The sequence below is a fragment of the Podarcis tiliguerta genome (assembly GCF_965153285.1).
Source record: "Podarcis tiliguerta genome assembly, chromosome: 10".
Lineage (NCBI taxonomy): Eukaryota > Metazoa > Chordata > Lepidosauria > Squamata > Lacertidae > Podarcis > Podarcis tiliguerta.
In genome coordinates, this window is record NC_139543.1 from 62,415,138 (window position 1) to 62,479,881 (window position 64,744).

General features: G+C 45.9%; 2 protein-coding genes across 3 annotated transcripts; one reads left to right on the forward strand and one right to left on the reverse strand.

Moving 5' to 3' along the window:
* The first annotated feature begins 28,909 nt into the window (after positions 1 to 28,909).
* On the forward strand, positions 28,910 to 42,974 carry LOC310659204 (sulfotransferase 6B1-like). Its single transcript, XM_083402427.1, has 6 exons — positions 28,910 to 29,177; positions 33,043 to 33,227; positions 34,243 to 34,369; positions 37,448 to 37,542; positions 39,164 to 39,347; positions 40,357 to 42,974. The coding sequence occupies exons 1-6, from the start codon at positions 29,033 to 29,035 to the stop codon at positions 40,473 to 40,475; spliced, it is 855 nt and encodes a 284-aa protein (XP_083258553.1). The 5' UTR covers positions 28,910 to 29,032; the 3' UTR covers positions 40,476 to 42,974.
* Positions 42,975 to 44,702: 1,728 nt separating this feature from the next.
* On the reverse strand, positions 44,703 to 59,591 carry CMAS (cytidine monophosphate N-acetylneuraminic acid synthetase). 2 transcript variants are annotated; one of them, XR_014502651.1, is made up of 9 exons: positions 59,343 to 59,591; positions 56,719 to 56,861; positions 55,818 to 55,973; positions 53,975 to 54,108; positions 52,156 to 52,250; positions 48,874 to 49,045; positions 46,636 to 46,789; positions 45,858 to 46,011; positions 45,026 to 45,679 (listed from the first exon to the last, which is right to left on the reverse strand). XR_014502651.1 is itself a non-coding variant. In XM_083402308.1 (8 exons), exons 1-8 carry the CDS (start codon positions 59,552 to 59,554, stop codon positions 44,795 to 44,797), a joined length of 1,263 nt encoding a protein of 420 aa, XP_083258434.1. In that variant the 5' UTR covers positions 59,555 to 59,590; the 3' UTR covers positions 44,703 to 44,794. The 2 variants fall into 2 exon arrangements, 1 of the variants encoding a protein (XP_083258434.1); XM_083402308.1 differs by lacking the exons at positions 45,026 to 45,679; positions 45,858 to 46,011 and adding an exon at positions 44,703 to 44,991 and having other exon boundaries at positions 59,343 to 59,590.
* Positions 59,592 to 64,744: the final 5,153 nt, after the last annotated feature.

Consider the following 64,744-nt stretch of genomic DNA (forward strand, 5'->3'; position numbering starts at 1 on the left):
TGAAGTAGGTCAGCTGCTGTACTGTGACTGTACTTTATGTTGTTTTGCTTTCTTTATAGAGAAGAAAAAGCTCAGGAGTAGACCCTACACAAATCCGTAGTGGAGTCCCTAAGACCTTGTATGCCTCCCGCCAGCAACTCCCATGGCCAAGCTGGTGCTAAGTGTATCACTCTGCTTTTTTTCTGGACCACATTAGTGGAGCCAAGAGAGGGGTCTTGACATCTGGGCAGCCCAGGACTTCCATACACACTGCCCAGGCTTGCACCCTGGGAAGGTCACTTCCAGTTTGACATCACTCCTAGCGGTGCACTTCATCATCTCTCAAGACAGGTGGATGCCAACAACACACACACACACTGTGTATAAATGATCTATTAAAACATACAGATAATTACAACAAAAACAGCATGGCATCAGCCCTTTAAAAGCAGCAAGTTCCCCAAAGACTGTTGCATTAAGAAAGTCTTAACTCACTGTCTCAAAGGCTTGTTCAGACAGGAAGAAAGTGTTCCCTGAAGCCCCAAAGAGCAGCTTCCAGCCTGTGTAGAGTAGATGTGCTGGGCCTGGGGGTACCCCGAGAACTGTGGTCCAGGTCCGGTCCAGAATCCGAAGGTTCCGCTAGGAGTCAGTCCAACAGGGTCAAGGCAGGAAACAAGGCAAGGACAGGTACAGGATCTCAGGCAAGATCTGGCATACAGTAATAATTGCTCCCACAACCTGGGGCGGAGTCCGAGAGCCTTTTATCTTTGTCAGGGTAACGGCTGGTCCTAATCCCCTGGCGACTCACCTCTCTGTTTTGCCCGAAGGCGAGCACTCCTCCTGCGAGTACTCAGGTCTCTCCTTCTCTCAGACCTTAGTCTCTGCAGCTCGGGAGACGTCAGTGGGTTACTAGACCCAGGGGCCACCTCAGCCTCCCTGACCAAACCGGTAGTGGAGCAGCTGTAAGTGATGGCCCAGCTGAAGGCAATGAGGTAATCCCCGCGTCTGGAGCCAGGACAGGCTCAGGCCCCTGACTCGGCCCAGCTGGTGTTTGTTGCTGAGGAACCTGTGCGGACTTGGGCTCTTCAGGATCAGGCCCCAGACTTGGTTCAGATGATGCCTGAGGCAAAGGATCTGGTGCAGACTGAGACTCCTTTGGTTCCGAGTCCCAGGCCATCACAGTAGAGCTCAGGCTGGCAGCAGCTCATCAGAGCTTTAGACAGGGTTACTGCCTCCTTCCCATGCCCAGTGCTATCTGGAAATGCAGAGGATTGAACGAGGGACTATTTGAGGTGGCATTATGTGCCACTGGCCTGCAGCCCTCCCACAGCCTGGAGAGTCTCATTGGGGAGATAACTTCTTTTAAAAGAGGCACTGTGGTTAAAGGGGTTTGAGCCAGGCACCTAATGGGGCAGGGGGAAAGCAATGTAAATGCAACCATTCCGATTTGCACACCTGAGGCAGCCTTTGTGCAAACTCGGCAGAAAATTGCAAATGAGACCAGCTACACGTACACATCGATCCGATACTCTTAATTGCTGCAATTTTGTTATCTCTTTGAAAGCACGTGTTGCCGTGTGCTGCTTGGAGAACTAAAAGAAGCTGCATATTAGAAACCGATCGTAAGATGGGAGATGGCAACGTGAATGTCAAGGCAAGGATGTCATACTGAGACAAAGGCAGACTGGATGTTGTGTTGTATTAGTTGGAAAATCATGAATAAAACAAGGGAGATGGTGGGTTGCTATCCTTGGTCCTGAATCACCTGGCATGTTTAAGTGCTTCGTTCAATCTGTAAGCTTAGATTCTTCTGGAGGCAGGAGAGAGCACAGAGAATGGGAGGATAATTAGCAAATAAAACATAATCTGTACAACATGGGTTCCCTCGAGGAAGCAGAAAAACCCATTCCCTGTGACCTGAAGAGCGACAGGGGCAAGCATAAGCTTTTTCCAAAACTCCAAACCAGTGCTGTATGGAGAACAAGGACCAATTATTTTCTCTTGCAATGGGAACAGGAGGGAGGGATGCACTGCTATAATTCTCTTCCCTTGGGCTGAGAGAAACAGCACATACAATCCCATTAATGTTAAGATTTGGGCTGCTTGAAGGATCTGATGGTTGAAAATCCCTCAGTGAAATGGTCTGATCCTGCAGCCGACTCCTGGATCCTGTGCTTCATATGTTACGATCCAGTTCTCGGCAGTTTGGATTGATCGAAAACATTAAACCAAATATGTATCTTGAAAGGAAACTCACATTTCAATTGAATTTAGAGAGAAAACACACTAAAAAAATAATTTGTGTACAGGAATCCCACAGTTAATGTGGAAACGGAATGGAATCACTTGGTGTGTAAAAATGTCTGGAATGACATGGGCCAGAAAAATACAGATTCACTCATCCCTGGCTACAACATTCCTTCCACAGCCTTGAAAGGGCATCACAGACCTGTTAGAATTGATTGGGTACAAAACTATTTTACTTTGGTGATGTTTCAGGCATGGGAAAACAGAATGTGGTTCTTGTTCCTGCGTTATCACCAGTGGTCCCAATGGCATTTTATCTTCCTTTTGGGGCAGACTTGGGCCATCAGATATTGAGATTTGTGGGTTTCTAGAAGGATAATCTACTATATATTTTGGAAAAGGAGTTTGTCTGTCTGTTTGTCCATTTGTCCTCTATAGCACCCTACGCACAGAAGAATGAGATCCCTCACCCTGTCATGAAATGGCATGTGACAAGTATCAAGATCCCTAAGAATTCATGTTCATTTCTCTTGAAAGTCTAGTTTTTCTAATTTGATTTTCTCAACATGGTTAGCTTGCAATTCTGTGCTAAGCAACGGTCTTTTTCTTCCTTTCTTAATTTATCCCATAGAATTTATATGTTGCTTGATTGTTTAAAAGAAAACCCTGAAGCAGTTTAAAGAAAGAATGAAATTATCTGTAAAAATGCTTATAAACAACTGAAAAAGTAATTGAAATGAGCGATAAACTAAACACAGATTAAAACACACACCAACATTCTACGTTTCTGTTACAGATGCTTTGACATAATTGCCTTTCATACTCTAGTTTTTTCCTGTCTAATCTTCTTTACTCATAATTCCCTCACCGGCTTCTTCCCACTTTATTCATACCCTACCCCTTTCTGACACTTCTGAACTATGCTTGTTGTTGTATGAACGTTCTGCATATTGTATTGAACGTGTTCTGAACAAATGTATTGAATGAATGAATGGAGCTGATTTGGCTGTGTCTCTAAGGACCTAGAAATTCATGCCTCCCTCCCTACCTGCTATTTTCTCTGCAGCTTTTTCTTTTGTCTTGTAGCCCTTTCTGATTTTATCGTCTCGTATGCTGAACAATTAAGTTATATACGCCCTGCATGGTTTCAACAGCAGTTATGGGTTTACTCTAATGCGGCAATCAATTTATTCTTCCCACAAGGGGAATGTTTGCACCATGCAGGAGATTCAACAGAAGCCCTTTCTGCTATTAGCCAGGTAAGAATAAGCAATTACATAGTGCATTTAATTGCTAACAGCATCGCCAAAGGATTTTTCTGCATGGTCTCTATTGCACTTGTGATGACAACAATGCCTCTGCTGCTGATTGGCCGAACTGCTGTGAGGCCATGGAATGTTCACCAAAACAAAAGAAAGAAAGATGAGTTCTGTTATTAGTCATCTGCTGTATCAGATTTGGATTCCTTTATTCATTCATTATACATTTTGTGTATTTTGGTGTTTTTATGCTGGTTTTCCAGACAAAGGTCTGCAAACCACTTTACAACTGAAAAAGAAGAAGATAAGAACAACAGCTCTGTTAAAACATCATACAAAGCTAAAGGAAAAAAGCATGGGGAAGAAAATGAAACCAATGGCATGGAGCCACTGAAAAATCTGCTCCAAAACAAGGCTGCTCCAGCAACTGTGTACATGATGGGTACTGACACCTTGGGCTTCGTTAGGTTCCATCAGCTAAATAGGACCTCACAGAATGCCAAAACCTACATTTGCAAGAGCCTAAATGTCTGTCCGGACAGAAGAAAGAGATGGTAAATACACCGCAAGGAGATGTAACAATCTGTTGTGTCAAATCCCTTTTGTCACCAACGAGACAATGTGAAGCATCTTGCTGCCATGCACATTTCCTGATGACAAAACAGCCTAACAGACATTGGGAACAATTAGGGGGGAGGAATGGGGGATACCTTTAGCCTCTCACAATGTTGTTCTGTTTTTCCAGTTATTTAAGAGGCCGGGAAGAATGTATTGTGTGGAAAAACCAAATATCCTGTGAATTTTGCAACAAAGTGAAGGATTCTGTGGGGGTCCATAGTGGCAGAACCTCTGGCAGTGATTGGCTGAGCTGCTGTGATGTCACAGAGGAGCAGAGGAAGCAGGAGGATCTCAGGCTGTCACTGGTTAAAGTTTTGTGGTGTTAGAGAGGCAGGAAAGCCAGTGGGTGGTTGTGGAAGAAGGGGTAGAAGGTTAAGAAAGGGTTTCAGATCCTGGCTTGTTCTCACCAACTGTGGTTTAAACAAATCACAGTAAGGTGCTGTTTAAATAGAAATGTAATACATCTAACTACAGTGGGGAAGACCATGACCAGGTAGCTTGACTCGTTGCATGGTTTTCTGTCCAGGTGGGCAATATCAAGGACCCTGTTCTGTATTCTTAGGGTCTTCAAAGAGAGGTCTCCTTCAAACAGAAGACCATCCTCTGTAAAGTAGGACACAGGAACACCATAGCCTTCCATCTCAGGACACTGGCCCTGAGTCCTGAGCTGGGGGAGTATGAACTTCCAGTGTGACACTTGCCTTCTTACAATCCTTTATCTAAAAACTGGGTTGGACCAGACAGCCCTTCACATAGAAGACTGCCCTCTGTAAAGAAGGGCAGCTTAAGCCACAGTTCCCCGAGTTCCGATATCACAGGGAACTGTGGTTGGTTTGCAAGAAGGAAGTGAGAGCGTTCAGTCTTCTCCTAATGGGAAAATATGAAGAATGGGGAATGGATGAGTCTGATGTTCATTCACGTAGTTTCCTGTTGCATCTGGCCAGGGCTTACAAAATTGTCCTTAGTGCATACATCCTACCTCCCTCCAGTTTAAGGGAACCACCTGGAGGTTCCTCAAGGGCCTCAAAATCCCAGAGCCAGCATTGTGACGGCTGGGGAAAACAGCCATAAATCACTGGTTATTGTGCATATTGAAATTATGCATTTGCTGCCTGCTGAGAGGCAACTTGTTTTGCTGAAGTGTAAATCGATGCAGATTTTGATGCTGCGATTCCTACCGTGACGTTTTGCAAGCATTAATTCTTCCTCTGAAACAGACAGTTAAAAGAGCCACAAGTGAGTAATTTTCAGCTTGCAGTTTATCATATTGTCTTGTGAAACCAGCCCCCCACCCACCAGAACACAAAAGGGATTGGTTTCTATGCTGAGAAGCAGGCAGAATGATGCAGCTGAGTAGCTCCTTTGGTAGAGTGTGTGAGAATCTTAATCCTAGGGCTGGTCATTGGCCATACTGGCTGGGGCTTCTGGGAGTTGCGTCTCGAGGCCCCAAGACCCACCCCCAAAATAAATACACATGGACACTTATATTAGTTTAACTTTTTGGCCACAACTTTATTGAAATACAATCATGTGAGCGGTATTGGCTTAGGCATTGACTCCCCACTATAACTGGCTCCACCTCTCAGGGTGATCGTCAAATGGGGTAAACCAAATGAGGGAGCTAGGTTGATGAGGACCAATCTAAGCTCACCCCGGGGTTCCTGTGGTCCTGGCATGGCCCTAGCCCCTCAAGCGGACTTCGGATGAGATCCAGGACCCCCAGATTCCTTTAACGGAATACCCAGTTCCTGGAGGGGCTGATGATGGCCGCACCTCCCCTCCACAATCCAACTGAGCCAATGCCTAACCGCCACCTTACAAGTTGTGACGATTTGCTAAGGGGTAGGCAAAAACCAAATGGCTAAAGCCAATCTGCCAAATGGAAAAATTCCTACCCAGCCCCTGTTCCAAAACAGGCGACCCAAACCAAAGCAAGGCCAAGCAACTCTACCTAAACTAGGGAGGGTGGGCGAGTGTTCAACAGTGTGAAGCAAGTGCCCCTCCTTGAGTCACACTGCCATTTTTAAAGCCCCTGGGATCACGCAACCCACTGGCTATTGGCTAAAATCGCCTAGTGTGATCCCAGGGGAATCGCCTAGTGTGATCCCAGGGGAATGGCCAGGACTTCTTGCTCCTCCCCCCCATTTTAACCCTATCAGGTGAGCTCTTGGGTCCCACGCGCAACCAGAACCCTCTGTTATGAGGATCCCATTTGTAGTCCAACAATGCATGGAAGTCACCCCATTGGCATATGTCTTCAGCTGCTCCATCTTGATCCCTAGCTGAACTCGCAGAGCTAGTGAAAAACCGAACGTGATCCAATATTTTTTGGGAAAACTTTACTTTTTAATAACCTCCTGCTATTGAGTCTGTTACATGCAATGCCGTTCAGAAATGTATTACTAAACAAATTACCAAGGGGAACAAAGCTAATTATAGCAACCGATCAATAGTGTTCGTGGTTGTTCTTTTGAGCGTTAATGTTGGCAAATGATTAAACTATGAGAGAACGGGCTGCACTCTCAAATTGCCACAAACTGCCTTCGCAAAGGCAATCAACTAGCAAATTTGCGGGGCCTCTGTTTGTATTCCCTCATCCGCATGATAGAGTAGATTTATCTCCAAGGAACTGTTCTCTTAAGCTCAGGGCTTTATACTTGAATGAATGGGAATGACCACCTTGTGGGTGAGACCTTGGGGGCTGCTCCATCTTCTAGGCCACACTGTCACCGATAAATACTACACAAGTGAGATGCAGGTAAGGTCATTTATTACAAGTCTGGGTGGGTCTTCTCCTTTTCTTTATGAAGGAGGGGATGAAAGCGCCACCGACAGCTAGCTAATGCCATCTACCCAGGGCTGAGAACTTCATCGCCCAGTGGCTCCTCCAAACTTTATGTACCTGGTTCACAAGTCCTTCTAGAAAAGCCAGCTGAGCTACAAAAGTTCCCTCCTGCTTGGCCTACTAATTTTCAATCTCTTGGTAGCTGCCTTTTTCTCACCATTCCCTGGGTTCCATGACCCTCCTGTTCCCACCCCTCCTATTTCTGTTAGTTTCTGTGTGTTGCCACTGTGCAGTGCTCTTGGAATCACATGACTCTGTTTTGCATTCCAAAGATTCCAGGCTATTGGAAGTCAGGATACGAATGTGATGTTGCTGGTTTCCTGTTCCTTTGTTGTTCAGTTGCTCTCTGCTCTCACAGAGAGAGCATGTATGTTTCTTTTCTGTCTGCGTAGTTAGGAATAAAATGCTCTTTAGCCATGTAGCTCAAACTTCTCGTCTCTTCCCTGTGCTGGATACTCTGCGGAATGGGGAACGTGCTTGGAGTCTTATCAAAGGCTCAGGTCGTTAATCACATCGGAGGCAATTCCAGAGGACTCGACCGGAGGAGTCGCTCGGTCGAACGCAATTCCGACATTTTTTCCTCTTGACTATATGAATCAAGGAGTTCAGACCACAGGGCAGTGGCGTATCGTGGGTTGCCAGTGCCTGGAACCACGCAGAGAGATGGGTAGAAGGGAGGGAAATGGATGGAGTACACATGCGCATTCAACTCCTAATGGTGTCCATGTCACCCAGGAGATTGCAGCCAAAGAGATAAGAAAAGAAGAGTTGTTTCTGGAGAGGTCACTTCCTGGTTCACATAGAGAAGCCAATTTCAAAGGAGCCCAGCAATGGAAGCATGCAGCTGTATTGAGGCAGGAACAGGTGTGGATTTTTTTGCTCTCAGGGCAACACTACCCCAGGAATCTGTTTTATACTGACTCTGACCATTGGGTTACCTAGCTCAGTACTGTGACACACCATCCTAGTCTCTGAGCAGCAAGAGATTCCAGGGGTTGCAGCTCTTACTCAGGTTCAGTTTCCTTGGAATGAAGGTCAACGGAGACTGCAATGTGTTTAGGATACATGGTGTTATTCACACATATATACAACCAGAGCGTAAGGTGGAAGAGCTGACAGCATTCACGCCTGAAAGATTTTGCTTCTCCATTAGTCTCCGCTTTGGATCCAGCACGGAGCAAGCAGGTCTCTGAGTCTCCAGCTTCCAGCCTGCTTCCAACTCACGCACAAGTTCCTCTCCAGCTATTGTGCTTCTACTTAGCTGCTAGGTGGTGGGTGGGTGGAAGAATGGCCCACACATGAGCCTGGGAGTGTGGCAACTTGGAGATACCAGGAATTGCATTTCTCTTGGTGCTCCAGAGCTTGCCCTGTTATTGACTGCTTCCATTACCCTTTGCAGGGACGCGGGTGGCGCTGTGGGTTAAACCACAGAGCCTAGGGCTTGCCGATCGGAAGGTCGGCGGTTCAAATCCCCGCGACGGGGTGAGCTCCCGTTGCTCGGTCCCTGCTCCTGCCAACCTAGCAATTCGAAAGCATGTCAAAGTGCAAGTAGATAAATAGGTACCACTCTGGCGGGAAGGTAAACGGCATTTCTGGGCACTGCTCTGGTTCGCCAGAAGCTGCTTAGTCATGCTGGCCACATGACCTGGAAGCTGTATGCCGGCTCCCTCGGCCAATAAAGTGAGATGTGCGCCACAACCCCAGAGTCGGCCACGACTGGACCTAATGGTCAGGGGTCCCTTTACCTTTACCTTTATTATCCTTTGCCCGATTCTCTCTCTCTCTCTCTCTCCTGCCATCTAGGGGCCACGATCTGAAGCAGCACCACGCTGACCCAAGAGCATTGTCCAACATTTTTTATGCATTTTCTTTTTGTTTTTTATATGGCCATTTTATGTTGTGAACGGCCCTGAGATCTATGGATGAAGGGTGGTATACAAAACAAAAAAACCAAACCAAACCAAAAAAGCAAAACAATTGTAGCTGAAGTTGCTGTAAGGTAGAGCACAAATGCTTCCTCTTCCTCTTTCTCTCTCCCTCTCCCTTCCATGTGCTCACGCTCGTCAGCATTTTAAATCTGAAATACTTCATGCATAAAAAGGCAGCTTCAATCACAGCCGTTTCATTGTGTGCATTTGTGTGCATAAAATTAATTAGAATTCAGGGCAGCAGGCCTTTGGAACATTTCAAGGTGTGAAACAGTATGCAATGTGCGGAATGTGACTTTTGGAGCTGTTGTTTGCACACAATAGCGGGAGCCGATGACATGCCTCTTCTTTTCATCTGTACTGTACGTGAAATTATAGTTTCTCCACCATAATGATAGCTTTTTCTAGCGCAGCTGCCCCTTTGCTCCAACTCTTCAAGAATCTAATAGAGCGCACGCTACTGGCAGCAAGAATGGTGGCGGCACATGATTGGAAGGAGCTCAAGGGTGCTAACTTAGATTATTCCTGTGCGAAACTGCTTTTAAACAAAAAGCCCACCCCAAAGCTTTGAAAGGACAGAAATGCATGCTTTCACTGTGGACTGGTACAGCTTTACTGAATATAGCAAGTCAAGCAACAACACGAAGCATCTGTAAGGATTTGGACTGTATGATTGCAAAAGGACTGTTTCATCAGAATGTGACTTAATGATAGCCTCGTTTCCGCTATGTTCACCTGGAAGATGAAGGCAATGTCAGCAAAGCCAATAATCCATTGCAATTTTTAATGCGATCGTACTTTTGTTTATGGCTCAAGATTTGAAAATTTGAATACGCCTTAATTATTTTTTAAAATAAATGCATATTTAAAAAGTTTATATTATGTAAAGTTAACTTACAGCATAGAAAAGAAACAAGTGAGATCTGTAACCAAATAATTCATTGCGGAGCTCTCCTTTCCAGTTGACAGCCAGCCAGCCAGCCAGCCAGCCATGCCCCTTTTGCAGTACACTCCATTCCATCCCCTCCGTTTCCCATTCACGTAACAGTCCATTTCAGGCCCACTGAGCATACTCAGTCCTCCTTAGGCAGCTTCCAAGTTGGGTCCCCCTTCCGCCCCTCCATTATAATTTTTCATGATGACAGATCATTGCTATTTATGTCACAGCCGTAAATTACAGGAAACTTAGGAACTGCATCTTTAGGCATAAGAAAACATAAAATTACATCTGATTATGCAAGAAGGCATGAAGACAATTATCAAGACAGGCTAATGACTTTCTTAAATCAATAAAGAAGAAAATTAATGACACGGGGGGTTATCTCCAACTAAGTTATACTCAGATCAGACCAATTGAAATGTATGAACATTGATTTCTGTGGGTTTACCCTGAATATTAACCCCAGTGTTCACACCACAAATCCTTTTGTTTCTACATTAAGCATTTCAAATACAAAACGCATATACATCCGCCCACATTATGTGTACACATGCACACGTACCCATGCACATGCGCTCACATACTTTAAAATTACCTCTGTAATTATATCTATTCATTCGAGGGTGATATTGTCAAGATAACGCCACGATTAATTGGTAGTTGTTGCAGCAACAAGCTCATATATATTTATATACACTTGTTTTGATATGGCTTGATTTGCTGCTATCCTTATCTGGGGACTTGGGGCGCTGGGCTCTGAGCCCAGAGAGAGGAACTCTATGTAAGACTTGGGCATTTGCCACCTATGCCATCACCTGGGCAGGTGAAGCAATGGGAAATTCTGGCCAAATTAACTGTCCTGCGTTGTTTACAAAGAATGTATGAACTTTTGCTTGGGTGTGGACAAGTCATCTCGTTGCTACGGTGTCCGTCCCTCATCTTTAAAGGCTTGGAGACCTGGCAGGCTGATTTGCCATTGATCTACTAGGCTGGATCTACATCGATCTTTTAAACGTTATTAGAACGATATTAGATGTATCATTCTATAACGTCACCTTGCCTTTAACATGCAGTTTCCCTATTGCCAGGGGCTTGTTGCTCTGCAGCGCCCCCTGGTGTCACATTTTAATAATGCCTTATTGACATTATAAACCACGAGTGAAGATGTGGATCACCTAAGTCTACCTCTTTTGTTAATAAAGCACTAGAACTGATCGCTGGTGATTTTTTGACATCCTTCTTTGGTATCCCTGCACCCGACCACATCTATGAGCTCTCCTTTGGGCCTGCGGTTCAAAACAGCCCCTTCCACAACCGCCAATAAATGCATTCAACTTTCCTCCTTAAAATTACCTTCCTCTTCTCTTCCTTCCTTCCATTCCTATAATAAACGGTGTCCATTTTCCCATTTAGGCAGAACGCATTCCATTCTTCCATCTTTGAGACACTTAGCAGCGGCTGTTCAATTGCATATAGATGTCAAGAGAGAGGGTTGCTCTCTCCAGTGGTGCCCACTGCCCTGTTGGGACTGGCAGGGTGAAAAGCAGGGAGGTCAACAGCAGGGGGAGCCAGAGTCAATGATAGGCAGAGCCAAGAAAGTCTTGTTTCGTTCCCATCTTCCACCCTGCAGAGCTCTACAAGGGCAGGAAGGTGGAGGGAGGTGGCAGTCAGTTCCACCCCCTAAAGGTAAAGGTAAAGGGACCCCTGACCGTTAGGTCCAGTCACGGACGACTCTGGGGTTGCGGCACTCATCTTGCTTTATTGGCCAAAAGAGCCAGCATACAGCTTCTGGGTCATGTGGCCAGCATAACTAAGCCGCTTCTGGAGAACCAGAGCAGCACCCGGAAACACCATTTACCTTCCCGCCCGAGCAGTACCTATTTATCTACTTGCACTTTGATGTGCTTTGGAGCTGCTAGGTTGGCAGGAGCTGGGACCGAGCAACAGGAGCTCACCCCGTCGCGGGGATTCGAACCGCCGGCCTTCTGAACGGCAAGCCCTAGGCTCTGTGGTTTAACACACAGCGCCACCTAGGCTGGATGTAAATAAGGAGAGCAAGGAAGGGCTGACTAGGACACAATGGGTTGCTGAGACAGGCCCCATTTGCCCTAATTGAATATTATCCACTGGCTGTTTCTGGGATGAAATGGTTGTGGATCTTACCTGAAGGCTCCCACCTCCCCCTTCTCTGAGTCTTTTCGTTCCTGGGGAACAGGTACTGAGCCCATCACCTCCACAAAATCTTGACCTGACGCTTTGGGTCAATTGCTATGGGTATTTGAGGGGGGAGTGGGTGGGTGGGGGGGAGCATTTTCCATTGCACCAACAATGTATAGTGAGAAGCAAATGGTTGAAGTGCCTGTCAAGCCGGGATAGGCAACTCTGTCAATTTTGGATTCTCGTTGTTTCTCATTCTTCTGGTCTTAAGTTCCCTTCTACACATTTGCACCTCAGTTAGTGGGGCTTATTTGTCGCTATTGTTTTTAAATGACCTCATGATAAGTCATCAGCATTTTAGTGCAAATTTCTCCTCAGGGGAATTTTTGTAAGCAATTTCTCCCAATAGCCACATTTTTGCCAAGCATCTTTCCTTTTAAATGTGTTTGTGGGAACGGGATTATTGGTTTCTTCTTGCTTATATTATCTATTTTGTGTTCTCATTTTGTATTTTTATGTTTCGAACCGCCCTGTGATCTTCAGGTGAAGGGCGGTGTGCAAATTTAATAAATATTAAAATAATCAAAATTATGCATTTTTGTACACACTTAACATGTGCTTTTGTACACATTGCTTGACTGGAGAACACTCCAAAATTCATATAAATGTGAATTTCAAGCAACGGAGGGCTTGTGTGCTTTTCTGGAAAGTGAAAAATTAGGTAGAGTCGCCTTTAGAAGTGAACTCATTTTGTCCCCCAGCCCTGCTCCTGTCAGACTGCAGTCTGAAAACGCTGCTTTGCTGGAGTCCCATGACAAATAAACTTACGTTGCTCTACGGACTGTCACTGCTAACCTTTCAGCTCTGTGGCTTCCAATTAGCTTGCTGTCCAAGCCAATTAACTGTGATATAACACACATGCTGGTGCTGTGAATTAGAAGAGAGATGGTTTGGGGAAAATGGTTAGGAGCGAGATGGCAGGGGGCGAGAGAGGATAGAGAACAGCTTTTCTCCCTCTCTCATAACACTAGAAGTCGTGGACATTTAAGGAAGCCACACGGCAGACAGATCACGGCGCCCCCTACTGGAGCACCCTGGTTGGGGGGAGGCCAGGTGCTGCACTGGGTGCTGGAATGCCCTATGCCCTGTGCCCTACACATGGAGGCAGCTCAGCCCCCATGAGCTCCTGCTTCCACAAGAGGTAAAAAAAGCACCCCTGGATAGTTACGTCCATTCAAAGGTGACTATGGGATGCAGCCCACTTCTCGCTTTCAGGCCGAGAGAGCCGGCATTTGTCCACAAGACAGCTTTCCGTGTCTTGTGGCCAGCATGACTAAACCGCTACTGGTGCAACAGAATACTGTGACGGAAACCAGAGTGCACAGAAACACCGTTTACCCTCCTGCCAGAGCAGTACCTATTTATCTACTTGCACTGGCCTGCTTTCGAACTGCTAGGTTGGCAGGAGCTGGGACAGAGCAATGGGAGCTCACTCTGTTGTGGGGATTAGAACCGCTGACCTTCTGATCCACCTTCGATGCATCAAGCAGTTGGTTCCTTACCTTTCCCGCCCCGACCTGGCCATAGTGATCCATGCAACGGTCACCTCCAGGCTTGACTACTGTAATTCGCTCTACGTGGGGCTGCCCTTGAAGCTGTCCCAGAAACTCCAGCGGGTGCAGAATGCTGCAGCGAGGCTCCTCACGGGGTCCCTGCCATGGGAGCATATTCACCCAGTGCTTTTTCAGCTGCACTGGCTCCCGGTGGAGTACAGGGTCAGATTTAAGGTGCTGGTTTTGACCTTTAAAGCCCTTCACAGCCTAGGACCCTCATACCTACAGGACCGCCTCTCCCGGTATGCCCCACGGAGAGCCTCAAGGTCCATAAATAGCAACACCCTAGAGATCCTGGGCCCTAAGGAAGTTAGATTAGCCTCAACCAGAGCCAGGGCCTTTTCAACACTGGCTCCGGCCTGGTGGAGCGCTCTGCCTCATGAGACCAGGGCCCTGCAGGATCTGATTTCTTTCCACAGGGCCTGTAAGACAGAGTTGTTCCGCCTGGCCTTTGGCTTGGAGTCAATTTGATTCCCTCCCCCCCCCCTTCTTTTTTCCTTTCTCCTCCTGTGATGAGGATGCATTTTAATGTTTTTAATGTTGTATTTTAATCTTGTTTTTAAGTTGTATTTATTCAACTCGTTTTATTATTGGTTGTTAGCCGCCCTGAGCCTGGCCTTGGCTGGGGAGGGCGGGGTATAAATAATTTTTATTATTATTATGATGATCGGCAAGCCCAAGAGGCTCAGGGTTTTAGACCACAGCACCACCCACACATGGAGGAGCAGCCTATCAGTGCCTACGAGCCATAGTCTGCTATGATGCTTCTGAATGCTAGTTTCTGGAAACCGCAGGAGGGAAGAAGGCTCTTGTGCTCTTGTGCTTGCAGGCTTCCCATAGTCATCTTGATTGGCCACTGGCTTGACCCAGCAGAGCTCTTCCGATGTTCCTGTTCCAATATGCATGTAACTCTGGGAATTGTAGATTAGATCAGATTGATTTAGAATACAGGCCCAAAGAAATTACCCTCTGTTATCCTCCCTTCCTCCCTTGGACCACCAAGAAATAGTTCCTTTGCATATATTGCCTGTGGAAAAGCACAATGCATAAGTACACCTATTCCATAAGGGCCTGGATGTTGTACTATGATGGAGACACTTTCTTTGCACGCTGGAAATGGCCATAGTATATTGAGTGGCAAGTGCCAAGATTGGTGTTCAGGAAGCGTTGCAGTCAAATAAAATGAGACCTGCCGACCAGTCACTGCCTACATTCTGAGATGCCTCTGCTGCCAACACAGTAGTCATTAGCAAATGCACAAATGGATGGATAGTCATCTCTGCGGAAAATATAAGCCCACTTCATTCTGAAGCTAAGCCAAGGAAGTTTCCCTATCGGATGCCTCATTGTGTATAATGCAAGGTGGCAGAATAGAAGCACTGAACAGATTCCAAGAAAGTACTTTTATTCATTGGGGAAAGAAAGGAAGGAAGGAAGGAAGGAAGGAAGGAAGGAAGGAAGGAAGGAAGGAAGGAAGGAATCCTTCAGTACAATAACATAGCATAAGAAGAGATAATAATAATAATAATAATAATAATAATAATAATAATAATAATAATAATAATATATTTATACCCTGCCCATCTAGCCACTCTGGGCGGCTTCCAACAGAATATTAAAATACAATAGTCTATTAAACATTAAAAGATTGCCTAAACAGGGCTGCCTTCAGAAGTCTTCAAGAAGTCTGGTAGTTGTTTTACTGTTTGACATCTGGTGGGAGGGTGTTCCACAGGGTGGGTGCTACTACCAAGAAGGCCTTCTGCCTGGTTCCCTGTAACTTAGCTTCTTGCAGCGAAGGAACCGCCAGAAGGCCCTCGGCACTGGACCTCAGTGTCCGGGTCAGATCAGGCCAGAGACCTCAGTGGGATCCCACAAGTAGATCATGAGTACAACAAATCTCTCCACGCTTGTGATTCCCAGCAACTGGCATGCTCCATACTATCACCGTGATCACTGCTCCCTCTCAGTTCAACAACACTTACATCTTGCACCAGATCCTGGGTGCCGTTTAAATTCAGGATTGCTTCCTCGCTGGTCAGTTCCATGACCAGCAGTTCTAAGGGCAGTCACTTACATTCATGTAATTCCATATGACATATGTTTGTCCATGGCATAGGTTCATCTTCTTCGAAAATAACTTCTAACTAGAACTGACAAACAAAGCTCTCTGTCTCTCTCACACACAGACTCCATTGGCCTGCATTCTAGCCCCAGGCTATGAGCTCCTCGGAGTGAATTATTTGCACATCCTTCTCACCAAGACGGTGAATTTGCAAGAGAATGCCTTATTCCCATGATCTAAAGTTAAACACTCAGTTTAAGGGCAGAGAACATCACAGTTAATTATCAACCAGTTAGAGCTTAGAGAACTCTCGGTATGGTGCCATGGAAAACCCCCCATGTTAGCAACACACATTCAGGCATTCTCCATTTCAGTGCCAATTGAACAATTATATTTAAGGGTAGCTAGAAACCTTACTTTATAAATTTCACAAGGACCACTAGGCTTCTGACAACTCCTGTGTGGATCCCCAGCCAGAGGGCGGCGGAGGAGGGGTGATGGGTGGTATCTGCCCTACGTTTTGCCAACCTGGACTATGGATGTAAACATTGGGAGAAAATGACGCTGTGGTCTGTTTTCGCTCACTCACGATTCTGTTTTTTGCTTGTGGACCATCGCTTCATGCTCATTGGGCTCAATCGATATATCAACGCCGAGAACAATCATTTCCAGCTGCTTCCCCACCACATATGAATCACTACTGGTCTGACAGAATGATATTTCTTCCAAGAGCATCTTTCAAGGCCTTGAGGAGGCATTGCAAAGCTTTTAAAAAAAGAAAAGGCAAATATAAGTGGAGAAGTGATTAAAACATGCGATCATTTAAATAATGTTGATATAGCGAGAAGGAGGGATTTTCAATCATCTCTGTGTGTTTGATGACACAGAACTCTTTCTGATGTATTTATGCAACTCTCTCTAAGTGCCAGTTTCCTTCAACAGTGGGATGAATCTCAGCTGCCTAACATTTTAGTTTCACATATAGCCTTCCAACAGTTTGGATTTCAGAGTCTGATCTGGTCTGAGGCAGCATGCGTCTCCTTGGGTAAACCTGTAGCACCTCATCCTATTGAAAAATTTTATATATATGGGAAATGTTGCCTGTTTGTTGATGGAAACAATGAACCGTTGACCATTTGAAGTACAGTAGTACCTCAGGTTACATACACTTCAGGTTACATACGCTTCAGTTTACAGACTCCGCTAACCCAGAAATAGTACTTCAGGTTAAGAACTTTGCTTCAGGATGAGAACAGAAATTGTGCAGGGCAGATGGGACTTGTGAATATCAAAGCAGCAGAAATATGAGATGATTGGACCCTTACTGAACTCGAAGCATGGGTACCCCCAACAAAAAATTATAATTCGGCTAAATATTTGGAGTTCATTATGTATTGATATAATTTTGAATAATTAATATGATATGATTGGTTTGTTAAATGGAAATTTAATAAAAATTATTTTTAAAAAAAGAGAGAACAGAAATTGTGCTCCTGTGGTGCGGCAGCAGCAGGAGGCCCCATTAGCTAAAGTGGTGCTTCAGGTTAAGAACAGCTTCAGGTTAAGTACGGACCTCTGGAACGAATTAAATACTTAACCCGAGGTACCACTGTATGTGAAATGGGGGTGCAATCCACAGGCCAGGAGGAGCACTGAAATACAGTTTGCCCAGTTTCCAGAATCTGTGCCAGGAGAGCAGCGAACTTGCATTTTTTTAGATACGCGAACCTTAAAGAAAAGAATTCAAATGAAGGTGACCATCAGCTGTGTCAGTGTTTGTAAAAGAAAAAGTTCTGACCTTCTTTTCACTCCTTTGCCTAGTCCTCAGACCTTAGAGTCCGTAAGAAAGAGTACTTTGCAAAATGCTGCTTTTATTCTTAAAAAGTCTCCTTCTCCAACCACGACCGACAGCTTTAAACACACACCAAACGCAACCAGCTTTCTACCATACAACCAACCAGCCCACACCACACTAACATTGACCGCTCTATATATACAGGTACAATTTGGTGAAAGGTTGCATGAGTCATTGTAGGCCGCTGACTCATGCTGACTCAGTTCTTTTAGCATTAAAGAAACAGCGGCCAATTTTTAGCTGTGACAAGCTGTGAGTCAGTGCGATGCAGCAGCAGCGAAAAAGGCTAATGCTATTCTAGGGTCCATCAACAGTCCAGAGCAAGGGAAGTAATAGTACTGTTCTATTCTGCCTTGGTGTGTGCATGCGCAAGCGGTGAAACCCAGAAGTAATGCGCTCCGTTACGTCCAGGTTGCCACGGAGCGCAACTTGAACGCGCTCAACCCGAAGCGCATTCAACCCAAGGCATGACTGTAACTGAGGAGATTTCACCCCTCCCATATCCAAGAATCTCCTGAGGAGTCTGCTGATTCTGCAGAGAGGAGGAGGCGTGTTCTGCTCTCTACATATTCTGCTCCAGCACCACATCAAAGAGTCGGTCAGTGAGTGGGTCAGTCAGTGTGTCGGAGAGAGAGAGACTGAGTGTTAGAGATCGTGTGTATAGATAAGGTTGCTGCTAAGAGCAGCTGCAGACACTCAGTGCGGTTTAGCATTCATTTATGCTTAGGCTCATTTAGCTCTGTATATAGTTGTATAATAGTTGTAGATAGAATAAAGAAGATATTCTACAGAGCTGCTCTCCGAGTTGTTTATATACTCTGCTATACTCTGCTGTACTCTGCTGTGCAACGACTGTCTACTTGTGGAAGTGAATCCGGTGCTCACAACTCTAAGCTGTGAGTCCACAGCACTTTGACCTGTTCCTGGACAGAAGGTGGTCTCTGGAAGGGCTACCAGGCTCGCCTAGCCCAGTCGGGGCTGAAGTGGATGAGTCCAGTTAGTGTCACTGGCTCAAGGGCGATGCTGACAGTAACTTGGTGAGCTCCTGATCATTCCCCAGTAATAGAAAATGTATGACCTCCAGCTCTGGTTTTCATTTGGGGATACAGAGTTGATCTAGAAATTGCTGGCGGAGATCAGCCTATACTTTACAATTGAAAACCCTATGTGTAAGGGTTTCCACCAGGTGGTCTTCACATGGGCGAGTTCTTTCTCCTTCCACCCTGCCTGAGAACCTTCCCCAAAGGAGGTTTGATGGATTTGGTTTTTGCTTTGCAGGGGTTGGGCGGAAAAGCAGAGTAAGAAAAATTGACCCCCTGCAATGCAGGGACCAATGGACTCTTGTATGTAACTTTCCTTCCCATGGCATCAGCCCCTTTGCTCGACGCTGGCAGTGCCACAGTCCTTTCAGTCAAAATAAATTGCGCCTCCTTTCACCCCATGGAGGTTTGGGGAGTGGGGTGGGCAGAGAGCAAACCTCCTACTGATCTGCTTCTCAAGAGCTCTTTGAGAGAGAAGTTGCTGCAAAAGTGACTCATTCCGTAATTGCCTCATGCACTTAAATCCACCCCCCTTGAAACTATTCATTCAGTACCTCAGGCAGCGCCATCCCAGCGAGGTGCCATGTGTTTTAGCATCGACTGGCTGAAAAGAAATAAAAGCCAAACCTCGTATGCTCTCGCAACCTTTCAATGCCTCCTAATTCCTCAGTTGTACAAAGGAAAAACACCTCCCGTTTGCCAGCGGCATGCCAAGCCATGAAAATGGATCATAATAGCACACTCAGTGCCAGCCATTAAAGCATTTACTCTGCTGTTTGCCCTTAAACACTCCCATGTAGTTAACAGCACAGGCCTTGGCTTCAGGAAGGCTCCGTTTGGGATGGGGGGAACCTCAGGAAGCTGCCACATAAGGAGTCAGAAACATTGGCTCATCCAGGGCAGCATTGTATCAAAGGAGCAAGATCTCTGCAGGATTTCAGGGAGGGTAATTCTCCCAACCCTACCTGGAGGAACCGGGGGTTAATCCCAGGATCTTCTGCATGCAATGAAGATTATCTGCTGCTGAGCTAGGCACCAGCGACTTCTTCCTTCCAGGACTAAATACCCAGCCACAGGATTGGCTGGTATGTCCCACAGAGGAACTTACGGTCTTCAAACAAAAACATCCTGAAGGTCCCAGGCCACAGAGAGGTTAGGCTGGCCTCAACTAGAGCCAGGGCTTTTTCGGCTGTGGCTCCAATCTGGTGGAACGCTCTGTCACAAGAGACTAGGGCCCTGTGGGATTTGACATCTTTCCGCAGGGCCTGCAAGACAGAGCTGTTCCACCAGGCCTTTGGTCAGGGCACAGCCTGACTCCCTCCTCTGGCAATCTTCACAGAACTTTCGCCTAATGGTTGCCATCAATTTGAGTTGAATTAATTTTAATGGAATGATTTTAGAATGTTGTATTATTTTATTATTATTAGCCGCCCTGAGCCCGGCTTCGGCTGGGGAGGGCGGGATATAAATAAAATTTATTATTATTATTATTATTATTATTATTATTATTATTATTATTACCAAAGCAGAGGGTTTGTTTCGTGACTCCATTACTTCAGATGGCAAGGAAAACTCAGGGCCACAGTTCAAAAAGCAATGAGGTCCATCACTCTCGAGATGCTCAGGTTAACAGCATCCTCAGAACAGACACTCCATCGGAGACCTGAGCAATGGCATAAGAGGCAATGACTGAGTATATAGAATGGTAGAATTGTGGAGTTGGAAGGGGACCCCAGGGGCATCTAGTCCAACCCCCTGCAATGTAGGAATCTGAACTAAAGCATCCATAACGGATGGCCAGCCAACCTTTGCTTAAAAACCTCCAGTGGAAGAAAGTCCACTACCTCCCAATGGAGTCCGATCCACTATTGAACAGCTCTTACTGTCATAAAGTTCTTCCTGTTAGAATTCCTGCTCTGTGATTGCAGTCATGGGATTTTTGTCTATCACATGACGGTGTATGTTTTGACTCCACAGAGTGGGAAGTGATGGAAACAGGATGTTTGTGTTACTGTGTTCCGTGAAGAATCATAGAATCATAGAGTTGGAATAGACCACAAGGGCCATCGAGTCCAACCCCCTGCCAAGCAGGAAACACCATCAGAGCACTCCTGACATATGGTTGTCAAGCCTCTGCTTAAAGACCTCCAAAGAAGGAGACTCCACCAAACTCCTTGGCAGCAAATTCCACTGTTGAACAGCTCTTACTGTCAGGAAGTTCTTCCTAATGTTTAGGTGGAATCTTCTTTCTTGTAGTTTGGATCCATTGCTCCGTGTCCGCTTCTCTGGAGCAGCAGAAAACAACCTTTCTCCCTCCTCTATATGACATCCTTTTATATATTTGAACATGGCTATCATATCACCCCTTAACCTCCTCTTCTCCAGGCTAAACATGCCCAGCTCCCTTAGACGTTCCTCATAAGGCATCGTTTCCAGGCCTTTGACCATTTTGGTTGCCCTCCTCTGGACACGTTCCAGTTTGTCAGTGTCCTTCTTGAACTGTGGTGCCCAGAACTGGACACAGTACTCCAGGTGAGGTCTGACCAGAGCAGAATACAGTGGCACTATTACTTCCCTTGATCTAGATGCTATACTCCTATTGATGCAGCCCAGAATTGCATTGGCTTTTTTAGCTGCCGCGTCACACTGTTGGCTCATGTCAAGTTTGTGGTCAACCAAGACTCCTAGATCCTTTTCACATATACTGCTCTCAAGCCAGGTGTCACCCATCTTGTATTTGTGCCTCTCATTTTTTTTGCCCAAGTGCAATACTTTACATTTCTCCCTGTTTTTTTCGTTTTTTAAAAAAGTTTTTTATTTAAAGTTTTTTATTTATACAACAAGAAAAACAAACAAACAAAAAACACAAATACCATATTATATACAAATTACAAAAATAACCATAGACACATAATATTCTTAGCAAACAATAAAACATCTATTGGTCTTAACACTAAAGACCCAACCTCCTGTCTATTCCATACTTCAAATTCATATTACTTATTACCAATACACATTTTTTTTCATAATTAAACTTATTCTCATTAAATCTAATTTCTTATATCTACCTTATAACTATTACTGAAGTTCCTCGAATGCTGCAACAGAATTTAAACTACTGTCAGGGGTTCAGGAGCAGAGGCACAGGAAATGGAGAGCGAGGGGGAGGAGTCCGAAGGAAATGTCAGCGATGACAGCGGTCCGAGGTCTCTGAGTCTTTCCAGCGAATCGGAAGATTCACAGAAAGAGGCTCCCATGGTCAGGGCAAGGGGGGTGCCTAGGGGGACACCCCAGGAAGAAGGGGCCAGAGGGGACTCAGAGAGCAGCAGCTGGAAATCAGGACCAGCGTCCACACCAGAGTGCAGTAGGGGGGAGGAGTCCCAGGCATCGGGATCAGGCGGCGCGCTGCCAGCAGAAGGACAGGAGGCAGGACTGGCCACGCCTACATCGGGGAGCGAGGAAACGGTCGAGAGGAAGGTTGAAGGCTGGGCGCGCGCGCCAAGTTCAAATGTACAGGAGGGCGGCGCAGTTGGCAGCCTGGATAGGGAGGCAGGTCCTAAAGCCCGCCGAAGAGAGAGGGAGGAGTCAGGGGGGTCAACGTCTGCGTCGGAAGAATCCAGGAAGGAAGGGACCCCGGGGGGTAGCAGGACCCAGAGGAGAAAGGAGAGACGGAAGAGGTGGAGTAAGGCTAGAATCTTAAACTGGTGTACAGGGGGCGGAGATTCAGATGGAGCTTCGCCGGTCTAAACCCTAGACGTAGAGCTGGGGCGCTCCGGCTTGAAAATGGAAACTGTACTTCAATAAAGACTTTTGTACATTACTACCGGCTAGCGTTGGTCCTCTGTGAGCTGGGACCTGGAGCCAGCTCTGACAACTACTATATTTATTTTTCAGATATTCTTTAAAAACCTCCCATTTAGAAACAAATTCCTGTTTTGATTTATTCTTTATTTTTTCTGATAAACCATCTAATTCAGCATATTCTGTCAGCTTTTGGATCCAATCTTGAATAGAGGGGATTTCATTACTCTTCCATTTTGCTGCAATCAAAACTCTTGCCGCCGCCGTCGCATATAAAAAGATACCCTTCCTCTTTTGTGGAATATCCAAATCTGTTATTCCCAGGAGGTAGGCCTCTGGGTTTTTTTTGAAAGAGATCTTTAGCATTTTTTGCAGTTCTGCATGTATATTCTCCCAGAATACCTGTATTTTCCTACATATCCACCACATATGGAAGAATGTTCCTGAGTCTCCGCATCTCCAACAATTACTTGATACATTTTTATACATTTTTGAAAGCTTCCATGGTGTTAGATACCATCGATGTTGCATTTTTTGAAAGTTCTCTCTAATCGTGTAACAATTTGTGAATTTCCAATTGATCTTCCATAAATTTTCCCATTGGGCCATGGTTATTGAGTGGCCAAAATCCTGGGACCACCTCACCATTCCCACTGTTACCTCCTCCTCCTTGACTGTCCAGTCAAGGAGGAGTCGGTAAGTTTTAGAAAGAGTTTTTCTTTTAGAATTTACAAGATCAGATTCGAATTGGGAAATTTCTGTTGAGAACCCCTTTTGTTTGTCAGATTTAAATTTTTCAAATAACTGATGGTATTGGAACCAGTCTGAAATGTGGTCTCTTATTTCCTCAAAGTTTTTAAATTTTATTTGGTTATCTTCATTTTTTAGAAGTATTTTATATGTTGGCCAGCTTTCCTGAGTATTTTTCCGTTTTACTGTGATGGCTTCTACTGGAGAAGTCCACCACGGGACTTTAGGCTCCATCAGGTCTTTATATTTTTCCCATACAGCAAAGAGTGACTTTCTTATTATATGATTGGTAAAGTTTTTATGAATTTTCGCTTTTCCATATATTAGGTAGGCGTGCCATCCCCAACGGTTGTCAAAACCTTCCAGGTCCAGGAGGTCCGAATCCAGCAACGTGCACCAATCTTTTAGCCAGGTGAGACAGGCTGCCTCGTAGTAAAGTTTTAGGTCGGGTAGGGAAAAGCCTCCTCTCTCTTTTATGTCTATTAAGATCAGGTGTTTAATCCTAGGTTTCTTCCCTTCCCACAGGAATTTGGAAATTTCTCTTTGCCATATCTTGAGACAACCTGCTTCGCCCAGTATTGGAATCATTTGAAATAAAAAGATTAATTTTGGAAGCACATTCACCTTTATAACGGAAATCCTACCCAGAAATGTTAATTTTAGTTTACTCCAGGTTACAAAGTTTTTTCTAATCTCTAACCAAGTTTTGGTGTAATTATCCTGAAATAAGTTTATGTTCTTGGGGGTGATCCAAATACCCAGGTATTTCGCTTTTGAGGAGATTTTCAGGCCCAATATTTTTTCTAAATCGTCCTTTTCTTCTGTGGTTACATTTTTAACAAGCATTTTTGTTTTTGTTATATTCAGCTTAAAGCCTGTCACTTCTCCAAATTCTTTAATCAATTCCAGCACTCTTTCCAGACTTTCTTCAGGGTTTTCAGTCATAACAAGTAAATCGTCCGCAAAAGCTTTAATTTTATATGTTTTGTTTCCCAAAAATTGTGCGGCCGTGGCGCGGCAGCAGTGGGAGGCCCATTAGCTAAAGTGGTGCTTTGGATTAACAACAGTTTCAGGTTAAGAACGGACCCCCAGAATGAATTAAGTTCTTAACCTGAGGTACCACTGTATTTAAAAAAGATTCCCTTTTCCTTAACAACAGTTGCTAAGACTGCCCAGAGTGGTCTCACCTTTAACTTCTTATATTTAGTCACTCCCCTATTTTCTCCCAGGCCTTTATGAAACATGAAATCCGAAACAGAGACAGTAAACAAAGATCTCATCACAAACTCGTGTGGATAAACATACGTCATCTGCTATGACCAAGGGCCTGTCAACGCCACCAGGAGATGAGTGTTGGGTCTCTCTGACGCTCAATGGATCTATAACGGTCCCGTAATAGGCATGTCTAAGCTCAGGATGTTTTGCATCAGCAAAACAAGAGTCACTCGTAGCTCCTATTTCCCCTCCACTTCTGGCGCTTTCCATAATATTTCAGCTGCCGATACCTGCCAGGTTCCATACCTGGGAGCAAGTATACTTGTCAATTGTAATCGAAGCCATGTGGCGGATCTGCTTAGGAGCAGATGTTCCTTGCCTCCATCCTTCAAACAGAAACAGCAGCCGCTGTGATGTAAGCCTGTGGCAAAATTCTGCAGATGTGGCATTGCTCAAAGACCTGCTTTTCCTTCCTTCCCTCCCTTTGCTTTGCTGAAACTCAGCGAACCAAACTGTGGTCTGGGAAGGGACAGCGTCATGGATTAAAAGGGTGTAAAACCGTGGAGTAAAATGGAGCCTAACTCCAAAACTACGAGGCCCATTATTAGTGTGGCCAGCGGCGTGAATGCAAGCAGGTGGCCTGACCACAGGGAACGGTATAGGTAAAGGTAAAGGGACCCCTGACCATTAGGTCCAGTCGTGACTGACTCTGGGGTTGCAGCGCTCATCTTGCTTTATTGGCCGAGGGAGCCGGCGCACAGCTTCCGGGTCATGTGGCCAGCAGGACTAAGCCATTTACCTTCCCGCCAGAGCGATACCTATTAATCTACTTGCACTTTGACATGCTTTCAAACTGCTAGGTTGGCAGGAGCAGGGACCGAGCAACGGGAGCTCACCCCGTTGCGGGGATTCGAACCGCTGACCTTCTGATCGGCAAGTCCTAGGCTCTGTGGTTTAACCCACAGCGCCACCCACGTCCCACACAGGGAACGGTAAGAACCACATAAAGGGGAAACTGATAGCTGACGGTTAAATTGAACAAACAACTCCCTATAAGGTACAAGGAGGGTTCTGACATGTATAGTACAAAATGGATTGAGTAAATTGTATTTCCTGGGCTACTGCTGGATGTGAGATGGTGAAGTGCTGGGGTGGCAGGAAGCGGTTGGATGGACAGCTAAGATGCTGTATATTTGTTTCATATTTTTTTTTAAAAAAACAAAATTTTATTTGATTTTCCAAAACATAAACAAACAACAAATTCTGAGTCTAATTATCAAGATTACTCTGAATCTCCTGACTTCCCCCATCCCTTCCATGGGTCCCATTGATCCTATTTTCAATTGCATATCAGTGCTTCTCCAGTTGTTTTTTAGAGCAATGACAAACCTAGACAGCATCTTATAAAGCAGAGACATCACCTTGCCAACAAAGGCCTGTATAGTTAAAGCTATGGTTTTCCCAGTAGCGATGGATGGAAGTGAGAGCTGGACCATAAAGAAGGCTGATCGCCAAAGAATGGATGCTTCTGAATTATGGTGCTGGAGGAGACTCTTGAGAGTCCCATGGACTGCAAGAAGATCAAACCTATCCATTCTGAAGGAAATCAGCCCTGAGTGAGTGCTCACTGGAAGGACAGATCCTGAAGCTGAGGCTCCAAGACTTTGGCCACCTCAGGAGAAGAGAAGACTCCCTGGAAAAGACCCTGATGTTGGGAAAGATTGAGGGCACAAGGAGAAGGGGACAATGGAGAACGAGATGGTTGGACAGTGTTCTCGAAGCTACCAGCATGAGTTTGACCAAACTGCGGGAGGCAGTGGAAGACAGGAGTGCCTGGCGTGCTCTGGTCCATGGGGTCACGAAGAGCTGGACATGACTAACCGACTAAACAACAACAAAGGTTATCTATACATTTTGTTACATTACAAGTGTGTTTAAACTCCTGCTAATGTTTTGACCTGTTTACAATAATTTTGTATATACGTTATAAGCATTTCCCATTCTTTCTCGTCTTCTTGGTTCCTGAGCTTCCCAGTTAGTTTTGCCATTTGGGCATAGTCCATCAAATTGGTTTGCCATTCTTCTTTGGCCTGGGTTGTTTCTTCCTTTGATCTCTGGGCTAGTAACATCCGAGCGGCCGTTGTCGCCTACATGAACAGTTTCCTCTGGTCCTTTGGGAAAGATGCTGTATATTTGTCTATATAGTTTGTGCCCTAATGGAAATGCTCTCGCAGACTCTTTGGACTCTTTCCTGTAATAAAATCTGCTTGGTTGGGAATTTGATGTAAACCTCCATACTTGAACCCCTACAAGGGATTTGCCCCCCATAGGAGTTGTCTTGAACGTTCCCCAATTCTGCTTTAATGGAGACTCTTCATTTTATTTTAAAATGTCTTGGGTATAAGAGTGGTGCATACTTACAATTTATTTATTTATTTTAAAGCACGGCTCAATATCAAAGGTTTGGGCTTATGTACTGAAGTTCTCACCCTGGGCCAGCAGGGGGATACTGTAGATAGTTTTCACCCAGGTCCACATATGCAAATAGGGGATTGAAAGTGACGTTCAGTGATTGGATAGTTACAGAAAATGGTTACAGTTGCATTGTAGTGGAGCTCTATATAAGCAGGCTGGCTGAACCCTTCAGCCCAGTTCTGTTCTGGCCTGTGAATAAACAAGAGCTGTTTGAAGAATCGCTGTGTCGTCTGATATGTTCACCCACAACTTAAGATTTGAGAAATTCTGGCCTAGTGCAGTTTTAGGGACACAATTCATCTCCTTCTTCCTGAAAGAGGAGTTTATGGAATTCACCTGAATCCAGACATGAAATTGCCCTGGCATTGTAAAGCTACTGTTCTTTATCTCGGACTTCACACATATTTCCTCCTCCGTTTAGTACATTATGCAAAACTAATGGGAACACGGTGGCATGATTGCAGTATTGCAGATTAGCAAGAGTCTGATTAGGATGAAGACATCTCATTGAACTGAATGCCCTTCCACCAGTCTTTCTCCAACTTTTTGACGTTGGCCCCATGTTCTAAGCTTACCTTACCTTCTGGGGCCCCCAGAATTTGGCACCAACAACCTGCTTCACTGGAAGGGAAGAGAGGAATTGCAGGGCAAGTGCCAGGAAATGTAGGCTTAAAAGCAGGGCTTTTTTTCCAGCTGGAACTCAGTTCCCGCACCTCTCAGGTGGGCACCATTGCCATTCTAACAAGAGAGGTATTCGTGGTGAGTTCTGGCACTTCTTTTTCTAGAGATATAGCACTGCTTAAAAGGTTGTGCTTCAGACTCTCCAAGTGTCCCTATTTTCCAGGGATAGTCCTGAATTTACAGAAGTCATCCTGGTTTCTAATTTGATCCCAGAATGTCCCGCTTTTCCTTAAAGGTAAAGGGACCCCTGACCATTAGGTCCAGTTGTGGCCGACTCTGGGCTTGCAGCGCTCACCTCGCTTTATTGGCCAAGGGAACCGGCATACAGTTTCTGGGTCATGTGGCCAGCATGACTAAGCCGCTTCTGGCGAACCAGAGCAGCACACGGAAACACCGTTTACCTTCCTGCTGGAATAATTCATCAAATATTAAAAGCTTCCCAGGGCTGCCTTCAGATGTCTTCTAAAAGCCAGGTAGATGTTCATTTCCTTGACATCTGAAGGGAGGGTGTCCCACAGGGCGGGTGCCACTACCAAGAAGGCCGTCTGCCTGGTTCCCTGTAACTTCGCTTCTCGCAGTGAGGGAACCGCCAGAAGGCCCTCGGTGCTGAAACACATGTATGTTTTTATATATATTGGAAGCTGTCCAGAGTAGCTGTGACAACTCAGTCAGATGGGTGGAGTAGCAGTAGAAGCAGTAATAATAATAATAATAATAATAATAATAATAATAATAATAATGGAATAGGGCATCCTTCTTTTCATCAGTAAATGCTGGAAGGTAAGCTCCTATCCTCGCTGATGGGCAAAATTGGCAATTTCATTTATCTACGCTGCTTATTTTTTTCATTGAGATCTGCCCTCAGTGCTATCCTGGGCAGCTATTACATCCTTTGAAATTAGGAAAATACTTTGTATTGACTCCATTGGGTCCATCTAGCTCCATACTGTCTGCACTGACTGGCAGCATCTCTCCAGGCTTGGAGATGCTGGGGGCTGAGCCTGGGACCTGCCTACCAAAAGCAGGTGCTGTGCCACCGAGCTACGACCCTGCAGGGCCCCTGCAAATTCTCCAACTTCATTTCCTCCTTCAGGATTTACTGTGACAGGAGAGAACACAGTGCATTTCTACAGAGCTATGGTGCTATTAAGGACACGCACACGCTCATTAGGAACTCATTAACCTCCTGAGACAACACGCCACTCACACCAAGAGCCCCATTTGTTAATGAGTGCACCGCAATCATTTGTGCAATTACAATCCTGGTTATTTTCCACTGTTGCGTTTTTGCTCATTTCTGTGCCAGAAGCCAAGTTTCAGTGAACCTACCTCCCGGATTTGCTGTTTATCTGGATAACCTTTCTGTTCCTTTGCATTTATTGTAATCCATAAAGATAAGCCCCCAAATGCCTCTTCGAGATGTTACAAAGTGCATAAATGGGTCTTTTCCAGCTCCTTTCTTGCTCAGTCGCTGCTAATAATTGCTCGGCTGGCCAGAGGTTTCCTTCTCTCCTGGTTTGGGAAGAAGCGTCCACTTCGACTGAGACCACCCCCAAGACACCAGATGTCGTCGCGCAGTGAAGACGATCTCATGCACACTTTCAATGGCATCACTTTCACCATCAGGACTTCGCCCGAGCTCTTGAAATCCCTGGACACATTTGACGCTAGAGAAGACGACATCCTTTTGGTTTCGTACCCAAAGTCTGGTAAAGTCTCGCTTGATTTGGAATGGGGAAAGAATCCTAATCTACGCCTTATTATTCCAGGCTTAGTTAACTAGAATAAGAAATTCTGCGTGAGCGAGAGAGAGAGAGAAGCGGAGAAGGGAGAAAGTGGGATTGAGATCCATCTTAAGGGTGTACCCCATAAACTGCTTGCTCTTCTGCCACCGCCCCCCATGAAAGCTTGACTCAGAGAAGCGATACCAAAACTAAACCGGAAAGAGCTGCGGTGGTCTCATTTGTTTGTTTATTTATTTAAAGCATTTACATGCCACTCTTTTGCCAAAAAGCCTTCCCGGTGCAGCTTACAAGAATCAGTAGCGAGACAGTCCCTACTCCTCACGCTTACAATTTAAAATACACGGCACAAGAGGAAAAAGAGATGGGGAGGGAGGAGGAAAAATGCAGGTTGTTCTTAAGGTTACAGTTCTTATAATATAGTCCCATATAGTTCCGTCTACAGGAATACTGGCTGTCTTTGAGAGTAGCCCCCTATGTCCCAATCTGATCTGGTTTTTGACGACTCATGGTGGGATCACGAGACCAGTAGGGCTGGTAGTTAATGTGCAAAATATCCTTTGTATTGAATCTGTATTTGTTGTGAATCCTCTAGGAAAGGTGTTTTTTTTTAAAAAAAACCAACTTGACTTTACTCCCCTACCCCAGCCCCTGGTATGACTGGATTAGTCAGCTGGAAGACTTAATTGCTGAGTAAGTGTGCAATTAATCAACTCAAACATTAATGGGCAGCTTTAAGGACTCATGAGTTAATCATGTAAGTCATTGGCCACGCTGTCAATTGTCGGAAGCGATTAAAAAACTTTGTTCATAGAGTCAATCAATGACTCCATGATGACAACACTCTACTTCCACTGGGTCAGAGACACAATGCTTTTACAGTTTCTGAGCATTGCTGGTACAAAGATTGCTGTTGCGCTCAAGATTTGCTATTATTATTATTATTATTATTATTATTATTATTATTATTATTAGCTTTCCATAAGTAGCTCACTGGCCACTGTGAGAACAGGATGCTAGGTTGTTGTTGTTTAGTCGTTTAGTCGTGTCCGACTCTTCATGACCCCATGGACCAGAGCACGCCAGGCACTCCTGTCTTCCACTGCCTCCCGCACAGTTTGGTCAAACTCATGCTGGTAGCTTTGAGAACACTGTCCAACCATCTTGTCCTCTGTCATCCCCTTCTCCTTGTGCCCTCCATCTTTCCCAACATCAGGGTCTTTTCCAGGGAGTCTTCTCTTCTCATGAGGTGGCCAAAGTCTTGGAGCCTCAGCTTCAGGATCTGTCCTTCCAGTGAGCACTCAGGGCTGATTTCCTTCAGAATGGAGAGGTTTGATCTTCTTGCAGTCCATGGGACTCTCAAGAGTCTCCTCCAGCACCATAACTCAAAAGCATCCATTCTTCGGCGATCAGCCTTCTTTATGGTCCAGCTCTCACTTCTATACATCACTACTGGGAAAACCATGGCTTTAACTATATGGACCTTTATTGGCAAGGTGATGTCTCTGCTTTTTAAGATGCTGTCTAGGTAAGATGGGCTAAAAGAGTGTTCCCCAAACTGGGGCCTCCAGTTGTTTTTGGACTACAGTTCCCACCATCCCTGACCACTGGTCCTGCTAGCTAGGCATGATGGGAATTGTGGTCCAAAAACAGCTGGAGACCCAAGTCTGGGAAACACTGGGCAAAAGCATAACATGCTAAAGGCCAGGTAGAATAATTGATGGCAGTATATATGTTCATTCTTCTTTTAGTCCCGAAGTAGTCTTGGAGGTGCGGGAACAGCCTTTAAAAGATTCAGCAAAGCAGGTTTGCACGAGTACACCAACCATGAGGTGCAGTGAGGCCTCAGGGAGCCAGTGTGGTGTAGTGGTTAAGAGCGGTGGACTTGTAATCAGGGGAACCGGGTTCGCTTCCCCGCTCCTCCACATGCAGCTGGTGGGTGACCTTGGGCAAGTCACACTTCTTTGACGTCTCTCAGCCTCACTCACCCCACAGAGTGTTTGTTGTGGGGGAGGAAGGGAAAGGAGAATGTTAGCCGCTTTGAGACTCCTGAAGGGGAGTGATAAAGCGGGATATCAAATCCAAACTCCTCCTATTCTTCTCTTCTTCAGGGCGGCAGGTTCCCAATGATAGGTCCTGCTCACTGATGAGGCGAGGTGTGCTGCCTCTGTTGCCTGAGCTTGTGAGATTTCAGCGAGATCTTGTATGAGATCTTGTGAGATTTCTCACGATATCCTGCCAGAAGATAACCTTGGGTTAGCAAATATTAGAAACTAATAAACAGTAAAGGTAAAGGGATCCCTGACCATTAGGTCCAGTCGTGGCTGACTCTGGGGTTGTGGCGCTCATCTCGCTTTATTGGCCGAGGGAGCCGTCGTACAGCTTCCGGGTCATGTGGCCAGCATGACTAAGCTGCTTCTGGCGAACCAGAGCAGCGCACGGAAACGCTGTTTACCTTCCCGCTGGAGCGGTACCTATTTATCTACTTGCACTTTGACGTGCTTTCGAACTGCTAGGTTGGCAGGAGCAGGGACCGAGCAACGGGAGATCACCCCGTCATGGGGATTCAAACCTCCGACCTTCTGATCGACAAGTCCTACGAAGGAAAAATGCAGAACTGTGCCAGACAATAAATTAGCCACCATGCCACACAGATAAGTAAGGCACGGTGGTGGGGTTGCTGTGAGGCTTAAAACTGGCAAATTGCTGTGGAGAACTGAACTCAAAAGAGTGGAAAAATGAGAAACGGATGGAAACTGAAACTGACAGATCTACCTCTCCCTTGCTAGTTCTGAGCTATTGCAAGTGACTTGCAAGATTCCTTTTGTACAGTAATTTTGAGGAGCACCCTCACGGGCATTGCGGTTTGAGGAACCCTCTCCTCCTGCCGCAAGTGGGGCGGGGGCGTTTAGGAACCATATCCCTTCCCAGTTAGGACAGGATGAGCTCCCACTATCAGTAAACGTACAGGGAGCCCTTTAAAAAGTAAAGAGCCTGCAAAACCTTGCTCTTTCTCTTGTGGAGCAAATTCCAGCATTCAGTATTTTTTCCCTTCTCTTCTTCAGAAATGAAAACGACCGGATCCAAAGTTGTTAGTCAAACAAACCCATCCTTTTACTCCGGGTTTCATCAGCTTCATTGCTCTTTAGAGAGGAGCATCTTCAAAATAAACCCACTAAGGTTCCTTGTCCTCAATCTGCCTCAATCTAGAGGCAATTATTTCTTATCCTTGGCAATTAGACCGTTTATGGTCCTCCTGTGTACATAACCTCCATCACCCAGTTTATCAAGCCATATATATTCAACACTTTGCCGGTACAGTGGTACCTTGGGTTACATACGCTTCAGGTTACAAACTCCACTAACCCAGAAATATTACCTCGGGTTAAGAACTATTACCTTCAGGGTGAGAACAGAAATTGTGCTCTGGTGGCGCAGCGGGAGGCCCCATTAGCTAAAGTGGTGCTTCAGGTTAAGAACAGTTTCAGGTTAAGAACGGAGCTCCGGAATGAATTACTGTATTTTTCGCTCTATAAGACGCACCAGACCACAAGACGCACCTAGTTTTTGGAGGAGGAAAACAGGAAAAAAAATATTCTGAATCTCAGAAGCCTGAACTCTACGCAGTGTAAGCAGCAACACCTCTTGCTGTTCTGGCTTCTAGGATAGCTGCGCAGCCTGCATTCGCTCCATAAGACGCACACACATTTCCCCTTACTTTTTAGGAGGGAAAAAGTGAGTCTTATAGAGCAAAAAAATACGGTAAGTTCTTAACCCGAGGTACCACTGTATTGTTCATGCTTTTTTCCCTTTCTTTTCTCCTCTCCCGCAGGCACTCACTGGCTTGCCGAAATCCTCATGCACCTCTACGCACCCAGAGTGTCTTTAACATCCCCGATTGAATTTGGAGATCTTTCCAAACTGGATCAACTGGACCGTCTTTCCGGCAAGAGAATCATTCCAACCCATTTGGACGGCAACATGCTGCCGCCTGCTTTTACACTCAAGCAATGTAAGGTGAGATATGCTGAATTGGAACAAACATAAACCTGCAAAAAACCCTGATTGACGTTTATTCCAATTCAGTGATAAACAGTAGGATTTCTTGGTGGGACGAAAACCCCCAAACGCTTGGACCTGTCGCTGAGAAGCATGTGCCTGCACGCACAACTTGTGGCACAAGTCTGGATGAGCCCTTAGCTACGATCAATCATTTCAACAGGTTTGCTTTGAATGAAACTTATCTCTGCTGTGATTTGGGGGGAAGACAGTAGCCCAGCAGTAGAATTCATACTTTGCCTTGCAGGAAGTCCCAAGATCAATTCCTGGCAGCTCCAAGTCTCCAAAACTCACCACTAGTCAGTATAGTCTTCAGCATTGATTGGGGATGATGGGACTTGTAGTCCAACCACACAAGGCTCTCTCTCTCTCTCTGTGTGTGTGTGTGTGTGTGTAGAGATCATATTGAGCACTAGCTGGTGGCTGGTGCACCTTGAGACCGATATGGCGGATGCTAGGCAGGGGTCTGCAAGGTTTACCTCGCCTGTTCTGGTTTACTCCAGCGGAGATCCCTCCATGCGCCGGATCGCGTGCACCCCCACGATTTCTGGGGTCTACAACTGAGCAAATGTGATTTCCAGCATCTGTGCATGTGCAGACATGATTTGCTGCGCCACGGAAGCGAGTCCCCACGCCTTGCTTAGGTGCGCTGGTTTAGCGCAGTGCGCAAGGACTCACCAAGCGGGCGGCTCGGTTCGGGGGCTGCTTGTGGGCTGGTTAAACGACCCCTGGGGGCCGCTTGTGGGCCATGGGCCTTAGGTTGCCTACCCCTGTGCTAGGGAGACCAGAAATTGGTGGCTCCATAGTCAATGTTAGGCAGATCTACTCCCTGATTGGTTGTAAGAAGGCAGGCAGGTGGGGCATTGAGGGTGGTGGGGGCGAAGCTCCATTCACTCTAAGTGAGCAGCTTCCCATTGGTAATAGAGCACCTTTCGATGTCACTGCCTTATTAACGTGTTGTCTTCATTTGCAGGCTATCTACATCATCAGAAACCCAAAAGACATTGCGGTTTCCATGTATCATTATTACAGAGACAATCCAAACCTCCCCACCATCGATTCCTGGCCTGTTTTCCTGGAGATGTTCTTAAGAGGAGACGGTAAGAAGACTGAATAGCACCTTTCCTCTCTCTCACCTTGCAAACTCTAGTGCATAGTGACAACCCCCAAGTGAAAATAATACGAATTTCCCTTCCATGGTGGCTGGCTGTATTGCTGCAAATGAGAGAGGAAGTTAAACGCTTCTGAAGACCGGTTGTTGGAAACCTCTGGAGGAGTGAGTGCTCTTGTGCTCAGATCCTGCTAACTGGTTTGCCACAGGCATCTGGTTGGCCAAGGTGAGAACAGGATGCTAGACCAGGTGGGCCATTGGCCTGATCCAGTAGGGGTTCCTTATGCTCCTGTTTTCCCAAGAGATCATCAGCTGGATTATTGGCTTCGGTTTCTTGCTTGCTCCCCAGAAGCTCCAAGTCCTTAGAGGGTTTTTGGACTTGTATATGTAGAAACCCCCTACCTTTTGTTGTTTAGTCGTGTCCGACTCTTCGTGACCCCACGGACCAGAGCACGCCAGGCACTCCTGTCTTCCACTGCCTCCCGCAGTTTGGTCAAACTCATGCTGGTAGCTTCGAGAACACTGTCCAACCATCTCGTCCTCTGTCGTCCCCTTCTCCTTGTGCCCTCCATCTTTCCCAACATCAGGGTCTTTTCCAGTGAGTCTTCTCTTCTCATCAGGTGGCCAAAGTATTGGAGCCTCAGCTTCAGGATCTGTCCTTCCAGTGAGCACTCAGGGCTGATTTCCTTCAGAATGGATAGGTTTGATCTTCTTGCTGTCCATGGGACTCTCAAGAGTCTCCTCCAGCACCATAATTCAAAAGCATCAGTTCTTCAGCGATCGGCCTTCTTTATGGTCCAGCTCTCACTTCCATCCCCATACCTTAGGTTGGTTATTTTGGAGTGTCAGATCCAAGTTCTGAAGACCACAAGGCAGAGACTCTGATTGCAGCTGTATTAACCCTCCGCTGAGGTCAAGGGCATGAGGCCCTGGTTCCTGTTATCAAAACATTGGTCACATCATTTTACTGCATGGCTGTAAAAAGAAAAAGAAAAAAAAGCTTCCACAAAGCTGGAGATCCAAAGATCAACCGAGCAACAAATTGAATTGGTGTCATTAACAAAGGAACGCAAATTGACGCTTTGATTTGTAGGATAAGGATCAAAATAGTAATTTGAAGTGTGACTTGAGAGGCCTTCCTTTCTTCCTTTTTGTACCATCATGGACTTGATTTGACTTAAATGCAATAAATGGACTTAGCTGGATAAGACAACCGGTCCATTTAAGGCAGAGTTGGGGAATGTTTATTTTTATTTATTAAATTCCTATGCTGCCCTTCACCCGAAGATCACAGGGTGGTTTGCAATATAAAAACACAAAAATACATGCCGTAAGTACAAACAGAAACAATAGCACCCCTGCCCACAATATTATTATTATAGATGCTGCTGAACTCCAGTTCACATCAGCACCATCCAATAGTAAGGGATGATGGGAGTTGTAGTCCAATTGCATCTGGAAGGTGCAGGTTCCATACTCTTGCCTGAAGGACTGGCAACTGTTCACAGCAACAGAGAAAGTGTAAAGGGCAGGGGAATCTTTGGGCCTCTAGATGTTGCTGTGCTATGATTTCAATCTGGTCCTAAACAGGGAATGTCTTCTAAAAGTCTGGTAGTTGTTGTTCTCTTTGACATCTGATGGGAGGGCGTTCCACAGGGTGGGTGCCACTACCAAGAAGGCCCTCTGCTTGGTTCCCTGTAACCTCACTTCTCGCAGTGAGGGAGCTGTCAGAAGGCCCTCGGCGCTGGACCTCAGTGTCTGGGCTGAACGATGGGGGTGGAGACGCTCCTTCAGGTCTACTGGGCCGAGGCCGTTTAGAGCTTTAAAGGTCAGCACCAACACTTTGAATTGTGCTTGGAGACAACATTATTAGTCCAACAACATTATAGTCCAACAACATCTGGAAAGTGACATGTTCCCCACTCTTGTCCTAGACTATAGGACAAGACTTTTCATTTTTATCTGTCTCTCCTCTCCAATGGATTGAGTGGGCGAGACCAATAGCGAACCCAATTGTCAAGAAGGCAGTTTCTGAATGTGCCGTAGAGGGAAGTCAAGGGCAGATGGGGCTCATCAACCTGGGAAGAGAACTCATTTAGGTGAAGGAAATACTGACCCCCAACATCCACTGCCCTGTGGAATATCTTCAGGAGAAGAAAAGGCTAAGAAGAGTCCCTAAGAAGGTTGGATGGCGCCTTGTACACCTCCTTCCATCAACTTCTGCAGCCAAGCTGGTGCCAAACGTCTTGTTCTGCTTTCCTTTGAATCACAGGTCAAGAGGGGAGTCTTGTCGTCTGGGTATCCCAAGACCTCCATACACACTGACAACGCAGCAATTTGACTTCACCCTCAGAGGTTCACTCCATTGTCTCTCGAGACAAACAGATGCCAGCAACCTCTCTGACTGGGTACTGAATGGGTGGAGGCCTGAAAGAAGCCAAAATTTGACTGTGGCTAGACAGTGGCTTTTGTGGGACGCAGGTGGCGCTGTGGGTTAAACCACAGAGCCTAGGACTTGCCGATCAGAAGGTCGGCGGTTTGAATCCCTGCGACGGGGTGAGCTCCCGTTGCTCGGTCTCAGCTCCTGCCAACCTAGCAGTTCGAAAACACGTTAAAGTACAAGTAGATAGATACCGCTCTGGCGGGAAGGTAAACGGCGTTTCCGTGCGCTGCTCTGGTTCGCCAGAAGCGGATTAGTCATGCTGGCCACATGACCCGAAGCTGTACGCCGGCTCCCAATAAAGCGAGATGAGCGCCGCAACCCCGGAGTCGGTCACGACTGGACCTAATGGTCAGGGGTCCCTTTACCTTTTTATACATAATCTTTAGTAGGGCCTATCTTCCTCTTGTATGAGAATTTCACTCTATCCTTCTGGCTGTGCAGAGTTCATGGAAATTTTTGTATTTATTTTATTACATTTACACTCAACCTTTCCTCCATTTTTCTCCCCTCCCCCATTTTATGTTCACAACAGCCCTGTGAGGTAGGTTAGGCTGAGTGGGAGATTTGAATGCTGGTCCAGCAAATGCCTCCAATAATAATCTCATTTTTGCTCTCCCTTCCTAGTTGTCTGCGGATCCTGGTTTGATCACGTCTTAAGCTGGGAGAAACACACCGATGACAAAAACACTCTGTTCTTGTTCTACGAAGACATGAAACAGGTAAAACTAAAATCTGCCTTTTTCCTAAGTAGGAAGAGAAAAGCAAGGCAAATCTAAACTAAGCAAACTCCTAAATTCCTGTGAAAGTTAAATTTATGATGCTCAGGTAGCAAACAGTTAAAAGACATTTATCCCACCTTTCCTCCCAAAAAGATCAGAGTAGCATGTGTGATCCTCCCTCTACTTTGACCTGAATTGGGAGCAGGTGGCGCTGTGGTCTAAACCACTGAGCCTCTTGGGCTTGCTGATCAGAAGGTCAGTGGTTCAAATCCCCGCGACGGGGTGAATTCCCGTTGCTCTGTCCCAACTCCTGCTAACCTAGCAGTTCGAAAGCATGCCAGTACAAGTAGATAAATAGGTACCACTGCAGCAGGAAGGTAAACAGTGTTTCTGTGCGCTCTGGCCTCCGTCACAGTGTGCCGTTGTGCCAGAAGCGGTTTAGTCATGCTGGCCACATGACCCGGAAAGCTGTCTGTGGACAAGCGCAGGCTCCCTCGGCCTGAAAGCGAGATGAGGGTCCACCCCATAGTCACCTTTGACTGGACTTAACTGTCCAGGGGTCCTTTCCTTTACCTTTTTGTTACTTTGACCTGAACAACAACCTTGCGAGGTATGTTAGCCCCAAAGGTTACCCAGTGAGTTTTGTGGCCAAGTAAGAATTTGAACCCAGGTTTCCTTTATTAAATGCCCACATGGCATCCTGAGAGGGAATAAATGTTGAATGTTAAGTTGTTCCCCCACTCATATGTCCTTGCAAGGTAAATAAAGGTAAAGGGACCCCTGACCATTAGGTCCAGTCGTGGCCGACTCTGGGGTTGCAGCGCTCATCTCGCTTTATTGGCTGAGGGAGCCGGCGTACAGCTTCTGGGTCATGCGGCCAGCATGACTAAGCCGCTTCTGGCGAACCAGAGCAGCACACGGAAATGCCATTTACCTTCCCGCCAGAGCGGTACCTATTTATCTACCTGCACTTTGACGTGCTTTCGAACTGCTAGGGTGGCAGGAGCTGGGGCCGAGCAACGGGAGCTCACCCCATCGTGTGGATTCGAACCACCGACCTTCTGATCGGCAAGTCCTAGGCTCTGTGGTATAACACACAGTGCCACCCGCGTCCCTTCCTTGCAAGGTAGCACCTGTGTTAATGCTTCCAGCGGAGCTTGGGCGATTCAGTACCAGGAAGATGGGTGGGAAGCTTCTGTTCTGCTCATCTTTATTTAGGCATGACAACCAAGAATTAGCTGAGTTCATCAGTGCTTCCTTCCTGGTAATTCTGTAGAACAGAAGTGGGAAATCTGTGGTCCTCCAGGTATGATTGGACTCCCAACTCCCTTTATTCCCCAGTCAGCTTGGCCAAGGCACAGGGATGATGGGAATTGTATTCTAGCAAAATCCAGAGGTTCGCAGGTCCTTGGTTCATCAGATTACTGCCTTGGGTTCTTCTGTGATTCAGGTGCAAAATTGTGCCTGCTTCAAACCCCCCCCCCCCCAATCCACCAATAGCCCTGCCCGGTCTTTGCCGAAAAACACAAAAACGGCTACGGTTTTGTGTGCTCCCCATTCACTTCAATGGAGCAGGTGCCTGCAGCAGCTCACCCCATCCTCTGCTGTTTGCGTCTCCCAGGACCTCCCAAAGGTTGTGAAGAAAGTCAGTGCTTTCCTGGCGCTCAACACCAGCGAGAGCAGGATCCACGAGATCTGCAAGAAATCCTCGTTCAGCGAGATGAAAACCAACACGGAGAAGGAGAACGATCCGAACCACACGGTCTGCGCGCTCACGTCCAACCGGAAGCTGGTATTCCGAAAAGGTAAGGGGAGGCGGAGGAGGGCTGAGCAAAAACTGGTCCATTTCTGCTTCTCCCACTCTCTCGTTTCTCCAGCCTGAAGTTCAGGCCACTTCATTGCTGCTGCGCTCGTTTGCATTTTTTAAAATAAATAAATAAATGTCCTCATGGAAACTAGCAATTTAGTGCATGTTTCTCATAAATAGCCATGTTTCCAAGCAATTTTCCTTTTGCCGTGCCCTATGGAGCACTAGAATAACCAACTGGTGGGATGCTCTAGATAAAATCCTCTGTTTACTCCCAGGGGCTGCGTTTTCCAGGTGAATGAGGACTCCAGTCCTCCTCCTTTATCTCCCTTATCTTATCTTAATTTCGCTGCTTCTCTCCCGCTTGCCAACACTCGTATAATCCACCCAGCCAGTATTGCAGGACAAAGTGTCTGGGTTTATCTGAAACCAAATAGAGGCCAGACACAGCGAAGAAAACAAGGCAATACGCTGGGTACATCGTGAACAGGTGAAAGGGTTGACAGGGTGGCAGCCCGAAGAAAACCTCGGCTGGAACGGGTAGAGGCGAAGCCTTTAACGTAGGACGTCCCAAGTTCAGTCCCAGGGTGAAGTTTGCTCCGGCATCATGGCTGGGATGGCAAGAGCCTTGGGGGCTGTGGAAGATAGTCAGCACTGAGCACAATGCACCAGGGAGCAAAAAATAAATAAATGTTTAGAGTTGGGAAGACATCTAGCTCAACCCACTGCTCAATGTAGGATCGGCAAGGCAGGACGCAGCTGCAGCAATCCAATCTGTACAGGGAATGGTTGGAAAGAGAGGAATGGTGAGATGAACCAGCCGGGGAACCCCAAGCGAAAAAGGCTCAGAGCCAGGGGGTTGGTGGTGGGATGACTATGAGTGGTCAGAAGGGAGAAGACTGGGAGAAGGACGAGGCATTGGAAGCCAAAGAGGCAACAGGGCTTAGTGAGCAGTCAGACTCTGCGACAGAGCGCAGTTCAACTTTTTCCCATCGCTCATTCTCCAGGTGCCGTTGGCGACTGGAAAAACCATTTCACTCCCAAACAGAACCGGATGTTCGAAGAGACATTTAACAAGAAAATGAAATTTAGCGAAGTGGCAAAACACCTTGTCTACGAGTTCTGATTGCGATGGCAACCAGCCACCAGCTGGCGACTGTACGGAAACGTTTGTTGGGGAGGTCTGTATATATCTAAAAAGGCCTGTATTCTCCAGATTTCAGGATTATGTCTCTTCTAAAGAGGAAAACGGAAAGCGTAAATGTGGGAACGGTGAGAAAATGTTGCAATTTATCTGTCCATAATGTGAAGCCTCTCCACTCCATTTCACTTACCCCCATTTTCTGTTTTCTCCTCCTCCCTCCAAATAGTCTGTCCCCACTTGGTCACTGGGGTTCCTGTTCCTTCTGATTTTACAACACTGCAAATGTTTGGCTTTGATATCACCTGCTAATATTGCCTTCTTGTGTACTGGCAGTGGCAGTGTAGTGGTTAGAGTTCTGGACTCTGACCTGGGATACCAGGGATCAAATTTCCACCCAATCATAAAAGAGACCTACTGCAAACGAGTCTGTCAAGCAGGACACTAGCCATTTAAGAGGCTAAAATAAAGTCACAGCACAAGGAGAAATTGTTCAGCACTGACAAGCACTGACAAATTGAAGGGAGGCACTTTTCCATAATGTCAAGTTTGCAGAACTAGACAGACATGTTTTGCTAATGAGAAGATTGGAAAACGTTTATTGAATATATGGGGGGGGGGGAATGTGTACACTTGAAAACATTGGCAGCATTAAGATAAATTCAGCAGTGTAAATAAGCTTTGATGGATGCAATAATGGAATCCTGAATGGTTTAGTTTTTGTAAAATATGCATGGATTTATGATATGCAAAATGAACCACGGAAAGAGAAGAAGCGAAGTCACTGATATTTTAAGGATGTTTAAATGAGTATTTTAAACTGTAAAACAGAAAATTTAATAAAAATTATATACAAAAAAGAAAGAAAAAAGAAATGTAAAACGCAGAAATGTAAGACTCCAGTTTATATCTGCAAAAAGGCAAAACTGTGAGATGGGGAACTTGCGGCCGTACTGATGTTTGCTGGTCTTCATCTGTCATTGAGAACATAAGGGGAACCCTAACCCTAACCCTTCCCCCCATCTAATCTTCTGAATTAGTGGATCCACTTCCAAGTGGATGGCCAACACTGGCTCTTGTGGGAGTGAGTTCCACAGTCTAACTAAGCACGGACCAATATCTTGGACCCTGGCCTATGCAGACTGCAGCTGATGGAAATAAAAACTCGGCAACATCTAGAGGTGAGAGGTATTGTGCCCCTCTGAGATCGGGCGCGTTCTTACGGACAGACCAACCCCTCTTAGAAAGCCATTTACCGGGCCATGATGTGTGCAATGTCAATATCCCCAGCCTGCAGCCGCTTATCTGCGCTTAGAATTCAATCCCTCTGCCACAGAGGATTTTAAAAAGAAAGAAGGGGGAAAATATGTATCGCTCCGTGGGGACTATTCTGGCAGTCGTTTTTACGAGCGCGCCTGCAACCATTTAACAAATCGGCGTCACAAATTATAGCGGGGATGCGTAAATGAAAAGAGCCGGAGGCAGCGATATGATCAAAACCCCTGGCAATTCTGTGCTTCTGGCTCTGGAGGAGGAAGGTGGCAGCAACATCTAGTGGCTGAAACAGGAGGCGGAGGGGAAGCATCCGATTTTTGCACTTCTCAGGGCAGTTGTTTTCCATCAAACCCCGTTGATTTAAGACCATCCCTCGCTGAACCTTGCAAAGGGTGCACAGTTACCTTTGACGTCATCAGCTAGTTACCCCTGGATTGGTACAAATCATGCTTGCCCTGGGTCTCTAGGGCAAAGGATCGCTAGTCCAGCTTATTAGTACACCCCCTCCACCTCTTATCCTCACAAGCATCCAGTGAGGTAGGTTATTTATTTATTGCATTTATATCACAAGTGAGATAATATCCACGGAGCTCAAGGTGGCATACATGGTTTTCCTCCTCCTCATTTAATCCCCCACGACAACCATGCGAGGTAGGCCTAGGGTCAGTGACTGGCCCAAGGAAGAAAAACCAAACCAAACCAAACCAAACCAAATCACAGAAGTGTGTTTTTTTAAAAACCTTTTTTATTCTTGGATAGAAAAGCAAAGCCTACACTGATTAAGATTTCTTTTAACCATTGGCAGCTCATTACCTGAGCTTATAAATAATCAACAAGACAAATCAATTATCATTCATATATATATGAATGGGTAAAAGGCTTTATATATATATATATATATAAATTATCATTTATATATATATATAAAGCCTTTTACCCAACCAAGCAACTGAGCAGTAGAAGTTCTCCATTTCCAGCTCCCAGGAATTTACTAAACACAAAGGACACAACATAACTCCACCCGCTGGAAGAAAATTTATCCTATACAGTATTTAAGCAAGTAAGAAGATTCCTGCTGCGGGAGGCCAAGGTCCATCTGATACAGAATTCTGTTGCTACCTGAGTGCAAAAGCACTCTCCTGACTTGCAAGTCCCAGCGCCTGGTAATTTTCTGAATACAAGAGTCAGAAAACAGTACAACCCACCCTCCGCTCACAAGTAATTCAATATAAATTCATTGCTCATTTTCTGCTTAAGTGGTGAGGTCTCAGCTATTCCATTTTTTTTTGGGGGGGGGGACAGAAGATAAATATAGCCAAACTTATTTGCAGGTATTCTGCTTACAAGGGGGTTTTCTTCCTCTGGAGAGGTGACCAGTTTTGAACGTGGAGAACCCCTAGGTTTTTAGAACTGGTTTCAGAGGTCCATATATCCAGTCTTGCCAGAAAGCGATTTCTGAGAAGAAGGTAGAAGACTGAAAAGCACATGGTTTAATCCAGTGCATACTGGATCTATACATAAATGTGACCCAGCCAACATTAAGCAACAAATCTCTATGTGTGCGGTGCTTGCAAACAAACAGAGCACTTCCAGATTATGATTACTGGCCCCGAGTACATAGCAGCTAGCAAATGCCTCTACTGTCCTTTAAAATGAAGCACCTACTGTGCTGTGCATTGTGCGGTTAAGTGCTTTCAGGGGGAGCTTATCCTTCAGTTAAACTCAGCCCAAAAGTACAGGAGGGAAAACGTTTATCAGACTGTGTTACGCCTTGCTGCAGGTGAGGGAGCTGAATGTTTGAATGGCCCTCGCATGTTAAAAACAAAACAAAAACCCAACCCATCCCTTGCTGATTCAGAATTCGGCATTTTGGGGAGAAGTGTTGACCCTAGCCTTTCCTCAGCATGCAAAGCCACCCTCCCTCAATATATAGGAAGGGTTTATCATATGCACCCTCCGGGGGGGATGGGGGACGGGGACGTTCTCCAATAAGGGAAGAGGGATGGGAGGAGAAAAAGAGAATCAGACCTTAAGACCAGACTCAAAAGGTAGCGTGGCCTATGAACCGTTGCAAAAGTCAAACAGATAGCCAACCAGACGGCATCTTAAGCAGCAACTAATGGACCCAGGGCAGTCTATCGCTGCCTTTGCGGAGATTATGTGTCCATCAAGCCTAGGGTTTTTGATCAAGGGTCTACGGCCCTTTCCCATCACCACCCGCCTAATCCTATTAACTGGAGATGCCGGGGTTTGAATCTGGTACCTTTCCACACATGCCACCCCTGAATTATGGGCCCCTCGACTGTACAATCCAGAACAGCGGTGGGATTCAGTTTCTTGCAAACCTGAGAGTCCTTATACATAACCTTGCTGCAGGAGCACACTTCTTGAGAGATGGAGAGTGGAACGCCTGTATTCCTACTAGACAGGAGAGGGCAGACCCTTTCTCACGTAGAAGACCACTCCCTATTCTGTTGGGAGCCACCCAGAGTGGCTGGGGAAACCCAGCCAGATGGGCGGGGTATAAATAATAACTTATTATTATTATCTCTGCAAGGAACTGAACTTTGAAAACAATGGCCCCTTCTCGTTCCCGTCAAATCCGTTCCTTGAGCGATAGCATTTGATACTGATAAAATCCTACATTTGCCTGAAAAAAAAAACCCAAACCACCAAGAATCACATTTGCCAAAGGAAAAAAATAAACCCAGGTCTGCCCCCGCCCCAGGAAGAAAGACATGAATGTTGCAAACTTTAACATTCCAGCAAGACCCATGATGTTGATCTATATTGCAATATTGGCTTGATTTGGCTGGCTTTTTTTTATGTCAGCATGGGACCACAACAGGAAACATAACGATTTGATTTAAATGCTTGGAAATCCATGCTTTTACAATTTCCTGAGAATGCCCTTTGGGATCCTTGAAATGTCAAAATAAAAAAGAAGAAAAAAAAAGAGCACAGTGAGTGAACGATAAGAAATGAATTAGGAGACTGCTTCCCCAAGGGTGGCGGCTTTCAGGATTTTATCAGCAGAGCTTCTTTCCAGCTGAATTCACCTTTTCCATTAGGAGGAATATGTGCTCTGCAAACTCCCGGATCGCGCCGCGGCCACCGTTGCATTTGCAGATGTAGCCTGTGGCTTTCTGGGCAGCAGGGCAGCCGTCGGCGGGGACGGCGCTCATGCCAGCTTTCTTCAGGCACTCCACATCCGATTCCTCATTTCCTGCAGCGACAGAGACGCACATTCGATCGGGACCCTAACAACAAAAGCCCACCCCTAGTAGAAGACTGTTGATTCCAAGCATTCATTCATCAAAGCTTCAGCGTTTCTTTCCCAAGGCAATGAAGGTGCTTGCAACAGTACACCACAAAACCTAAGGTTTCATAGGCTCATAGGATTGGAGAGTTGGAAGGGACTGTGAGGATACCCAGAGCTTATAGGGTTAACAGCTCATGGGATGTTATGTCCTGTCACTGGGGGTGTGTTCGCATCTTTGTTATGTGAACGTTTTACTTTCTGTTTCGCTGCGACAGGAGAAGCATCATGCCTTCGCTCTCTCCTGGCAGAACCGTTTATTTTTGCTGCTGTACAATAAAACTTCGTAGAATAGAGAAGCTGTTGTATGAGAGTTTTACTGCACGGCTGAGATTCCTTCCACACAGGCACAGCGTTGCACAAGATACTCTGCAGGTAGCCGGGAGAAGCAGGTTGGCACAGTGGAAGCGGACCGGACGCCACAACAGTCCCGCTGTTCGCAGCCTAAACGGACGCTCAACGGAACAGGGACCCTCCCCAGGGGTCATCTAATCCAACCCCCTGCACTGCAGGAATCACAGCTGTGCAGGAGAACTTCCCAGCACATTGGGAACAGGAGCCTTTGCTTGGTAAGCATCATAATTTTGCTTGTAATCTTCAGGAGAAGACAGTGGCGTAGCGTGGGTTGTCAGCACCCGGGGCAAGGCAAGGCAAGTAATTTGTGCCCCCTAACCCGTGGATTTGCGCCCCCTAACCCGCGGATTTGCGCCCCTAACCCCCAGATGTTGCGCCCGGTGCGGCCGGCCCCCCCTGCACCCCCCACGCTACGCCACTGGGAGAAGATGAGATTCTCTAGGGTGGCTAATCTGTGGCCTTCAAGATGTCGCTGGACTACAAATGATGTTACACTTGGCCATTGGTCAAGCAGGCAAGGGCTGATGGGAGCTGTAGTTCACCAGCGTATGGAAGATCAAAGGATGGTCATCCCTAGATTAGACCGAACACGTAAAAAAAACACCAAACCCTTAGATGCAAACTCTGACTAGAGCTGTCATAGATACTTTAGATCAGGGCAGACCAACTTTGGCATGGAACCCGCGGGCTGCACCACTGCCTTGTTGTTTGTGCTGGAGGTAAGCCCAAAATTTAGCGCCCTTCCATCCCACATGCAATATAGTGTACCGTATTTTTTGCTCTATAAGACTCACTTTTTCCCTCCTAAAAAGTAAGGGGGAATGTGTGTGCGTCTTATGGAGCGAATGCAGGCTGCGCAGCTATCCCAGAAGCCAGAACAGCAAGAGGGATCACTGCTTTCGCTGCGCAGAGATCCCTCTTGTTGTTCTAGCTTCTGAGATTCAGAATATTTTTTTTCTTGTTTTCCTCCTCCAAAAACGAGGTGCGTCTTGTGGTCTGGTGCGTCTTATAGAGCAAAAAATACGGTATGTAATGAAAGCTTGTGGGTTGGCTCTCCAGTTATTGATGGACTCCAGCTCCCAGCAGCTCCAGCCAGTGCAGCTAATGGCCAGGGACGATGGGAGTTGTAGTCCACAGGCTTCCCGTCTCTGACATACAGCACAGAGCTAGATTTTTCAGGTAGAGATCAGGCCTCACCTAAATAGGCCACTTCCTTCCAGCAAAGCCCCATTTCCTTCCTCCATTTCTCTACGACCGGCAGCTTGTCAGCCACGTTGACTTCCGCGGCACAGCCCAACTTCATGGCAGAAAGAGTCTTCGATGAGCAGTCCCTCTCGGAGATCAGCCGCACCTATGGGCACAAGAGGAGCCTGCAGGATCAGACCAGTGGCCCACCCAGTCCAGCATCCTGTTCTCACAGTGGCCGACCAGGCGTCTGTAGGAAGCCTGCAAGGGGGACGTGAGCAAGGGGGACGTGAGGGGGACGTGAACCTCCATCGTTCTGCCTGGACACTGAGGTCCAGTGCCGAGGGCCTTCTGGCGGTTCCCTTGCTGCGAGAAGCCAAGTTACAGGGAACCAGGCAGAGGGCCTTCTCGGTAGTGGCGCCCTCCCTGTGGAATGCCCTGCCACCAGATGTCAAAGAGAAGAACAACTACCAGACTTTTAGAAGACATCTAAAGGCAGCCCTGTTTAGAGAAGCTTTTAATGCTTAATAGGTTATTGTATTTTAGTGTTTTGTTGGCAGCCGTCCAGAGTGGCTGGGGAAATAATAAATTATTATTAATTATTGTTGTTGTTGTTATTATTAATTATTATTATTATTTAGTACTATCCTGTCCTGAGCAACGTCCAGCAACTGGTATTCAGAACCATGGCTGCCTTCAATTGTGGAGGCAGAGCATGTTAGAGGCCAGAAGAGGAGTTCATCTCCTCTTGCAGGCTTCTCACAGAGCAGTTTCCAGCACGGCTAGCAGCCACCAATAGTCTACTCCTCTTTCATCTGGGTTAAGAGATGGAAAGACAAAGTCCCTACCAGAGAAGAATGGCAAAATAAGCTAATGGACTACGATGAAATGGTAAAACTGACCGGAAAGCTCAGGAACCAAGAAGACCAAAACTTCAATAAAGAATGGGGAAAATACTGGAGAGACCACTATAAGTAGATGAAAACACTATAACACTTCTAATGTAAAGATACAGTGGTACCTCGGGTTACATACGCTTCAGGTTACATATGCTTCAGACTCCGCTAACCCAGAAATAGTGCTTCAGGCTAAGAAGTTTGCTTCAGGATGAGAACAGAATTCATGCAGCAGTGGCGCGGCAGCAGCAGGAGGCCCCATTAGCTAAAGTGGTGCTTCAGGTTAAGAACAGTTTCAGGTTAAGAACGGACCTCCGTACTTAACCTGCAGTACCACTGTACTGTGGATGAAAAGGAAAAGACATCAAATTTGGATGATGAAATAATATGGAGTTGAAAAGGTTTACAATAGGGCCCATGGAGGGGAATGGTGGGAAGTCTAGAGATTCAAAGAAATCTCTATATATGGATATGTATTTTGTATTGTTATAACTCTGTACAGTGGTGCCTCGCAAGACGAAAAGAATCCGTTCCGTTTGTCTCTTCGTCTAGCGGTTTTTTCGTCTTGCGAAGCAAGCCCACTAGTGGATTAGCGCTATTAGCGGTTTAGCGGCTATTAGCGGCTATTAAAGGCTTAAGGGATTTGCGGATTAGCTGCTAAAAGGCTATTAGCAGCTTAGTGCCTTAGAAAAAGGGGGTGGGGAGCGGAAAAAAACCCCCCAGGAATCGCAAGACATTTTCATCTTGCGAAGCAAGCCCATAGAGAAATTCGTCCTGCGAAGCACCTCCAAAACGGAAAACCCTTTCATCTAGCGGGTTTTCCGTCTTGCGAGGCATTTGTCTTGCGGGGCACCACTGTACTTGTAAAATCAAATAAAAATTATTTTCACAAAATAATAATAATAGAAACATACAAAAAAAGTAAGGAAAAAAAAGTCACCTGGGTTGGTTGGTACCACTGTTTTCTGGGGGAGTGAATTTTATCTTGTTATTTTTACAGGGGCTTTACACAATAGTTTTGCAACGTGAAAAGCTCCTGTAAAAACAACATGATAAAATCGTGTTGGAACAAATCTTATTGCAGCAATTTGGGATGTTTCCTTTTTGAGAACTCATACATGCAGTTCCTGAGTTCAGCGGGAGATGGGAGAAATGGCCGCATTTAATCAGGGCAACAAACCCCCGCTAAGCCCCTTCTAAAGTCCCAACCACGTTGAGCCATATGGTTTTGGGGTTCTCTCCCCGAAACACTGAGATCTAGAAACTTGCTTTCCTTACAACAAAAGGCAAGTTCCTCTTGGCAACCCTGACGGGTGAATCAGCCGCAAGACAGCTAAAAGAAGAGAAGACACACCTCGACACCTCTTTTCTGAAGCAGGCGGATTCCAGTCGCATCCCTGACGTCGTAGGAAAGAATCTCCTTCTCGTCTCCCGAGACGTAGATGTGGCCCGTGGTGAGGCATCCGTCAATGGTACAAACCAGCAGCTTCACCTCTTTCAAGGCCTCTTTACCGAAGTAGCCGTACCTGGAAAGATGGATGTGGCAATCGTAAGTAAGGGGGTGGCGTCTGTGTGTTTGTGTGTGACATTTGCCTCTGCTATGCAATCTCACATGACTGGGGAAAGGGGAAACAAATGAGACAGTAAGAACTTCATTCTCACTGAGGTTGCAAACCTGCCTCTGGGCTGCACCACCTCTGCCTTCTTTGGCAATCACTCACAGCCAAGTAAGATTGTCTTCCATAAACACGGTTTTAACAGTGAGTCCGTAAGTGACTTTGGAGGCCAATTCTGGACCCACAGTGGGGACATAGGTTTCTGGGCAGGAGTTGATCATGGTGAGGGTCTGCCAAGCATGCCTTCTTCCTCTTAGCATGTTTCTCCCTTTCGTCCTGAGTTTGAGTGTCTTCAAAGCCCAAAACACCTTTGTTAAAGGCTGTTCTCCGATTGGAGTGCTCGCAGGCCAGTGTTTCCCAGTTGCTGGTGTTTATACTACATTTTTTTAGATTTGCCTTGAGAGAGTCTTTAAACCACCCAATATATTTTTCCTCTAATATGATTCCCTGAACAAGCAGGTGTCAGGAATAAAGGAAGCAAGGCTAGCCTTCTGTGACGTTAACAGATGAGAGTGTGCAGGAGGTGAAATAGTTAAACAGGCTGCCCAATCAGAACCCAGGGGGTGGAGTCAGAAGGACTATAAAACCAGCTCTGGGAGGGGCAAAGGGAGAGTTCGTTGGGTGGAGTGGGAGTGAATTGGGATAGAGTTGTGCGTAGGTTGAGTTAGTGTAACAAAATAGGCTGAGTCAGGAACAGTTAGGAGCTAGGAAGACAAGTAAATATCAGAGAGGTGGTTTAGTGAGAGAGAGCAGGTAGCGAAAGTTATAGGACTGGATAGGCACCCCATGAATGTAATTGACTGATACTGTTTATGAAACCACATGCTTGTTAAACTGCAATAAATAAACAAAAGTTTTTGTTTCAATTTAACCCTGATTGGACTCAGTATTGTACCAGGTAGGGCCTGGGTGGTGGCAGCGAGAAATAAAGTGGTGGCACAGGGATCAATAGACGGTGAAATGTCCGGGGACCCTGCGTGATCGCCACACCTTCTGCCCGATTTTTTTTCCCTTTGAAGAGGGCATTTTTGCATACAGGAAGTATTTGATCGTGTGAATCCCCAATCGCAGGATGGAGTGGTATAGCCCAGGCACAGGTTTTCAACCTCAATGAAAACTGGGCCACGGTGTTTTAGGTATGTATTCCTTACATTTTTAATAATAATAATAATAATAATAATAATAATAATAATAATAATAATAATAATTAATAATAATTTATTTGTACCCTGCCCATCTGGCTGGGTTTCCCCAGCCACTCTGGGCGGCTTCCACAGAGACCAAAAATACACTAAAATGTCACACATTAAAAACTTCCCTGAACAGGGCTGCCTTCAGATGTCTTTGAAAGATAAGATAGCTGCGTATTTCCTTCACATCTGAAGGGAGGGTGTTCCACAGGGCAGGCACCACCACCGAGAAGGCCCTCTGTTTGGTTCCCTGTAACCTCACTTCTCGCAATGAGGGAACCGTCAGAAGGCCCTCGGTGCTGGATCTCAGTGGGGGTGGAGACGCTCCTTCAGGTATACAGGACCGAGGCCGTTTTTTAAAATTTTATTTATGTTTTTATAGCACTCTTCAATTTAAAAATTCATAAGGCAATTAACATTATTCATTTGCAAAAAACTCATTTTTGTTGTGGGCATCCGTATGTCTCCAGAGACAATGGAGTGCACATCTAGGGGTGAGGTCAAACTGCTGGAGAATCACAGCGCCTGCTGTGGCTGCAGAAACTGGTAAGTTGCCTTAGCAGCACCAAAGTGACCTCTCCTGGAGCCTGGACAGTGTGTGTGGCGGTCCTGGGCTGCCCAGACGACAAGAACCCCCCACCAGCCTTGCTGATGTGGTCCAAAGGAAAACAGAGCAATACATTTGACACCAGCTTGGCTGCAGGAGTTGCTGGAAGGAGGCGTACAAGGCACCATACGAACAGTCTTAGGGACACCAGTCTGGATTTGTGTACTAGAATCATAGAGTTGGAAGAGACCACAAGGGCCATCGAGTCCAACCCCCTGCCAAGCAGGAAACACCATCAGATAACTCCTGACATATGGTTGTCAAGCCTCTGCTTAAAGACCTCCAAAGAAGGAGACTCCACCACACTCCTTGGCAGCAAATTCCACTGTCGAACAGCTCTTACTGTCAGGAAGTTCTTCCTAATGTTTAGGTGGAATCTTCTTTCTTGTAGTTTGGATCCATTGCTCCGTGTCCGCTTCTCTGGAGCAGCAGAAAACAACCTTTCTCCCTCCTCTATGTGACATCCTTTTATATATTTGAACATGGCTATCATATCACCCCTTAACCTCCTCTTCTCCAGGCTAAACATGCCCAGCTCCCTTAGCCGTTCCTCATAAGGCATCGTTTCCAGGCCTTTGACCATTTTGGTTGCCCTCCTCTGGACACGTTCCAGTTTGTCAGTGTCCTTCTTGAACTGTGGTGCCCAGAACTGGACACACTACTCCAGGTGAGGTCTGACCTAGGGTTTCCTCCTCAGCCCTTTCTTCTACCGTTGCTGCCCCACAAGGAAAAGGGTAAAAATTTCCATACCATCAACATTAAGCAAAAGACTGCCATATGACGGTGAACAGCATAACGTGAACACTAAAATTATATGTGGGTTAAACCACAGAGCCTAGGACTTGCCGATCAGAAGGTCAGCGGTTCGAATCCCTGTGACGGGGTCAGCTCCCGTTGCTCGGTTCCAGCTCCTGCCAACCTAGCAGTTCGAAAGCACGTCAAAGTGCAAGTAGATAAATAGGTACCGCTCTGGCGGGAAGGTAAACGGTGTTTCTGTGCGCTGCTCTGGTTCGCCAGAAGCGACTTAGTCATACTGGCCACATGACCTGGAAGCTGTACACCGGTTCCCTCGGCCAATAAAGCGAGATGAGCGCCGCAACCCCAGAGTCGGTCACGACTGGACCTAATGGTCAGGGGTCCCTTTACCTTAAAACAAACACATGTAATACAAATTGGAGCAAATTGTGGAGGCGCCAAATAAATGAAATATACACATATATTACCGCAGGACTCTTTGCTCTGCAATGGGCCAGTCAATGTCAACATCTATATCCACGCTATGCTCGGCGCGCATTTCGTAATAAGCCATTTTCCCACCCTAAGCAAAATTAAAAGAATACGCCAGTCAGTTTGGCTGAAGCAGAGAGGGAGGAAGGGGCAGAATATGCCAGCATGTGGTATTTCATGTCAAATGACCTCTGGGGCACATGCAACCACCTGGAGAGCAGCAGGGGCCTCTACCCAACCTTTTCTCTAGCAGCAGAAGGCATTCCCAACATGGAAGGAAGGAAGGAAGGAAGGAAGGAAGGAAGGAAGGAAGGAAGGAAGTCTGCCACTTAATGCTTCCTGGAAGGGGAGACCTGAGCTTAAGCGCCTAAGCAAGGCAAACTGGTAGCTTTCTTAGCCAGGTGTGAATGCAAACTAAAGTCTCTCTGGTCTTGCGCTACACTGGAGCCTCCTCCTACACCTTTCCACTTATTTATTTTCACTTGACAAGGTTTATATCTTGTCCACTGCACTCCATGAGCCAGCCCAGACTAGACTACTGCAATGTGCTCCACGTGGGGCTACCCTTGGAGACGGCTAGGAAGCATCAACTCAGGTCCAAAATGCAGCATACTGGATATTGTATCATTAAAATCTCAGATAAGCACTGCTTTCAAACAGTTAGCTTGCTGGGGAACCACAACTCAGGCAGGAAGTTCTAAACCTTCTCCCCTTTCAATTTTCTTGCCAAATCCCCCCCACAGCCAGCAAAAAAGGCTGGTGTTTGCCCAAAAGGTGCCATTGCAACGTATTTGTTTATTACATTGATCCCCTTTCTCCCCATTTTATCCTCACAACAATCCTGTGAGGTGGGTTAGGTTGAGAAACGGCCTAAGGTCACTCAGTGAGCTTCATTGCTGAGTTGGGACAAGAATCCTGGTTTTCCCAGGGCTCAGTCTAACACCACAGGGGCTCTCAGTGGCACCTTTGGGGCAAATGGCAGCTTTGAAGGGGGATTTTTTTGTGTGGGGAAATGGCACAGGAAAGAAGACACACACCCAGCCAGCCAGGATTCCTTCCCATAATGTAGGCATTTAAAAGAGCAATTAAGGGAACTGCACTGAAATAAGTGTTGTATAGTGTTAAGAGTATTGGACTGGTTGGGAATTGCCCAAGAAAGATGTTAAATTATTTTTGTATGCCACAACTGCTGCTCGAATTTTATTAGCTAAGAATTGGAAAACACAAGAAGTACCAACAGTGAAAGACTGGCAGATGAAAATGATGGATTTTTCGGAGCTGGCCGAGCTGACAGGAAGAGTCCGCGACCAGAAGGAGGAGGAGTATCAGGAAGAATGGATGAAAGTTAAAGACCATTTAGTTAAATATGTTAAGTTAAATTAATTGGAGATGCTTGCAAAAAATAGATAGGCTTAGGATTGGAATAGGTAATGTGATGAATTAATATGTTTAATGCGGAATTTGAAAGAAAGAAAGATGTTAAGTGATTAAGTTAATTTTATAAGAATATTGGTTTTGGAAAACTGTTAGAATGATATCCACTGAAAATCAACCAGGGAGATACGAGGAAGTCACTTAACAATGTTACTAAGTTTGGTTTAAATACGGTTGAGATTTATGTTTGTTTATTTGTTTGTTTGTTTTTATTTTTTTGGGGGGGGGGAATCAATAAAAAAAATTGGAAAAAAAGAGTAATGGACTGAGACCTGAGAGACAGGAGTCTCAAGCTCACCTTAGAGCGCAATTTCAAAAAGAAAAGAAGAAAAACTGTTAAGATGGGATGGACGAAATTCCCAGCTCAACATCTGCACCAACCTGCAAATACCCCTTTTCGATCAGGGGCCTTTTGGCAAAGTAGAAAGACCCGTTTTCATAGAGCTCTCCGTCCCAGTCCTGCCGGCGGGGGCGCTTGGCCGGATTCAGATTTTGAGGTACGGTCACTTCACTTACTGATAAAAGGGGGGAGGGGAGAAAGTGACGAGAGGCAAAAGAACAACATTAATGAGGTGTGTGTGTGTGACTTGCCATGAAGTCCAATGGCAGTTTGATTTTGAATCTCCACTACCCTCGGGATTAAAACTGCATGCAATGCTGCTGTTTCCCACCTCTCTGAGACCTCTCCCTGTGGGGCTTTCGCAGTCCACAGGGTGGATAAAAATCAATTATTAAAAAATATATATGTAAAAAATTGATTTTTTTAAAAAAAATTAAATCAGATTTTTAAAATAAAATGCTTTTTGAGGAAAAATCTTTTTAAAGATAGTTTTCTATTTAAGTTACATTATAGTCCAAAGGCTATTCATCAGGAAATAAGGATTTGTTTTAAGTTTTTCATGTGTGCTAAAACTCAGTCTAAGGTTTTTGTTTTTTTAAAACCATTTAACCACATCAGTTAACAAACATGGATACATATGCTATGTTATTGTTTTATTTAAATAAATTGTCTCTTTCCAATAAAGTACAGCAGGCAAGTTGTCCAAATATAAACAGTTAACTTATTAAACCTCACAATAACCTCATAATTATCTGACAATGTATTTCTAATAGTATAACCAAAATCAGTAATTTTTTATATAACTGCAAAAACTACTCTGAAAATTTATTATTCCAAAAATGAAACCTTCATCTGGTTGTACATATTAAGATTATACCAGCAAGAATGAGTCTTTCTGTAAAAAAATGATTTAAATCAAGTCTTACTGACTAGTGATTTAAATCAAGTCTTACTGACTAGTGATTGAAATCGTGATTGAAATCGATTTGATTTAAATCAAACCAAATCTAACCTGGCAGTCCCAAAAGCAAATTAACGAGGCTTGAGGGGGGCTGGACTAGATGGAGCTTGGTGTTCCTTTCGACTCTACAATTCTATGATCCTATGATCTCCAGGATGCTCTAAAGGCTGATTTCTCAGAGCTGTCGGACGAAGCTGATGTGGAAGACATTACGTTTGGCGTTTCCAGGCGTAAAAACCTCCAATGGCCCCAAAGGAGGAGAGAGATTCAGTCAACTCACTGCCAAAATAAGACTGGCTCTAGCAAATGGCTGGACTGCTGCTCTGCAGCCACCTGAAGCTAAGTGTGGTGTAGTGGTTAAGAGCGGTAGTCTCGTAATCTGGTGAACCGGGTTCGCGTCTCCGCTCCTCCACATGCAGCTGCTGGGTGACCTTGGCCCAGTCACACTTCTTTGAAGTCTCTCAGCCCCACTCACCTCACAGAGTGTTTGTTGTGGGGGAGGAAGGGAAAGGAGAATGTTAGCCGCTTTGAGACTCCTTAAAGGGAGTGAAAGGCGGGATATCAAATCCAAACTCTTCTACTCTTCTTCTTCTAAGGTTAAGATAGTATCTGGTCGCAGAGCAGATATAATGCAAATGGCAAATGAAGCGCTTAACGCGAGCCTAACCACACAATCTGAACTGCAATCACTCAAAATGACCACTGAAGACCTAGAATTAAAGTTTGAGGATCAGTCTAATAGGGATAGACGGAGAAAAAAATGTCTATGTGGGATTCTGGAATAGTAGGAAGGTAGGAGGTTTGGGTGTGTGACATGAGGACTGCCTTGTGCTATGTATGGCACTTATGCACATGTAAGAATGATGAAAACGATAATAGTTTATAATTGCTTGAATGCTTTTATGAGAAGCAATACCGCTCACCTCCTTTTTTTATTTCGCTCCACCGAAACTGATGCCGCCTGACGACGGAGAACACGGAATCAAAGCCATCCTCCTGGATCATTTTGGCCACCCTGGTAAGATCGGTGGGATGTAAACAAGGGGAAGTTGCTTGGATATTTCCTATGACATCAACCTCTGAAGTGGGGAGGGGAAAGGAGAAGAGAATGACACAGAGGAGATGAATATCACAGGGTTTAGGTAACAGTGTGCAGTATTACTCACAATGCATCAATAGCATTTCCAGCACCACATTAAAAAAAGTTCAGGCGGAGACATAAGAGGAAATCCAAAACATGAGCAGGCTATTATCTTTAGCAGGACCAAATCTGAATTTAGCCAGTAGCCTGGTAACCACTGGCAACATGAAATTCCACGCAGATGAGCCAGAGGGGCAGAGCTCCATTTTTTGCTGGTCCCCAGAAGGCTAGTATATTAAAAACAAACAAACCAAAAACAAGCTAGTAACTTTTGCAGAATTGTTTACAAGGCTGAACTGAAAGTCATGAAATAGCAAGCTGATTTTTGGGGGGAGGGGTGTCAAATCCCCCCCATTTCATAAAATTCTTTAGAAACCATGACTGGACGCCAGTTGCAAATGCAATTATTAGGCATGCTTTGCAGTTTCAAAGTGTTTAGCTTTGTTTACTAAATGCAGGTAAAATAAACATGCTGAATCAGAACAATTTCCAACGCAAACTCAATTTTTTCCCAGGTGCAAATCACTGCAATCTGAATTGCCTTATTTTGCCTCTTGTCTAAATTTTAAAGATGGTGATTTGATTTATTATTTGTTTTCAACATTTAAGCTACCTTGAGAAAGGCGGCGGGGGGGGGGGTATAAAAATATAGATACTTTTTAAAACAAAGGTGGACGCCATACCATCGTGACACTTGAGGAACTCCACGATGGCATCTAGGGAGGTAGAGGAGTCTTTCGACACTTCCGAGCTTCTCCGGTGGACTTTTGCCCCAAACTGCTTGGCCACTTTCTCGATTTCGTCGTGGTCTGTGGAAACCCACACGCTGTCGGCAGGCAGAAGGCAGCAGCAACAAGTTATTGCCCAGACAGACAAGAAGGATCAAAGCTATTTCCCTACAAGCCATCGAGAACGGCAGTCACAAGAAAGGAAAACCTTGCAAACATAGGACATTTAATGCAGCTGCATGGTGTTCACATCTTCCTTTGCACATAATAATAATAATAATAATAATAATAATAATAATAATAATAATAATAATTTATTATTTATACCCTGCCCATCTATCTGGGTCTCCCCAGCCACCATGGGCGGCTTCCAACAAAGTATTAAAACACAATAGTCTATTAAACATTAAAAGCTTCCCTAAACAGGGCTGCCTTCAGATGTCTTCTAAAAGTCTGGTAGTTGTTTTTCTCTTTGACAGGGCGTTCCACAGGGCGGGCGCCACTACCAAGAAGGCCCTCTGCCTGGTTCCCTGTAACTTGGCTTCTCGCAGTGAGGTAACTGCCAGAAGACCCTCAGCGCTGGACCTCAGTGCATAGCTGTCAACCATCCCTTATTTGGCAGGAAACTCCCTTATCCCAGCGCCGTGTCCCGCTGCTGTCCTTTACTGATGATGTCCCTTAAATTTCCCAGGTTTCAAAGGAAGCAGCTCCTCTCCCTCCCTCCCTGCCGGCCAGGGAGGAGGGAGGCTCCAACTGTGTTGCTTGGCTGCGTTGCTCACCCAATAAGGAGTCTAAGAACGACTGGGGGGTGGAGCTTGCACGCCTTGTGCCGATCAAATCGGCCGCGTTGCCTGGGGACTTGCCTTTGCTCAGCGCTTTCCAGCGGAGAGGGGACGGTGGTTTTCCTTGCTGCATCCCCTTTGCCGGGCTGTTGCGCTGTGGGAACCACCGCTTGAGGCCTCGTTTGGATGCTGGCTGGGCTTTCTGCCTTTGGCTCGGAGAGGCCATACCTGAGCTTGGAAAATCCCTTATTTTGGCTGCTGATCCCTTATTTTCGAGGCTGCTGGTCCCTTATTTTCAAATCTGTAAGTTGACAGCTATGCCTCTGTGTCCGGGCAGAACAATGGGGGTGAAGATGCTCCTTCAGGTATACTGGACCGAGGCTGTTTACCTAGGACAGGGATGAGGAATCTACAGCCTTCTGAATGTCGCGGGACCACTGCCCCCATCAATCTGTGACGGCTGGCCAGGCTGACGGGAGCTGGAGCCCAACAACATCTGGAGGGCCACAGGTTCTCCATTTCTCAGCCTTAGTGGCAGGCCTGTAAATAGCCAAGTGATTTGGTATCTCATGAGTGGGAATAATATCCAAGAGGGCAGAATGGAAGACTCATGGGACGCCGACTTCAGTATAAAAAAAATGAGTTGTTAAATGCAACAGATAAGACAGACTCATCCTATGCATTCTTTTTTTAAAAATATTTGTTTATTGTTTTCAGCTGGAAAGGAAGAAAGGAGAGAGGAAGGTGCAGCGGGCAACACTGCATAAAAGCGAAGGCAACATTCATGTCCAAGAGTCTATCGCCAGAAAAAAAATCATAGAATTGTTGAGTTGGAAGGGATTCTGAGGGTCATCTAGCCCAACCCCCTGCAAAGAGCCCTGGGAACATGACAATCACAGTCCTTCAACTGTGGCATGGATAAAGGAAACAAAAGGCAACTAGGCCCATTCAAGCACAGCTGACTCAATGAAGTCCTTGTCACTCTAACTTTTACACACCACTAAGCTCCAGATGCAGTTATACCAGTTCTGGAGAGGATTTCCACCCCAACCACTGCATATAGTCATTTGGGCATCCACCCAAAGGTGTGCCTTTGTGGAACAGCTTTTGACTGTTTTTATATGTATGGGGTACTGTTCTGAAATGTTTGTGTTGTTTTAGAGCTATCTATCAAATTGCTGGAATTTTATTTTATTTTAAAACAAATATTATTTGTGTGGCTGAAGCCATTGCAAAAGATAAAGTACACAAAACAGAATAAAACACATTGCACAGTTAAAATAATTATTTGAAGCAGACAATCTGGCACATTCTGCTCCCCTGAGCAATCAGATCGTGGCCACAAAACCTTTCTCCTTCAAACTGCAACAGAACTGGCCACTTTTCCAGAGGTGTAGGAGGAACTGTCCCTTAATAAAAAGTTAATCAAAGACCTAATCAATCTCCCAAGTGGGGGATTTAAGTGTCTGAACGCGGCTGCTCTTAAGTCCTTCTAGACTGGGCAAACCAGTAAGTGGAGTAAATCTTCAGGCACAGTTATTTTTACGCTGTCATTGTTTAATTACAAAAAAGAACAACTGTTTCATTCTTTCTGTAAGCCGCTTTGTGGTTTCCCTCCACTTTACAATCAAGCGGTATATAAATTTTGTGAAATAAATAAACACACACAAGAGCCATTTTTTTTAAAAAAAATGAAAAATCCACAAAAAACCACAGCAATTTAATTTATATAAATTAAGCTAAAAAGCTTTGAAATTTGAAAGAAAAAAAGGAAATGGTAACCACGCATGCGCACACCTCTGGAAGACGCCTGAGTCGAGGGCTGCCCTCAGCACCCAACCAATCAGCGGGACCCCGGCCAGGAGCTTAATGTTCTTCAGCGGGATTCCTTTGCTGCCGCCGCGAGCCAACACCAGCGCCGCCATATGCAGCGGCGGCCGGCCGGCATCTCCCGCCGGCTGGAGGGCGGCGGGCCCTCCAGAGGAGGAATGAGCGGCTGGCGCTGCCATTGCCTGATAAGGTGGGGAAAAACCTTGGAGCCACGTCAGTAGGCCGCGCCCCTTCGAGGAGCATGCCGGGAAGCATAAAGAGGCGTGGCTTCATGAACCTCGCTTCGGGCAAGGGGTTCTGGAATAAGGGTTGTGCGCCTACGTGACAGCTGCGCCGGGGATGATGGGAAGTGTAGTTCGCTAGGGCGGGACGACTAAAAGGGGAAGCGCTTCTTCATGCAGGATATGGCTAATCTGTGGAACTCCCTGCCACAGCAGGCAGTGGTGGCCACCGACTTGGATGGCTTTGAAAGGGGATCATGAAGGAGGAGAGAGCTGTTGATGGCCGCTGGCACCAGGGATAACTCTCCTGGGGATGGGGAGGGCCCGTGATCCCCAGCAGAGCAATAATAATAATATTTATTTATTTATTATTATTTGGATATTTATTTATCCATTCTGAAGGAAATCAGCCCTGAGTGCTCACTGGAAGGACAGATCCTGAAGCTGAGGCTCCAAGACTTTGGCCACCTCATGAGAAGAGAAGACTCCTTGGAAAAAACCCTGATGTTGGGAAAGATGGAGGGCACAAGGAGAAGGGGACGACAGAGGACAAGATGGTTGGACAGTGTTCTCGAAGCTACCAGCATGAGCTTGACCAAGCTGCGGGAGGCCGTGGAAGACAGGAGTGCTTGGCGTTCTCTGATCCATGGGGTCACGAAGAGTCGGACACAACTAAACGACTAAACAACAATGATACATACATACCCTGCCCATCTGGCTGGGTTTTCCCAGCCACACTGGGCGGCTCCCAACAGAATATTAAAAACACAATAAAAAACCAAACATTGAAAACTTCCTGATACAGGGCTACCTTCAGATGTCTCCTAAAAGTCAGATAGTTGTTTATTTCCTTGACATCTGATGGGAGGGCGTTCCACAGGGTTGGCGCCACTACCGAGAAGGCCCTCTGCCTGGCAAAGGAACCCTGATGCTCCCCTTGCCCTGCCATTCAACTATGAGTGAAACCCCCTCCATTCCCTTAGTGAGAGCTGCAGCAATTTCATCCGGGACGTCGCAGGCTGAGGCCAATGCAACTCATTTTCTCAAAATTGCAGTATACAGTGGTACCTCGGATTAAGAACTTAATTCGTTCTGGAGGTCTGTTCTTAACCTGAAACTGTACTTAACCTGAAGCACCACTTTAGCTAATGGGGCCTCCTGCTGCCGCCGCGCGATTTCTGTTCTCATCCTGAAGCAAAGTTCTTAACCTGAGGTAATATTTCTGGGTTAGCGGAGTCTGTAACCTGAAGCGTATGTAACCCAAGGTACCGCTGTATCGCCAAACCGCAATGTTCAGCTGTTGATATACCACAATGTTGAAAAGCTGATATTGCCCAGCTCTAATAGGGAGGAGGTGGCGCTGTGGGTAAAAGCCTCAGCGCTTAGGGCTTGCCGATCGAAAGGTCAGTGGTTCGAATCCCCGCAGCGGGGTGCGCTCCCGTCGTTCGGTCCCAGCGCCTGTCAACCTAGCAGTTCGAAAGCACCCCCGGGTGCAAGTAGATAAATAGGGACCGCTTACTAGCGGGAAGGTAAACGGCGTTTCCGTGTGCGGCTCTGGCTCGCCAGAGCAGCAATGTCACGCTGGCCACGTGACCCGGAAGTGTCTCCGGACAGCGCTGGCCCCCGGCCTCTTTGAGTGAGATGGGCGCACAACCCTAGAGTCTGTCAAGACTGGCCCGTACAGGCAGGGGTACCTTTACCTTTACCTTTAATAGGGAGGAGAACTTATGCACATCATATTGACCTCTCTGGGCAAAATGAGGGTTACAGATGTAACGAACACAGAGCTGGTCTTTGGCAAAGCAGGCCTGCAGCAGGGTTTATCTTAGTTTGGGCATGTGGAACCTGTGCCTTCCTGACGCTGTTGGACTCCGGCTCCCATCAGCTCTAGCAAGCATGGTCAGCAGTCAAGGATGATGGGAGCTGTGGTCCATCAACATCCAGATGGCCACAGGTTCCCCATCACTGCCCCAGTCTAAAGGAAGAGAGGGAGGGAAGTCTGGAGGTTGTGCCTTTAATCCACTGTGTCTCACTGCAACACAGCTTGTGTGATGCCCACACCTTTTATCCTAACGACCTCCCTGGGTTCTTATCTTCTCGTCAATCCTGCAGTAAATTTTCAAGTCCTGCAGAGTGCAGCCTGGCCACAAGTGGGCAGGGGGGAGCTTGCTTCTCTCTCTTACGGAGAAGGAGCATAGCAGTTCAGTGGCACCGCAATCTCTGTTACCGTCCCAGGTTCAATCCTTGACAACTCCGGGTAAGGCTGGGAATGTCCTCTGCCTGAAGAAGAGCTACCAAGATGGAAGGCAGCGTCCGACATTCCTCTCCCTTTCTCTCTGGAATCTCAAGGCCTGAGGGGCTTCTTGCCATCAGTTCCTGAAGGGTGTTGGTCTCGCAAAATGTTGGTCTTTGAATTCACCCTATGTTGGGTTGCTCCATCTACAAGGTCCATGTGAAGTCTGTGCTTGATGTTTAAAAGAATCTCCTCTTGTGCCTCAAGACTTAGAATCATAGAGTTGGAAGAGACCACAAGGGTCATTGAGTCCAACCCCCCGCCAAGCAGGAAACACCATCAGAGCACTCCTGACATATGGTTGTCAAGCCTCTGCTTAAAGACCTCCAAAGAAGGAGACTCCACCACACTCCTTGGCAGCAAATTCCACTGTCGAACAGCTCTTACTGTCAGGAAGTTCTTCCTACTGTTTAGGTGGAATCTTCTTTCTTGTAGTTTGGATCCATTGCTCCATGTCCACTTCTCTGGAGCAGCAGAAAACAACCTTTATCCCTCCTCTATGTGACATCCTTTTATATATTTGAACATGGCTATCATATCACCCCTTAACCTCCTCTTCTCCAGGCTAAACATGCCCAGCTCCCTTAGCCGTTCCTCATAAGGCATCGTTTCCAGACCTTTGACCATTTTGGTTGCCCTCCTCTGGACACGTTCCAGTTTGTCAGTGTCCTTCTTGAACTGTGGTGCCCAGAACTGGACACAGTACTCCAGGTGAGGTCTGACCAGAGCAGAATACAGTGGCACTATTACTTCCCTTGATCTAGATGCTATACTCCTATTGATGCAGCCCAGAATTGCATTGGCTTTTTTAGCTGCCGCGTCACACTGTTGGCTCATGTCAAGTTTGTGGTCAACTTGACCACAACTTGAGGGCAGGCAATGGGAGTCCATCTCTCAGGATACCCTGGGGTGGGGTGGAAAGGGAATCGGGCTGAAGTCCTCCACCTAAAGCTGTGCTAAATCATGGGTTTCCCCATTAACTCCATAGGCAGCTCTCACTTTCTCCTCTTGAAGGCAAATGGGAAGCAAATTGGAAGCAAAAACTGGCTTTGCGTCTCTGTCTAACTGAGCTACAGTACAGGACTGCCTCAATGATTCTTTTAGGGTCTATGGGTTTCAGAGTCCATTCTTGAGCTTTCTCCTGCACCATTCAGCTGCCACAAACCCAGTAGGACTCCCTATCTATCTTTCAGTCTCCACTCCGAGAGGCTCTGGAGAGCCAGCAAATCTTAGCCAAGTGGCTGAACCTCATGATCCCTTGCAATGTTGCAGAGGATCCTGGTGCTAACAGCTCACGGATCAGTTGCTCTCTTTGGTTTTCTGTGCTTCTCTCCAAACAGGACAAGCATCCACTAACAATATCACCTTGTTGGGATGCAGACTCGGTTTATTGGCCCTCACCCAACCTGTTACTGCCTCGAGTCACTGGCCCAGTGCCCACACAGCCTTGCCTGGTTCGTATGGTAGAGCTGCATAACATTTGCATATTGGTGACCCTGTGCTCCAGATCCCCAGATGACACCTCTCTGTAGCTTCACAGGGATGTTAAAGAGAATGATAGGCAAGGTGGAACCAAGGCATAACTTCCATGGGGCGGAGAGAAATTCCCTTATGCCTTTTTATCTTTTTAAAATAAGTCTTTCTTTTTTAAAAAATACAGTCATACAACAAAGGCAAGTATTACAAAATTAGGTACAAAGAAAGAAAAAGAGATAAAGAAAAAGAAAAAAAGAATTCATCACATCAAAAAGGGCAAAAAAAGGGTTTAAAGATATCGAAACAAAGGAAAAATAACAATAAATAAAGAACCATATATTTATACAATATCATGTCTTATCCAATAAAGTTTTCTGTAAAAAAAACCCTTCCAATCGTTCTCATTATACTTTTTCTATTGTCATGGTTTTATCGCACAGTTTTGTTTTATATCTTTTTTTTCATACATTCCGCTAAGATGTTTATTCCATTTATTTATTGTACACAAGTATCATTCAATTCTGCTAGGATAGTATCATTTTTATAATATAATCTTATATATTCCTTGAATATTTTCCATTCTCCGTATACTTTCTGATTTAGAGCTCCCCTGACTTTTCTGGTCAGCTTTGCTAATTGGAGATACTCTATCATGAGTGTTTGCCAATCTGTTATTGTTGGTGCTGTTTCACATTTCCAACTTCTTGCTACAAGTATTCTTGCAGCCGTGATTGCGTACATAAACAGTGATCTTGTGTTTTTCTTAATTTCTATTGGTAATATTCCTAATATTCCCTAATGCCTTTTTAATCTGGCCTTTGATCGATCCGATTTACATCCTATGCCCTTTTAAAATTTGTGGGGTTTTTTTTGGGGGGGGGGCCATTAGGCTGTTTTTCTTTTTATTAGGTATTTTGTGGTTTTATATCTTGATTTTATTCTGTGAACTGCCCAGAGACCTCCGGGTATAGGGCGGTATATAAATTCAGTAAATAGAATAGAATAGAATAATGCAGTTAGCAGTGGGGCTTCCAACCTACAAAACAGATCCAGAATAATATCATGGGCAACAGTACCAAAATCCACCAAGAGATCAAGGATAAACAATGAGGTGGCGCTCTCTCCCACCTTTCTCCTGATATAGACGTCATCCATTAAGATAACGGAGGCCATTTCAGTGCTGAACTCAGTTGTAAATTAACACAACTTTTGGAGCCTTTTGTGGGGGTTAAATAGGATGAGGTGCTTTGAGAACATGCATAGAAAGCATTCCACGGAGGAGTCAAAACCCATTGCAAAACCCTGGACCGCTGAGCTGCCTGCAGCAGCCATCAGGGCAAATCCCAGCACCTTCTGTACAAAGGCCCATGGAAAACAAC

Excerpts from the sequence above, each read along its gene's own strand:
- LOC310659204 (XM_083402427.1), top strand. The coding sequence starts at position 29,033 with ATGTCGTCGCGCAGTGAAGACGATCTCATGCACACTTTCAATGGCATC. Across the intron at positions 33,228-34,242 it reads TTACACTCAAGCAATGTAAG|GCTATCTACATCATCAGAAA; the intron begins GTGAGATATGCT and ends CTTCATTTGCAG. Across the intron at positions 39,348-40,356 it reads GAAGCTGGTATTCCGAAAAG|GTGCCGTTGGCGACTGGAAA; the intron begins GTAAGGGGAGGC and ends CTCATTCTCCAG.
- CMAS (XM_083402308.1), bottom strand. The coding sequence starts at position 59,554 with ATGGCAGCGCCAGCCGCTCATTCCTCCTCTGGAGGGCCCGCCGCCCTC. Across the intron at positions 56,862-59,342 it reads GACTCAGGCGTCTTCCAGAG|CGTGTGGGTTTCCACAGACC; the intron begins GTGTGCGCATGC and ends GCCTGCCGACAG. Across the intron at positions 44,992-46,635 it reads GAAGGAAGTGGCCTATTTAG|GAAATGAGGAATCGGATGTG; the intron begins GTGAGGCCTGAT and ends CTGTCGCTGCAG.